Source organism: Mobula birostris, chromosome 10, assembly GCF_030028105.1.
Source record: "Mobula birostris isolate sMobBir1 chromosome 10, sMobBir1.hap1, whole genome shotgun sequence".
NCBI classification, from domain to species: Eukaryota; Metazoa; Chordata; class Chondrichthyes; order Myliobatiformes; family Myliobatidae; genus Mobula; species Mobula birostris.
The window spans coordinates 127,783,782-127,855,870 of NC_092379.1; the positions used below are offsets into that span (position 1 = coordinate 127,783,782).

The 72,089-nt window shown below is 41.5% G+C and overlaps 1 protein-coding gene across 1 annotated transcript; it reads left to right on the forward strand.

Moving 5' to 3' along the window:
- The first annotated feature begins 31,970 nt into the window (after positions 1–31,970).
- Positions 31,971–54,272, forward strand: LOC140204591 (G-protein coupled receptor 83-like). The gene is made up of 4 exons (XM_072271315.1): positions 31,971–32,527; positions 41,746–41,871; positions 49,774–49,907; positions 52,754–54,272. Exons 1-4 carry the CDS (start codon positions 32,132–32,134, stop codon positions 53,376–53,378), a joined length of 1,281 nt encoding a protein of 426 aa, XP_072127416.1. The 5' UTR covers positions 31,971–32,131; the 3' UTR covers positions 53,379–54,272.
- The last annotated feature ends 17,817 nt before the right edge of the window (positions 54,273–72,089 follow it).

Genomic DNA, 72,089 nt, shown 5'->3' on the forward strand with positions numbered 1-72,089 from the left:
AAGCAATAAAGGCCTACTTCATCTTTACAAAGGTTCAAGTGGTTCGATTTAATATCAGAGAATGGATACAGAACCTGACCTGAAATTCTTACCTTTCGCAGACATTCACAAAACAAAAAACAAAGAAAGAATGACAGAATATTCAGAACCCCAAATCCCCCTCCTCCCCCTCCCATGTACAAGCAGGAACAGAACCGTCGATCCCTCCCCTCCCCCTCCCACACTTGTACCAGCAAAAATCACCAACCCCTCTCCTCTCCACCATGCAAGCAATAGCAAAAGTCCCCAAAGAGACCATGATCTAGAGTCCATCAAAAACTACAATCCATAACCCAACACTTCAGTATGTCAGACAGACTATCTATCACTAGTGGGAGAGAGAGAGATCAGTCCTGCAACAACAAGAGAGACCAGCGGCTCATTGTTCTGATGTGGGCAACAGATGATGAACTTGGTAATCAGGGCCACAGCCCACAAAATTATTTTAGAAGTTACATAAGGTACAGCAGGTTTGGAGCTCCATGGCAATGCAGAATTACTAATTTAGGAATAAGCTTCTAATTTCACTTGACGATGAATCAATCTACCATTTAAAATCCATTAACAATGTTATATGAAAAATTCCTAGCAAAATGAGTCAGTGTCCTGACAATTCTGAGCAATCAGGACAAAAATATCAAATCCACTTAATTAAATCTCTTGTTTACTGAATATGTTGATGACGATGAGACAGTGGTAGGTCACAGCAAGTGCTGAATTTTCTGAAGTATTTAATGATACCAATTAAACTAGCTGCGGTGATTTGGTTGATAGTTCTGGCAAGAAAATTTAAAAAAAAGAACTGTCAAACAAACAAATAATTGTATTAATTTAAAGTAAATGTACTGTACTTTCTTAGAAGGTCAAGAACATTCATGTTTTGTGTTTCCTGTTTGTACCAGTTACTGGATTCTGCTTTTGGAATGTGTGATTAAGAATAATTAAACTTGTAGCTACTGTATTCTTTAACTGTCAGCGAAAATTTATATCTCTGCTTTGATAATACAGCATTTCAAAAAGTTGTTAAATGTCTCATGATAATGCAAGCATTATTTTTATATTTTATGTTTAGAGATAAAGCATGGTTACAGGCCTTTCAGGCCTAACAAGCCCGCATCACACAAATACAATCAAGTAACTTTCTAACCCATACAACTTCGGGATGGAGGTAGAGACCAAAGCACCCAGAAGAAACCCACACGGTCATGGGAAAAATGTACAATCTCCTTACAGGCTGTGGTGGGAATAACAGCACAATTAGATCAATATTGCGGATGATTCTGAATATAACTCACCATCATCATGAAGAGGGCTCATTATTAGTGAGTGCTGGGGGCACTACTGTAGATCAAAGCCCAAAGGTCGATTGAAAGTCCAAAGGTCGAGACCTGGTGGACGAAGCCCTGGTTCTGCAAGTTTATGAGTCCACTGGGTAAGCTGGAAACTGATGCCTGCAAGTCAGTGAGTCCACTAGAGGGCAAAGACCCAGAAATGGCCTATCCTGGGGTTGGAGGAATGTCTGTGTTTGTCAGTAGGTGGATAGGAGAGAGAGAAGAGTCTAGTTTTATTGCTGTTGTACTCTTGTTACTGTTTTTTCATTTATTGACATCCAGTGTGGATTAGGCCCCTCTGGCCTTTTGAGCCACACCGCCTAGCAAACACCCGATTTAACCCTGGTTTAATCACAGGACAATTTACAAATGACCAATTATCCTACCAACTGGTACGCCTTTGGAAAGTGGGTAGGAACCAGAGCACCCAGAGGAAACCCACATTCTTGCAGGAAGAACATACAAACTCCTGACAGGCAGCAACGGGAATTGAACCTGGGTCACTGGTACCGTAAAGTGTTATGCTAACCACCACACTACTGTGCTGCCCTTTTTGTTTATGTTGTTCTGCTGAATATTGAGGGCATGCTAAGTTGGTGCTGGAATGTGCAGCAACAATTGCAGGCTGGCTCTAGCACATCCTTAGTTTAGTTGTTTGTTAATGCAAAACACTAACTTCATTGAATATTTTAATTTAAATGAAAAAATAAATTAAGCTGAATCTGAATATTTATTTATGTATTGCATCTAATTGTAAATTTTATGCCCAATTTTCATTGAAATACATTACCTGATTTGATGTCAGCACAACATTAGTTAAGACATTTGTTCTTTACTCAGCTTCCGATTGTCATCTTGAAGGCAGTATATGATGAATGGTTTCCCACTCTCATCCAAAGTCAGATCAACTCACTGTTCGTAACTGGATCCACCTTAACAAGCTCCAGAAGGGAAAATGGAAGATCAGATTATTACTTAAATGGTAAAAGATTGCAGCATACTGCTGTGCAGAGGGACTTGGGAGCGCTTGTGCGTGGATCACAAAAGGTTGGTTTGCAGGTGCAGCAGACTATCAAGAAGGCAAATGGAAAGCTGTCCTTCATTGCTAGAGGAACTGAATTTAAGAGCAGGGAGGTTATGCTGCAACTGTACAGGGTACTGGTGAGGCTGCACCTGGAATACTGTGTGCAGCTCTGGTCTATTTACTTGAGGAAGAATATACTGGCTTTGGAGGCAGTGCAGACGAGGTTCACGAGGTTGATCCAGAGATGAGGGGAGATAAACTATGAGGAAAGATTGAGTCACTGGGACTGTACTCACTGGAATTCAGAAGAACGAGAAGAGATCTTACAGAAACATAAAATTATGAAAGGGATAGATAAGGTACAGGTAGGAAAGTTGTTTCCACTGGTAGATGGGAGTAAATTTAGGATGGAGATGAGGAGGAATTGCTTTTCCCAGAGAATGTTGAATCTGTGGAATTCTCTGCTGAACGAAGTAGTGGAGGCTACCTCAGTAAATATACTTAAGGCATTAGATTGATTTTTGCACAGTAGGGGAATTAAGGATTATGAGGAAAAGGCAGGTAGGTGGAGATGAGTCCATGGCCAAATCAGCCATGATCTTATTGAATGGCAGAGCAGACTCGAGAGACCAGATGGCCTACTCCTGCTCCTATTTTTTATGTTCTTATGTTCTTATCAGCAAACTGAAGTAAATATAACAAGGGAAGATATTTTATATCCTCGGAATGAGGAGCAGTTTTGTTTTAATGAGCAAACTCAATGGCAGCACAGAACCATATGGACAACAACTGCATTACTATGTGAAAGCATTTAATAGTCACCCAGTTTCAAATGTACCTGGAGATAGCAAAACTGTATTAATCTATAAATTCAGTACGTGTACTGAATTAGTCAGTCCTGTTTCCTGTTCATTGCAATTGGTCTACAATAGTCTTTAAAAGTAAAATTGCTTCCTTTATTTTTTACACCTTGCTGGCTTCTTAAAAACCCAATTAGTGAGAAAAGGTTTGGCACATTACATTCCCTAGAGGTGAAATCAAAGACTGCAAACTCTGCAGTATAGCACCCATTGTCTGGTTGCCATGGATACAGATCACAGGTTCCAAGAATTGTTCTGGGACTCAAGAAGAGTCCATTTAGCCCATCAATTCTTGGCTCCTCTAATCATTCTATATAGTCTCATTCCCATATTCTTTCCTTGCAAACTATCTTCTGATAGGTTTTTGTTTATATTTTCTGACAGGATATAGCACTGACAGTGCATGCTAACTGCTTCCTGCACTGACCGGGCACCTAAGATAGATGAGGATATTGATGTTTGTTTAGGGCAGGTAAGAATGAAGGAATCTCTTCCCCGAAGGATATTCGTGAAGCAGATTGTCTTTTGAAATGATCTAGTAGTTCCATGGTTACCAATATTAATATACATTTTCTCATAGATTCATAAAATAATACAGAATGGAAACAGGTCCTTCAGCCCATCCATGTCGACCATGTTCCTCAAATGTCTGCAGATGCAGGAAATCAAAGGCAGCACAAAATGCTGGAGGAACTCAGCAGGTCAGGAAGCAACTATGGAAAAGAATAAACAGTCCACGTTTTGAGCTGAGACTGGAAAAAAATGAGAAGTCAGAGCAAGAAAGTGGGTGAGGGGAGGCAGAAGCACAAGGTAATTGGTGACAGGTGAACCAGGAGAGGAGGAAGCAGTGAAGTAAAGAGCTGGGAAGTGGATTGGTGAAAGAGATAAACGACTGGAGGAAGGGGATTCTGATAGAAGAGGGAAGAACACAATGGAAGAAAGGGAAGGAGGAGAAGCACCAGAGGAAGGTGATAGACAGGAAGAAGATAAGGTGATACAGGGAAACAAGAAGGGAAATGGCGAAGAAGAGTGGGGCTGGGGGTACAATTACAGTAAGTTTGAGAAATCAATGTTCATGCCATCAGGTTGGAGGCTACCCAGAAGGAATATCTCCTTACCTGCCCATCACTTCCCTTTGGTGCTCCTCCTCCTTCCAGTGCATGTAATGAAGAACTTTAGTTTCCAGTGGACAATCTGGGCGGCTCACCTGGAACTGGGAATGGTGCAGGGTGCGCTTGTCACAGGTGCTCGGGCTGGACAGAAAGCCATTGCTGTAAATCTGCAAATAAAATAGTTCTAAGTGTTTTTACGCATGATGTTTGACTTTACAAAGAACAAACATAACATGGTGTCAGAAGTCGGCGTGAGGTCTAGGCACAGGGCCGAAATGAATACCGTGCGCTACTGAGAAAGTGACTCTAGTTCCGACGGGGGAGGGGGGTCGGGGAAGAAATCGGCCAATTTACAATAGAGCACATTGCCTAGAAGTTCACCAAGAGATTCAGGTAAGAGAAGCCGGAAAAACTCTGTTATGTATAACTTAAGTCCTCCTGCACCTAAGCAGTTTAAAGGCAATTTAAATGGAAATGCTTCAAACAGTGATTCAATCTATATTTAGCATCTAGTAGAGCTGGAGGGGCAGATGAAAAATTGAAAGCGTCTATCTTTCTGCAGGAAATTGGCAAAGATGCTTTAGCCATCTACAACAGCTTTCACATTAATGAGACAGCTTTTACATTGGACTCACTGACGTCAAAATTTGAGGAATATTTTGTCCCAAGTGAAAACACCATGCTTGAGAGATATGTTATTTTCCTGTGTTCAGAAACAAGTCGTTTAATCAATACTTTGCTGAGCTTCTCTCACTAAATAAGTCCTGTAATTTTGGAGACTTGAGAGTCACTAGTCAGAGACAAAATAGTTTGTGGAATCTCACATAATGAGCTCTGAAAAAGCTTGCTCTGTGAAAGGTATTTGACGCTAGAAAAGGTTGTGAATATGTGTAGGAAAGTGGAGATTACTCGAGCTGCACAGAGCAGGGATAACAGTGCATGCTGTGAAAACAGAGGGGCAGAGCACAATGCTTTTCGCAAAGCAAAAGCAAAGCAGATAGACTCAAACAGTGAAAGCTACAAATGTGGAGGTAGGCACATGCCAAAGACGTGACCAACTTCTGGAAAGTCCTGCAATAAATATGAGAAGAAGAATGATTTTTCAAAGCGATGCAAAGCTGCCGAGAGAAAGATGTACATGGTTGCTGAGGAAATGGAGGAATCCCTCGTAGATTCTCTGCAGACTACTGATGCTGGTAAAACAGAATAGATTGTTCCAATGGTTGTGAATGAGACGGTAACTCCATTCAAGCTTGACCCTGGGGCTCAGGTAAATCTGTTATCCATGAATGATTACAAGACTCTCAAAGTAAAGAGCAAGATTTATCCAGTGAAGTTAAACAACATAGGCTTTACTGGAGAGAATATCCTAGTAAAAGGGGGCTGTGTAGTGAACTTCAAGCACAAGCAGCAGCACCTAAAGGCACAGCTCCTGTTTGTTGAAAAGAGAGTACAGGTAATATTAGGTCTGAGTGCATGAGAAAATCTCAAACTAGTGGAAGGAGTTTTTGTATTGGCTTCACAGACTAAAAATGACCTTGCAAAATGCATGGAAGGGTATGCAGATGTCTTTGAGGGACTCAGATGCTTAAATGATGCAATTTGATGAACATGTTACAGCATTTACAAGAGTTCCAGAGAGGTTATGCAAGAGAAGCACAAGAACTACTCCTTCAATAGACATCCATATTTGCTACACCAGCATGACAGTCAGGAAGCCAGTACTGAATAGAGAATATAGAATAGAAGTGGCCAGTCTTGCTTCCACATCATGCAGCTTTGGATCAAAATCTGCCCCTAATCAACTTCCAGTTAAAGACTGGAAATCAAAAATATCTCCACGAACTTCTCTGAAGCTGAATAGGAAAAACAAAAAGGAAGATAGAGAGACCATACAATCCCCAAGGCCAGAACAGCAGCCCCAGTTCAACACAAACCAACAGGAGAAGTTGCTATCTGTGATATACAGCCAACAGAATTGAGACAAGAGTAACTGGAACTTGTGCAAAAACGCGCTGATCACATGGATATAGTTCAGGGCTCCATCATGAGGCACATGCAGTAAATTATGGTCACACAGCAAGAACAAATCGAGACAAACAGATAGGATCTAGGAAGAAGAATGTGAAAGAAAGGTACAGGTTGATCAGAGCTCTCAAAAAGACACTAATAATAATGCAACAAATGAAAGCAAGACATCTGCAGGAACAAATAGCAAACCATTTGTGATCACTAAACCTCCATTGAGATGGACTGAAAGTTTATGAGTGAATAAGGGATTATATTTGCTCATTACAATTGAATTTAATGTAAATATCTTTGTTGAAAAGTACTACTATTTCTTGCAGGTTTATGAGAACATAGTATTGTGTTAGTTTTTTCTTTAAAGGGGGAAGATGTGTTATGATGTGCGTACATAATAAAGAATTTCAATTCCCAGTGGGCAATGTGAGTGGTTCGCCGAGAACTGGAAATGATGCAGGGTGAACAAACATAACACTTCCCTGTCTTTCATGCTGTTCTGCCCTCTCCAGTCAGGTTCCCTCTCCTCCAATGCTTTATCTCTTTCAACAATCAACTTCCAACTCTTTACCTCACCGGTCTCCCTTTCCTGGTTTCACTTATCATTTGCCACCTTGTGCTTCTTCCTCCCCTCCTGCCACCTTCTTGGTCTGAGTTTTCATCTTTTTTTTCCAGAAGAGAGGGATGAAGGGTCTTAGCCCAAAATATCAACTCTTTTTTCATTTCCGTAGATGCTGCCTGATCTGCTGAGTTCCTCCAGCAGTTTATGTATCGACCATGCTTTCCACCACAGAAGTCCGGTTTACCCGCTTTTGGGATATATCCTTCTAAGCTCATGTACTTATGCAAATAATTTTTGACCTTTGTTATTGTACCTGCCTCAATTGCATTCCCCAGTACCTCATTCCATATACACACCAACCACTGCATGAAGAAGTTGCCGCTCAGCTTGCTTTTAATTTTTTTACTTGTCACTTTAAATCTATGCCCTCTAGTTTTTAATTCACCTCACCTGGGAAAAAAGACGATGTGCATTCTGTTATAATTTGTTTGTAGTTATGCTCTGGTTTCGATTCAAGTCCCCAAGAATCAGTAGATTCTGGAATGGTTCCAGAAGATTGGAAAATTGCAAATATCACTCCACTCTTTCAGAATGAAGGGAGGCAGAAAATAGGAAATTATAGGCCAGTTAGCCTGAATTCAGTGGTTGGGAAGATTCTGGAGACCATTATTAAGGATGAGGTTTCAGGATATTTAGAGCCACAAGATAAAATAGGCCGAAGGCAAGATAATTTCCTTAAGGGGGAAATCTTGCCTGACAAATCTGTTGGAATTCCTTGAGGAGACAACAGGCAGGATAGATAAAGGAGAGTCAGTAGATGTTTATTTGGATTTTCAGAAGACCTTTGACAAGGTGCCACACATGAGGCTGCTTAAGAGCCCATGGTATTACAGGAAAGATTCTAGTCCTAGTATGGACAGAAGATTGGCTGGCTGACAGGTGGGTAAGAGTCAGAATAGAGATCTATTCTGGCTGGATGCCAGCCTCAAGTGATGTTTCGACGGGTTGGTTTTGGGACAACTTCTTTTCACATTATATGTCAATGATTTTGATGAAGGAGTTGATGGCTATGTGCTCAAATTTGCAGACAACAAAAGATAAATGTCGAGTAAGTTGCAATTAATGTTGAGCAAGCAGAGATTCTACAGAAGGTCTTGGATAGATTGGGAGACTGGGTAAAGAAGTGGCAGATGTAAAATAGTGTAGGGAAGTATATGGTCATGAACTTTGGTAAAAGGAATAAGTGTATTGACTATTTTCTAAATAGGGAGAAAATTCAAAAAAAAATCAGAGGTGCAAACAGACTTGGAGTCCTTGTGCAAGAATCCCCGAAAGGTTAACTTGTTGGTTGAGTCAGTGGTAAGGAAGGCAAATGTAATGTTAGCATTCATTTCAAGAGTACTAGAATATAAGAGCAAGAAATTAATGCTGAAGCTTTAAAATGCATTGGTCAGGCCACTCTTGGAGCATGGTGAGCTATTTTGGGCCCCTGTCTAAGAAATGATGTGCTCGCATGGAAGAGAGTCTGGAGGAGGTTCACGAGAATTATTAGACCACGAGACCATAAGACATAGGAGCAGAGTTAGGCCATTCAGCCCATCCAGTCTACTCCATCATTCCATCATGGTTGATCCTGGATCCCTTATCTCACTCAACCACCTAAACCTGCTGTATCGCCATATCCTTTGATGCCCTGACAGATCAGGAAATGATCATCTTCCACCATAAATATATGCTTGGACTTGGCCTCCACCACAGTCTGTGGCAGAACATTCTACAGATTTACTACTCTCCGGCAAGAAAGATTTTTCCTTACCTCTGTTATAAAGGGCCGCCCCTCAATTTTGAGGTTGTGCCCTCTAGTTCTAGACGACATGTCTAATAAGGACTCTGCATTATTTCCTTGCTTTTATATTCTATTCCCCTTGAAATAAATGACATCATTGCAACTGCCTTTTTTACCACAGACTCAACCTGTAAATTAACCTTCTGGGTGTCTTGCACGAGGACTCCTAAGTCCTTCTGCACCATTGATGTTTGAACCTTCTCCCCATTTAGATAACAGTCCACACTATTGTTCCTTTTACCTTTTATTCTGCCTCCTGACTGCCAGCCATCCAGCTATCCATTCCGGTATCTTTCCTGTAATGCCGGAGGATTTTATCTTGTTAAGCAGCCTGATTCTGGGAATGAAAGGGTTAATGAGGACCACAATAGCTCTGGGCCTGTATTGTCTGGAGCTTAGAAGAATGAGGAGAATCTCATTAAAATCTATCCAATATTTTTAAAGGCCTAGACAGAATGGATGTGGAGAGGATAATTTCCATTGTGGGTGAGTGTAGGACTGAAGGGCATAGCTACAGAATAGAGGGACGTCAATTAGAACAGAGATAAGAAGGAATTTCTTTAGTCAGCAGGTGGTGAATCTGTGGAATTCATTGCCACCGAATGCTGGGGAAGCCAAATCATAGGGTATGTTTAAAGCAGAGGTTGATAGTTTGTTAGTTAGTCAGGGCACCAAAGGTTACGGGGAGGTAGCGGGGCAATGGGGTAGAGAGGTATAATAAATCAGCTGTGATGGAATGGCAGAGCAGACTTGATGGGCCAAGTGGCCTAATTGTGCTCCTATGCCTTTTAAGCCATTGATCAATTTCTCTGGTAACTGCCTAGAAACATAACCACTAGTAGCATAACTTCTTGGCTATTGCAATCCAAAGCATTTTTATTTGTAGCCCACATTGCACTTGCTAGACTGTGAAAGGTACTGCATGGAACATTATTAGTAACTGCAAATGTACAGACCAGATTCTAATACTCATCCAATTCTCATTCAAATCAACAACATACTGCTGATATAATGCCAATGCTCATAAATTCAGCCTCAGTGATGGGGTTGACACCATGTGTTCAATATGGTGCCAACCACACCACTGAGACTCATAGTCAAGACATTACAAGAACCACTTTGCCACTGGTTATTAACGTCATGCAGACATGGAATGTCCATATAGTGGTATCCTTCCTGGATGGATTTGGACAGGAGATGGAACATTATGACCAGGTAAATGCTGAGTCGTGTGGATAGGGAATGAAAACCTGGATGTGTTCAGTTAATTTCTCTGTAGCTGTTAACTTTGGAGTCATAGAACACCACAGCACAGAAACAGCCCCTTCAGCCCATCTAATCCATGCTTGTCTCTGTCTGGTTCCATCTACCATTGCCCTCCATACCCTTCTTATGCATGTGCCAATCCAAACTTCTTTTAAATGTTACAATTTAACCCGTATCCATCGCTTCCTCTGGTAGCTCATTCCAAACTTGCACCACTCTCTAAGCAAAGATGATCCCCCCCTCAGATACCCCTTAAATATTTCACCCATGACCTTTTAATTATAAACCCTCCCAACCTGAGCGGAAAATGGGCTCATACTGTCATCTATACCCCTCAAAATTTTATTTACCACTATAGTGGATTCCGGTTAATTGGGACACATATGGGCCAGTACATTTTAGCCCAATTAGCCAAAAAAGACCAACTACTGTTTAACTGAGTAACAAATTATATATCTAAATGAAATACAGAACAAATTAGCACATTATCAGTACAATTACAGTTCTATAAAATTGTGCATTGATTCCAAATCGATATTGATGGAGGAATTCATCCAGTGTACACTGCAGCATTCTTTTGATTGACTGTAAATGAACAATATCAGCACAGACATCAATGGGCTACCTTCATACAAAGGATTGAAAATTACATCATCCCAATCTTCATTTTCATTGTAATATTCAAGATGGTTGTTGATACCTTCAAATTCTTCGTAGTTCCTAATTTGTTGAAGTAGTAAAATCATTTCATTTTCACTCCTAGCTATTTCTGCCATCCCCGTATCTGAATGATTGAAACTGCAGTGAACGAAACAATTCTAAATCATCCTACTGCTTATTTCTCACAAACTACCAGGATAAAAATCACTGCTTTTTGAACACAAAGACACACAACCGACACTAAAAACTGGAGAAACTTTTCTCCAGTCCTGATGAAGGGTCTCGGCCCAAAACGTTGGCTGTTTACTCTTTCTCATTGATGCTACCTGGCCTGCTGATTTCCTCAAGCATTTTTTATGTGTTGCTATTTAAAAACTGTTCACTCTAGGCATAGTGTAACGTCCAATGCCCGAACAAGAACGTGCTTCTGCTAGGTAGAAACTGTTTAGCACCAATTCCCTGTCCCAATTAAGTGACATAGTGTCCCCAATAAACAAAGGGAGTCACGACTAATTTCATGATTAATTTTTGCTCTTTCAGAGTTGTCCTAAATAAGTGGCTGCCCTGATTAACCAATGGCTCAATTAACCAGAATCCACTATGTATACTTGTATAAAAATTATACCTTTTTCTACACTTTATTCTGCATTGAGTTTGTTATACCCTGTTTTACCTCAGTGCACAAAGAACAAAGAATATAGCACCATCCAGGCCTTTCAGCCCATAAAGTTATGTCAACATTTTCAACTAATCTAATAGCAATCTAGCTCTTCCATTCTACATAGCCCTCCATATTTCTATCATTCATGTGCTGAGTTTCTAAGAGTTTGTTAAATGTCCCTAGAATATCTGCCTCTACCACCACACCCACAGTGCATTACATGTACCCTCGACTCTCTGTGTAAAATAAATGAATTTTATGACCAGCATGATCTGATTAGTATGAACAGTACTGTTGTTGCTTTCCACACCTTGTGGCGCATCAGGTGGCAACCTTGCCGTTTCTTTACCATTTGTCTGTTTTTCACAACGCCAAGTTGCTAGCATGACAGTCAACCCAGCACGGACGGAAATCGTGCAAGGAGCCAGCCGGATTCGAACCCAGGAACACTCCTCTTGAGGTTTGGTGTGGATGCCACTATACCACCGGCCAGATGTATGAAAAGTATGCAAGAGCAGAATTTCATTGAATCTCGGTCCATGTGACAATAACAAAGCAATTCCAATAATCATGACAACACAATCAAAATGCCAGAGGAACTCAGCAGGTTAGGCAGCATCAATGGAAATGAATAAACAGTTGATGTTTCGGACCAAGATCCTTCTTTGGGATAGAAATGGAAGGGAGAGGATGGCAGAATAAAAAGGTGGGGGGAGTGGAAGGTGGCTAGCTAGAAGGTGAAAGTGAAGTGAAGTGGGTGGGAAAGGTCAAGGGCGAGAGAAGAAGAAGTCTGATAGGAGTGGAGCATGGGTGAGGGAGAAAAGGAAGAAGGAGTGGACCCAGGGGTGAGGTGATAGGCAGATGAGAAGAAGTAAGAGGCCAGACTGTTGAATAGAAGAAGAGAGGAAGTGGAGGGAAAAAAAATTACCAGAAGAAGAAATCAATATTCATGCCATTGGGTTGGAGGCTATTCAGATGGAATACAAGATGTTGTTCCTTCCTCTTGGCACGAGAGGAGGCCATAGAGCAACATGTCGGAACGGGAATAGGAATCAGAATTAAAACATTTGGCCATCAGGAAATTCTGCTTTTGGCAGATGGGGTAGAGGTGCTCGATGAAGCGGTCTCCCAATTTACAACAGGTTTCACCAATGTAGAGAAGGCCACATTGGGATCACCCTTTGCATTAGACAGACCCAGCAGATTTTCAGGTGAAGTGCTGCCTCTCCTGGAAGGATTGTTTGGGGCCTTGCATGGAGATGACAGAAGTAGTGAATGGGCAGGTGTAGCACTTAGGCTGCTTGCAGGGATAAGTACTGGGAGGAAGATTAGTGGAGAGAGGCGAAAGGACAAGAGAGCAATCCCTGCAGAAAGTGGAGAGGGAATGAATTCAACATTCATGAATTGGGACTGTGTACAAATTTAAGTTTACATCTTAGTCTATCATCCATGGTTGTCTGGAAAAGATCATTGATGTTCTCTAATCCACAAAAGGAAAATAAGTATTAGTCCCTCATGCAAGAAAACTGGAAGCAATGTGAACATTTGGACTTCCCAGGACATGGGCTTCTCATTGACTTCACACAATTTACTCAGCCTGGAGCTGTAATGTAATAGGTGCACTTCATCTTCTTGAATGTGTGATCATGTGCGTTAGAACATGCCTGGTTTCCAGGCAGCTCTTTCATTATGTGGTCTACCAAACAGGAACAAACAGTTGCCCTTGACCAGAGTTCTTGACTTTGTGCAATATATTCCTTACCAGACAGTATGTGATAATGATGATGATGATGATAACTGGTTCTTCACTAGCAAAGATCAGGAGAGATTGAAGAGCCTGCAAGAGCGACAACATGATCATTGGTGACTGTAGAGACCAATTCTGGATTTGCAGACTCTGGAAAGGTAGGGACAGTCACTCTCCTGGATTCCTCAAAGTTCTCGGCTGCTCCATGGATCAGCATTCTCCAGTGGTCTCTATCACAAACCACCTACTGCCACTCGTTGACCTCGATACCTGTCTGAGAGAACTGTTGCTTAAGTTGGTCTTTCTATTTCTTGCGCGGGGCACCACGATCTCTCTTGCCCTGAGAGAGCTCTCTGTAGAGTACTCTATGGAGACAGTATGTATTGGCATGTTAAATATGCTGTTCCAATAATGATCTGCAGTGCAGACTTCTCTCGAAAAGCTTTGCAGTACTCAAAAGTCATCTGGGCCTGCTGTAAAGCATACAGTATAACCTTGCTCTCATGTCATCATGCTCCTGACAATGGCTAATTGGTGTATAACTGCAGAACAGAAGCACTAGGATGATCAGCAGGCAAGTAAGAGAAAAAGTAATCCTCTGAGTATTTTCTGTAAGTTTGCCAATCCTCTTTCTAAACCTATATATTATCCTCAATGCCATGTGTGACATCGTCAGTGAGTCACTACTCAGATCTCATTAACTAAATGACTTCTAAATGCTACAGGTTGTCAGGTACTGAGCCAATAGCCGGCAGTGTTATATCGAACAACAGTCTGTGTTCAGCGCCCTCTCGTTGCTCTGGGATGTTTTGGGCTTTTGAGGTTGAAGGGGAGGTGGTGGTAGGGCATAAGGTTTGGGCTGTGGTGAGACGTGGGACTGAGACAAGTGTTCACGATTAATCCATTAACAGTTTAAGAAGTTGTTAGAGGAGAAGAGGCTCAGCCTCAGCAGGTGCTGCACCCTCAGTTACTGTGGACAGTACCATCATATCCATGGTGGTGAGAGGAAGCAGGTACAATTGATGCCCTCTGGCTTCCTATCAAACTTCTTTTATTCATAGTGAGCACAAAGTTATTCATGAGTATTGCTTAGTTTGTTAAATGATGTGACTAATTGGTGTTAAATGATTCAGCATGTCTTCAAAAGTTTTGGCCAACTTCTGTAGATATGCGGAGGGAAGTGTGCTGACTGGCTGCATTATGCCCTGGTTTGGAAACGCCAATGCCTTTGAGCAGAAAATCCTACAAAAGGTAATGGATTCAACCCAGTACATCACAGCTCAAACACTTCCAACCACTGAGCACATCTACATGAAACGTTGCCATAGTAAAGCAGCACGCATCATCACAGGTCCTCACCACCCAGGCCATGCTCTTTTCTCGCTGCTGCCATCAGGTAGAAAGTACAAGTGCCTCAGGACTCACACTACCAGGTCAAGGACAGTTATTACCTCTCAACCATCAGGCTCTTGAACAAAAGAGGATAACTACACTCCTTCTATTTCTTGTGTTCCCACAACCGATGGTCTCAGTTTAAGGACTCTATATCTTGCTATTTCACGCTCTCATTATTTATTGCTGTTTCTTTATATTTGCATTTGCACAGTTTGTTGTCTATTGATTCTGTTTACAGTTACTATTCTATAAATAGAAACATAGAAACATAGAAAACCTACAGCACAATACAGGCCCTTTGGCCCACAATGCTGTGCCGAATATGTCCTTACTTTAGAAGTTACCTAGGGTTACCCATAGCCCTCTATTTTTCTAAGCTCCATGTACTTACCCGGGAGTCTCTTAAAAGACCCTATCATATCCGCCTCCACCACTGTTGCTGGCAGCCCATTCCATACACTCACCGCTCTCTGCGTGGAAAAAAAACACTTACCCCTAACATCTCCTCTGTACCTACTTCCAAGCACCTTAAAACTGTGTCCTCTCACGTTAGCCATTTCAGCCCTGAGAAAAAGCCTCTGACTATCCACACAATCAATGCCTCTCATCATCTTATACACCTCTATCAGGTCACCTCTCATCCTTCTTTGCTCCAAGGAGAAAAGGTCAAGTTCACTCAACCTATTCTCATAAGACATGCTCCCCAATCCAGGGAACACCCTTGTAAATCTCCTCTGCACCCTTTCTATAGTTTCCATATCCTTCCTGTAGTGAGGTGACCAGAACAGAGCACAGTACTCTAAGTGGGGTCTGACCAGGGTCCTATATAGCTGCAACATTACCTCTTGGCTCTTAAGCTCAAGATTTGCTAAGTATGCCAGTAGAAAAAGAAACTTACGATTCTATGCGGTGATATGTATGTACTCTGATAATAAAGTTGTTCTCATTGTGAGATCAGAATCAGCATCAGGTTTAATATCACCAGCACATGTCGTGAGATTTGTTAACTTTGCAGCAGCAATACAATGCATTACAAGATAAATATAGAAAAAAATTAATTACAATATATATAAATATAATGTATATTCAATGGTTAAATTAAGGTAAGTAGTGCAAAAAAGGAGAATTAAAAAAAAAGTATTGAGTTAGTGTTCAAGGGTTCAATGTCCACTCAGAAATCAGATGGCAGAGGGGATGAAGCTGTTCCTGAATCGCTGAGTGTGTGTCCTCAAGCTTCTCTACCTCCTGCCTGATGGTAACAATGAGAAGAGGGCATGTCCTGGGTGGTGTGGGTCCTTAATGATGGAAGTCAGTTTTCTGAGGCTCTACTCCTTGAAGATGTCTTGGATACTATGGAGACTAGTGTCCATGATGTAACTGACTAATTTTACAACACTCTGAGGCTTATTTCAATCCTGTACAGTAGCACACTCCCCCATAACAGCAGTGGTGCAGCCAGTCAGAATGCTCTCCATGGTACATCTGTCCAGGTATGAAGTTTGTAACTGTTAAGTTTTGAAGACTTGGGTCATAGAGTAGTACAGCACAGAAGATGGCCCTTGAAATGGAATGCATCCCTGCCTCTCTCCTAGTCCCGCAGAGGCACTTGGCTTACTGGCATAATTAATGCTTGACGGATGCCACTGTCATGAAAATAAATGAAGATGCAACATTTGCATTCTGGCTGCATTTGATTGAAGAGCACTAAGTTATAATACAAGAAATTCTGCCAATGCTGGCAATCCAAAGCAGCACACACAAAATGCTGAAAGAACTCAGCAGGTCAGGCAGCATCTAGGGAAATGCACAAACATTTCAGACCAAACCCTTCTAAAGCTAAATGTGATGCTGTCAACTCTTAAAATCACTCAAGTATGGCACTTTTACAAGTACAGGCAGTTTCAAAGTGCCTTCTCTCTTCTCATTGAAATCTATCAAATATTGAAAGGCCTAGATAGAGTGGATGATGGGAGGATGTTTCTTATACTGAGTGAGTCTAGGACCAGAGAGCACAGCCTCAGAATATAGGGACATCCTGTTAGAACAGAGATAATGAGGAGTTTCTTTAGCCCAAGGGTGGTGAACCTGTGGAATTCTTTGCCACAGATGGCTGTGGTGGCCAAGTCATTAAGTATATTTAAAGCAGACGTTGATACATTCTTGATTAGTCAGGGCATCAAAGATTACAGGGAGAAGGCAAGAGAATAGGGTTGAGAGGAGTAATAAATCCGCCTTGAAGGAATACTGGAGCAGATTCAATTGGCCAACTGGCCTTATTCTGCTGCTATGTCTTATGGTCTTCTCCCCTCTCCCATCAGGCAGAAGAAAGAGAAGCGTGAAAGCATGTGCTGTCAGAATCAAGCACAGCGTCTATCCCACTGTTATTGGACTCTCGATGGACCTCTTATACAATAGAAACGTAGAAACAGAAAACCTACAGCACAATACAGTCTCTTTGACCCACAATGCTGTGCCAAACACGTACTTACTTTAGAAATTACCTAGGGTTACCCATAGCCCTCTATTTTTCTAAGCTCCTTGTCCCTATCCAGGAGTCTCTTAAAAGACCCTATCGTATCTGCCTCTACCACCATTGACGGCAACCCATTCCACACACTCACCACTCTCTGCGTAAAACACTTGCCCCGGACATCTCCCCTGTACCTATTTCCAAGCACCTCAAAACTGTGCCCTCTCATGCTAGCCATTTCAGCCCTGGGAAAAAGCCTCTGACTATCCACATGAAGAATGCCTCTCATCACCTTATATATCTCTATCAGGTCACCTCACATCCTCCATCGCTCCAAGGTGAAAAGGCCAAGTTCACTCAACCTATTCTCATAAGACATGCTCCCCAATCCAGGCAACATCCTTGTAAATCTCCTCTGCACCCTTTCTATGGTTTCCACATCCTTCCTGTAGTGAAGTGACCAGAACTGAACACAGTATTTCAAGTGGGGTCTGACCAGGGTCCTATACAGCTTCAGCATTACCTCTCGGCTCCTAAACTCAATCCAATGATTGATAAAGGCCAATGCACCATATGCCTTCTTAGCCACAGAGTCAATCTGCTTAGCAGCTTTGAGTGTCCTGTGGACTCGGATCCCAAGATCCCTCTGATCCTGCACGCTGCCAAGAGTCTTATCATTAATACTATATTCTGCCATCATATTTAACCTACCAAGATGAACCAGCTCACACTTATCTGTGTTGAACTCCATCTGCCACTTCTCAGCCCAATTCTGCATCCTATCAATGTCCTTCTGTAACCTCTGACAGCCCTCCACACTATCTACAACACCCCCCAACCTTTGTGCCATCAGCAAACTTACTAACCCATCCCTCCATTTCCTCATCCAGGTCATTAATAAAAAAATCACGAAGAGAAAGGGTCCCAGAACAGATCCCTGGGGCACACCACTGGTCACCGACCCCTCTGCAGAATATGACACATATACAACTACTCTTTGCCTTCTGTAAGCAAGCCAATTCTGAATCCACAAAGCAGTGTCCCCTTGGATCCCATTCCTCCTTACTTTCTCAGTAAGCCTTACATAGGATACCTTATCCAATGCCTTGTTGAAATCCATATACACTACATCTACTGCTTCACCTTCATCAATGTGTTTAGTCACATCCTCAGAAAATTCAATTAGGCTTGTTACGCACAAATTGCCTTTGACAAAGCCATGCTGCCTATTCCTAATCATATTATGCCTCTCCAAATGTTCATAAACCCTGCCTCTCAGGATCTTCTCCATCAACTTACCAACCACTGAAGTAAGACTCACTGGTCTATAGTTTCCTGGGCTACCTCTACTCCCTTTCTTGAATAAGGGAACACATCTGCAACCCTCCAATCCTCCGGAACCTCTCCCGTCCCCATTGATGATGCAAAGATCATCGCCAGAGGCTCAGCAATCTCCTCCCTCACCTCTCACAGTAGCCTGGGGTACATCTCATCTGGTCCTAGTGACTTATCCAACTTGATGCTTTCCAAAAAATCCAGCATATCCTCTTTCTTAATATCTATATGCTGAAGCTTTTCAGTCCACTGTAAGTCATCCCTACAATCACCAGGATCCTTTTCGGTAGTGAATACTGAAGCAAAGTATTCATTAACTACCTCTGCTAACTCCTCCAGTTCCACTGTCACATTTGATTGAGATGGACTCTTGACCTCACAGTCCACCTCATTATGATCTTGCACTTCATTGTCTTTCGGTAGCTAAAACATGATTTTTCTACATTGCTACTGTTTTACTTTATTCCAGCTCAGTGCACTGTGGAATGAATTGATCTGTGTAAACAGTATGCAAAGCAAACTGTATAGATTCACTGTATAGGTTCTTCAAGTTAGAGAACACTACAGCACAGAAACAGAGCCTTCGGCCCATCTAGCCTGTGCCGAACTATTAATCTGCCTAACCACATCAATCTGCACCTGGACCACAGCCATCCATATAGCTCCCATCCATATACCTATCCAAATTTCTCTTAAATGTTGAAATCAAACCCACATCCACCACTTTTGCTGGTAGCTTATTCCACACTCTCACCACCCTCTGAGTGAAGAAGTTTCCGCCTCATATTCCTCTTATACATTTCACCTTTCACCCTTAACCTATGACCCCTTGTTCCCAATTCACACAACCTCAGTGGTAAAAATCAGCTTGCACTTACACCACCTATACCACTCATAAATTTGTATGCCTCCATCAAATCTGCCTTTGTTCTTGTACCTCTAGGGAATAATGTCCTTACTTATGCAATCTTTATGACATGACTCAAGACCTGGCAACATCCTTGCAAGTTTTCTTTGCACTCTTCCATTTGCTATCTCTCCTCTAGTAGGTGACCAGCACTTAATGTCCCAAATTAGGCTTCAACAATGTCTTATACAACTTCAACATAACATCCTAATTCCTGTACTCAATACTTTGATTTATGAAGAACAATGTGCCAAAAGATCTCCTTACAACCCTATCTATCTGTGTTATGCCACATTCAAGGAATTATGGATCTGTATTCAGAGATTGCCCTGTTCTACCACAGTCCTCGGTGCCCTACCGCCTACCATGTTAGTCCAACGCTGGTTTGTCCTCCCAAAGTCCAACACCTCATACTTGTCTAAATTAAATTTTAGCTTCCACTTTTAAGGCTATTGTTCCAGTTGGTTCACATCCTGCTGCAAGCTTTGATGTTTTCCATGTTGTCCACTACACCCCCAATCTTGGCCTCATGTGCAAATTTGCTGATCTATTACCACATTATCATTCAGATCATTGATATAGATGACAAATAACAATGGACCCAGCATTAGTCCCTGCGGCACACCACCTGTCACAGACCTCCAGTCAGAATGGTTGATACAGAATGGTATCAACTACCATTCTCTGTCTTCTTCTGCGAAGCTGATGTCTAATCCAATTTACTACCTAATCGTGAATGCCAAGAGATTAAATATTTTTGACCACCCTCCCATGCAAGGCCTTGTTAAAGTTAAAATCTATGTAGACAACCAGTGCCTTGCGCTCATCAACCTTCCTGGTAACTTCTTCGAAAAGCTCCATAGACACGACCTACCATACTTTGGTATTGGTTTATTGTAAAATCAGAAGTGACTAGACTGGATGTTATCCTTGATTCAGACTGGAATTTTAAATATCACGTAAAGGAAGCAGTGAACAGAGCACCATTTTTACACTGAAGAAATATTGCAAAGGAGTGTTTGTTTCTTTCAGGTAATGATGCTAAAAAACTAATTCACGCCTTTACAGATACAGATTACAGCAATGCACTTTTTACTGACCTTCTAAAACAACCTATTGACAAACTCTGTGCTAGAATTTTAACCAAAACCAGGATGAGGGAACATATCACTCCAGTCCCAGCTACTCTGCATTGGCTTCCTGTATCTTTTAGAACTGATTTTAAAGATCTCCTCTTTGTTTTTAAAGTTCTGAATGATTTGGGACCAGAGTATGTGGCAGAATCATTTTCATTTTATAATCCTGCTCAAGCTCTCAGTTTTTCTTTAGCTGGTCTCTTACATGTAAACAATCTCCTTCAAAAGATAATTGGCAGGTCAGATTTTTGAACTATGCTCCTAAACTGTGGAATTCAATAACAAAAGCTATAAGCCGGGGGATCCCAACATGTTTTGCACACGGACTGGTTTAATATTGACAATATTCTTGCAGACCAGCCAGTGGAGGGGTGGTGTTCAAGTAGGGTTGTCAATGTTCTCACTCCCAAATAAGGGGCAAAAGTAGCAGTCAAATACAGGACACTTGTGTTTACCCCGAGTAAGACTACTATGACCACGAAGCCTTACGCGGGCCCTGTGTGCGCATGTGTGATGTGCACATACATGACGTGCATGTGTGTATGTGCCGATTTTTTTTTCTACAAATCCGTTTTGGCTTCATCTTCCCGATTCTGTTCAGTGAAACTACACTGTACATACATGAGGAAATCTGCAGATGCTGGAATTTCAAGCAACACACACAAAAACTGCTGGTGAACGCAGCAGGCCAGGCTGCATCTATAGGAAGAGGTACAGTCGACGTTTCGGGCTGAGACATCGACTGTATCTTTTCCTATAGATGCTGCCTGAACTGCTGCATTCACCAGCAACTTTTGTGTGTTGCTACACTGTACATACATTACTTCTACTTTATATAGGCTGTGTATTTATCATATCATTCCTGCTTTTACTATATGTTAGTGTTATTTTAGGTTTTATGTGTTATTTGGTTTGATTTGGTAGGTTATTTCAAGTTCGATAGTGCGTGACAGGGAATGAGGAAAGGTGCAGCTGACTCGTATCGTTTCATATCATCAAATCATATCGTTTCCTCGCAGCCTGGTAGCACATGCTTTGCGGCCCATTACCAGTCCATGGCCCAGTGGTTGGGTACCGCTGCTATAAGAGATGCAGACTCAGTTGACACTTTTAAGCACTAGCTCAAAAACTATCTATTTAATCTTGTTTTTAACTAGTATCTTCTTCCTTTTATTTTATTTTTCAATGTACAAAATTCAAAGTGAATTCTATTATCAGAATACATATATTGTACGTCACCACATACAACCCTGAGATTCATTTTCCTGACAGCATACTCAGCAAACCTATTAAATATTAATTATAACACATTTCAATACATTAAAATACTCCAAGTTACAAAAAGTAAATAAATAGTTCAAAAAGAGACCAAAACAGTGTTCATGGACTGTTCGGAAATCTGGTGGCTGAGGGGAAGAAGGTTTTCCTAAAACATTGAGTGTGTGTCTTCTGGTGTCATACAGATTTTTTTGATTCCCATCTTGCAGCAGATTATGCTGAATTATCCTGTCATTAAACATTGTTCTGGATATAATATGATGCAACAATGTAGTTAGCATTAATTTCACCCATAACAACAGAAGTGTACTTGCAAATTTCACATTCTAAAAATTGATAACATTAGTAGTTATTCAGAATGTATAAACACTTCCCCTAAAACAGGCCAGTGAGGAAGGCTTTCGGCCCGCTGGCCTCCATCATCAGTCAGGGCAATCAGTATACAAGTTGGGAAGTTGTGTTGTAATTGTACAAGATGTTGGTGGGAACACATTTGGAGTAATTGTGTTTGGTTGCAATTGTGTCCTGCGACAGGAAGAATGTGATTGAACTAGAAAGTATGCAAGAAAGATTTACAAGGATGTTGCTGGGGCTTGGGGGAATGAGTTATAGGGAAAGATTAGACAAGCTGGGCATTTACTTCTTGGAGTGTAGGAGACTAGGGGTGGATCATAAGACCATAATACACTGCAGCAGACTTAGGCTATTCATTCAATTTTTTAATTTAATTTTTCTCTCAACCTCAATCTCCTGCCTTCTCCCTGTTACCTTTCTGGCCATTACTAATCAATAACTTATCAATCTCCACTAAAATATACTCGTAATGAGCCCTCCACAGCCATCTGTGGCAATAAATTCCACAGATTCATCTTCTCTGGCTAAAGAATTTCCTCCTCATCTCTGTCCAAAAGGAATTTCTTTGCATTCTGAGGTAGTGCTCTCTAGTCCTATCTCATCCACTCTAGGAAACTCGCTGAGTGATTGCAAAGAGGTAAATAGAATCAGGAGGGGCAGAGATATGATGCACAGTCTTTTTGCCAGAGCTAGGGAATCAAAGACTAGAGGACATAATTTTAAGGTTACAGGTGAAAGGTTTAATAAGAACCCAAGGGGCTACATTTCTACACAGCGGGCAGTAGACAGACGGAACCAGCTATTAGATGAAGTTTTTGACTTGTACAACTGAGCATTGAGCAGCCACATCAACATTCTAATCATATACGTCATGTAACACTGACCTTGGAAGGATATCCAATGGAGACCTAAAACTGTGACATGGAGAATTAATTTTCATGGAGCTCTTTTCCTTTACCATGACAGCAAGGAAAGGTTGCATTACTATACAAGACATTTTTTTGTCTCCAACAATTCCTATTGACAAGTAGTGCCCAAATCTTTGGCTTTAAAAGGTCATTTTCAGGTCAGAGCAGAAGACCCTGGAGCGAAGTTACTTCTGACACTTTAGACTGCATGGCTGCTTTTAGACGACTGGCTCATGTATTGTACTAAGCAAGCATGGTGACATTCAAAGGCGTAGAGTGATTGTTTGAAATCATATTGTTTTTCATATTGCTACTTTGAATTGTCAATATTGCAAATAACAGATTGAAACCCATTCCAATATCACTGAAAGGGGCTGCCAGAGGAGACCTTAGAAGCAGTGAAGTGGGATCTGGATTGATACTTGAATGAGAAACACATAGAAGGATATGTAATGAACACAGTCAGGCTGGATTAGTATAAATGCACATGATATTCAGCATAGACGCATTAGGCTGCAAGGACCATTTCTGTGCCGTACAACTTACGACTCCAAGATGACCCTGAACTGCTCTGCTGTCTGAGAGTTTGAAATGATTGCCTTCTATCAGATAGGCACCTTCAAATTTTCTCCCTTAGAAATTACTTCTTACACATCCTCACTCTTCACTAACAACGCCTTCAACCTCTCCTTCATAATCATCTGCCTGACACCCTCCCCTGCCTCCAAATTTTATCCTAAACCCTTAAAGATTTCAATCCTTGCCAGCCCAACACTCAAACCCACTGTCCACACCACTAGCCTGCCCACCATGAAGTGACAATCATTTTCTCAACTCTGCTGTGGTGTCAATCCTCTTTCTGAATTCCTCAATCCACACCCCAGTGGTTTTAAGAAGATTAACCTGAAACTGCTTAATGTAATGACAGGCGCCCAGACCATTAAGGGTTCCACTGTCCAGATGTAATCTTCATTTCAATAAATGCCCACAATTAAAGGTGTCTAATAATGTGTGGCATGGTAGTACAAACAGGTGGCAGAGTAGAATGGCCAGATTTGGGAACAGCTTCTTTCCAACTGTGATAAGACTGCTGAACGGATCCTGACCCGGATCTGGGCCGTACCCTCCAAATATCTGGACCTGCCTCTTGGTTTTTTTTGCACTACCTTACTTTCCATTTTTCTATTTTCTATTTATGATTTATAATTTAAATTTATAATATTTACTATTGATTTGTAATCCAGGGAGCAGGAAGCGCAGAATCAAATATCGCTGTGATGATTGTACGTTCTAGTATCAATTGTTTGGCGACAATAAAGTATAAAGTATCTCCTCCTTGATGGTAACAATGGGAAGAGGCCATGTCCTGGGTGATGGGGGTCCTTAATGACAGATGCTGCTTTTTGAAGATGTCCTTAATGCTGGGGAGGCTAGTATCCATATTGGAGTTGACTGATTTTGCAACTTTCTGCAGCCTTTTCCAATCCTTTGCAGTGGCCCCTCAATACCAGACTGTGAAGTAACCACAGGTACGCCTGTAGAAGTTTGTGAGAGCCTTTGTTGAAATATCAAGTCTCCTTAAACTCCTAATGAAATATAGACACGCTCATGCCTTCTTTGTATTTGCATCAATATGATGGGCCCAGTCTGGAGACTTAGAGATGTTGACACCCAGGATCTTGAAACTGCTTGCCTTTTCCACAATGGATCATTTGCTGAAGATTGATTTGTGTTGCCTCAGCTTCCCCTTCCTGAAGCCCACAATCAATTCCTTAGTCTTTCTGATGTTGAGTATAATGTCATTGTGACACCACTCAACCAGCTGAGTTATCTCACTCCTGTATGCCTCCTTGTCACCATCTGAAATTCTGCCAGCAATGTTCAATAGTTCAAAGTTCATTTATTATCAAAGTACGTATACATTACACAACCTTGAGATTCGACTCCTAACAAGCAGCCACAAAACATTGAAACCAAAAAGAACCCATTAAAAAAAAGGCCATCGAACACCCAATATGCAGAAAAAAAAATAAACAAGCAGTAAACGGAAAGAAAATAGTGTTCAGAACTGAGGTCCACAGAAGGTCTGTCCCCGGATCCCTAGTTGAACATAGAGCGGAGCAAAAGCTGAACCAGCCCATCCATCATCTCGGACATTGACACCCTGACCTTTTCAAACGGGCCCGGTACCTAAATCGTCATCATCCAAACACTGGGTTTATAGTTGTGTAAATGGCAAATTTACAGGTGGTGTTTGAGTTGTGTCCAGCCGCACAGTGGTGGGTGTAGAAAGATTAGAGTAGTAGGCTAAGAATCTATCTTAGAGGTGCGCCAGTGGTGATTGCAAAGAGGGGATGTTATTTTCAATCCTCACTCACTGAGGTCTTCTAATGAAGAAGTCAAGGATCCAGTTGCAGAGGGTGGTACCGAGGCCCACGTTTTTGAACTTGTTATTGTATCGGACAATAGTTGGGGAACATCTAAAGAACTGCGTGTCAAAATGAATCTAAAAGTTCAAAGATAAAAGGCAAGCAAAAGATTCCTGTTTCTTCAGACCTGTCAAGTCAGAAGGCTAGTCTGCCAAATGTTCAATGTTGCACCTGCTGTTTGATTTAGAGTGTGAAACTAGATGAGTCAATTGGGCTCTTTATTCAACAGAGATAAATTGAAACACAAAAGGTCTTGGAGCTTATTTCCTGGCAATAACATACTACTTGCTCTGAATTCTGTACAAAAAATGGTCAATACATACTAATGATTAATATATTCAATAAAATTACAGTTTCGACCTTTACATCTTCTAATTATCAGACAACTTTTTTTCAAGTCTTATTTTCAAAATATTGAATAGACAATATTAAGAAAAGTGTTCTCCTAAAATGGCAGACTTTTATAATAGGAAGCAAAAATTGCTGTAAATGGCATGCTCATTGTCAATAATGGAAGGGGTTGGGTTGATGATAAAGTATGTGTAGTGTGTTTTCTATGCTTTGTGTTTTTTGTGTATAAAATGGATGATGCTACTTCTAGCAATATAATACTTTTTTAAGATGACAAATTGCAAGGTCAGTGAAAAGTACAAAGAAAAATGATGGTGTAGATCAAAGCATTTGATATGTATTTGACACCATGAAGAAAGAGCTTGGGTTTTGAATGGCTTCAAAGTGTATATGTGTTAGTATAAATAAATATATAAATTTGCTGTTGCTTGTGGAGGACATAGCAGAGGATGGTTGCACTACTAAATATAATAGAATATAAAGAGTACTGAAAAATGAATTCCGTGTCCCGAATAACTAAAACAATGAAAGTATATACCAGGTAAAGAAATAGTCAAGTAAATTATTTTTGATATATTCATTCATGGGATGTGGACCTTGCTGAAAAGGCCAGTACTCACCATCCACATAAGCCATCACATATCATGACACCTAGCTGTCTGCTGAAGCTATTCTGAATGGCAACAAGTGGAATTGTGTTTAACTTGCAACAGCCTTGATGTTAGGGATGTCCCCAACCACCTGCAGTACTAGGTTTCATTTTCTTGGAGGCATTCACAGAAACAAAGAAATACAATAGAATCAATGAAAAACTACACATTGACAAACAACCAACCTACAAATATTCCAAAATCACTACACAATAGCATTAAACAATTGGGGCTACACAGTAATATCTATGTAAAGCTCCAGAAAGCCACAATACCAAACACCACTAGGATCCTCTGAAAGTTCCTAGCAATTGACAAATGAGTGTGCTTGGCTATGCCTGTAACTCAGATTTTACCAGCTGGAGCTGAGAAAATATAAATAAATAAATAAATGCTGAGGACATGAGTTGTAGAGTCCTTGAAATTGAGTCCATAGGCTGTGGAATCAGTTCAGTATTGAGGTGAATGAAGTTACCTTCGTGGATGATGACAGACATGGATGTGGGAGATACATTAATGAAACCTTGGCATGTTGTTGTTGTCCACCTTCTAAACAGGATACACTGAAACGCTGCCGGGATCGAGTATGTAAGATAGCAAAACTAGGTCCTGATTAACCTGATTACTTTGTCTTGAATGGTGTTCAACATTTAACAGTTTCGTTAGATTTGCATTTGTCTTGTCACACAGTTTCTCAATGCACTTTAGTGCTTTGGGTTGCAATGATCTCAAGGCACCAAAGGCGAGTCATCGGCACACAATGTGTAACTGCAAATCTGATCCCATAGCCATAGAATTTAATAGGCTGATCAGATTAAATTTCCGGTCAATGGATGTTTATTATGGTAACTCACTGTGGAGATGGTCATTGACTGGGAAATGATATGTGAAGAATACCAAATATGATGGCAGAGTATAGTATTAGTGGTAAAACTCTTGGCAGTGTGGAGGATCAGATGGTTCTTGGAGTCCGAGTCCATAGGACGCTCAAAGCAGCTGTGCAGGTTGACTCTGTGGTTAAGAAGGTGTATGGTGTATTGGCCTTCATCAATTGTGGCATTGAATTTAGGAGCTGAAAGGTAATGCTGCAGCTGTATAGGACCCTGGTCAGACCCCACTTGGAGTACTGTGCTCAGTTCTGGTCGCCTCACTACAGGAAGGAAGTGGAAGCCATAGAAAGGGTGCAGAGGAGATTTACAAGAATGTTGCCTGGATTGGGGAGCATGCCTTATGAGAATAGGTTGAGGGAACTCGGCCTTTTCTCCTTGGAGCAACGGAGGATGAGAGGTGACCTGATAGAGGTGTATAAGGTGATGAGAGGCATTGATCGTGTGGATAGTCAGAGGCTTTTTCCCAGGGCTGAAATGGTTGCCACAAGAAGACACAGGTTTAAGGTGCTGGGGAGTAGGTACAGAGGAGATGTCAGGGGTAAGTTTTTTACTCAGAGTGTGGTGAGTACATGGAATGGGCTGCCGGCAACATTGGTGGATACAATAGGGTCTTTTAAGAGACTTTTGGATAGGTACATGGAGATTAGAAAAATAGAGGGCTACAGGTAAGCCTAGTAATTTCTAAGGGAGGGACATGTTCGGCACAACTTTGTGGGCCAAGGGGCCTGTACTGTGCTGTAGATTTTCTATGTTTCTAATACCAAGGTCACTTTAATGAAGCCTGTCCATTTAGACTATTTACTATAGGCCAGCAAGCAATAATTTTGTGGAATCTTTTATCAGAAGATGAAATGATTTGGTGAAGACACGTGAATGATGGTGGATCAGCTAACTTTGTCCAATTCCTTGCTTTCATTCACTATTGTAGAAAGTGTGCACGTAGTCTAGCCAAATGCACAAAATGAAAAATCTGGTCAGCATGAAGTATCACAGCTCCAAATGAATATAATTCAGCATTAACATTGTTCAACATGTCCTTTTTTAAAAACTTAATTTATACTCTTATAATCAGTCACCAGGTTGATTAGATTTTAACAAATATATGCTAGCTGAGCAATTGTTGTTCTGTGCAGCATATTATTCCAAATGTCTTGAGAGTTCAAGAAGGTCATATTCCATTAAAAATCTATCTCCCATATTGATCTCCAAGCACGCTGGTTCAATCCAAAGGCCAAACACCGGTTTAGCCCAGTGATCTTCTGGATCATTTCTCATGTCTGAGCCTAGTGCACATTAGCAAACTATTTAAATGCTGAGGACTGCAGAAAAAGAAATGTAGTTCAGTCTAATTTGACTTCAGTTGAAACCCACATACAGTCAGTTTCTTGCAGGAGATCGTACAACATTCATTATCAGTGAATGTAAGAACTTTGAATGAAGTTGCATGGTGAAACATGATTGGACTATTTTGCCCCTCAAACCTACTACCACACTAATAGCTCTACACCAATACTGTCTCATTATATGAAAATCATAAAATTATAGGTGTTAAAAATCTGAAATGTTGTTCCTCCATCGTCGTTGTCGATGAAGACTTTGACACCATTATGATGATGGTGGTGTCGAGACTAGTGCATGATTTGCATTTAAGTGAGGGATAGTTGAGCAGCGTCAGCCTCACTCTCTCTTCCCAATTCCCACCTGGATCCAGTGGCAAGACAAGAGTCGAGATGACTGGAGATGGGACTAGGCGCACTGGATGACCAGGACATCTTCTGTGTTTTGCCCTGCTCTATACATTCCACGACACTTGCAGAGACTGCCTTCTTGACCGTTGGACCTTCCATTGGTCTCGTCCGTTCAATCCGCCCGAGTCTGTCTTCAAAATCTGAAATAAGGTCAAAGTCAAAGCAAATTCAAAGTCAACGTAAATTCATGATCAACATAAGTACAGCATATCTCATTATATTCTACCCTGAGATTCATTTTCATGCAGAAATTTACAGAAAAATAATGAAATTCAATTGAACTTACGGAAAACAATACATAACCGAAGACTGGCAAACAACCCAAACACGAGGAAATCTGCAGATGCTGGAAATTCAAGCAACACACACAAAATGCTGGTGGAACGCAACAGGCCAGACAGCATCCATAGGAAGAAGCACAGTCGACGTTTCGGGCCGAGTCCCTTCGTCAGGACTAACTGAAAGAAGAGATAGTAAGAGATTTGAAAGTGGGAGGGGGAAGGGGAGATCCGAAATGATAGGAGAAGACAGAAGGGGGAAGGATGGAGCTAAGAGCTGGTAAGTTGATTGGCAAAAGGGATACAAGGCTAGAGAAGAGAGAGGATCATGGGATGGGAGGTAGGGAGAAGAAAGGAGGAGGGGAGCACCAGAGGAAGATGGAGAGCAGGCAAGGAGTTATTGTGAAAGGGACAGAGAGAAAAAAGGGGGAAAATAATAAATAAATAAATACATACATACATACATAAACAGGCAAATAAATAAATAAATAAATAAATAAATAGGTAGATAGATAAATAAATAAATAAATAAATAGGTAGGTAGATAAATAAATAAATAAATAAAGGATGGGGTAAGAACAGGAGGAGGAGCATTAATGGAAGTTAGAGAAGTCAATGTTCATGCCACCAGGTTGGAGGCTACCCAGACGGAATATAAGGTGTTGTTCCTCCAACCTGAGTGTGGCTTCATCTTGATAGTAGAGGACTGACAAACAACCAATGTGCAAAAAACAAACTGTGTAAATAAAAATAAAGAAGTAAATAAATAATATTGAGAACATGAGTTGTAGAGTCCTTGAAATTGTGCCTGCATGTTGTGGAATAGTTCATTGTTGAGGTGAGGGAAGTTATCCACGCCGGTTCAGGAACCTGATGGTTGAAGGGGAATAACTGTTCCTGAACCTGGTGGTGTGGGACCTAAGGCTTTTTTTTACCTCCTGCTTAATGGTGCCAGTGAGAAGGGAGGATGGCCTGGAAGGGGTCTTTGAAGATGGATGCTATTTTTTCTTTTGACAGCGCTCCTTATAAAATGTACTCAATAGTGGAAATAAAGGCAGAATTGCTTTTAGAATAACTGAGTAGGTCAGGCAACAATGGGTAAACAAGCTTAATATTTCAAGTCAAAGACAAATGCTTCCAATTCTGGTGTAGCTTTCTGAGCTGAAAAAAAAGGTCAATTCCACAAATGTTACCTGATCTGCTGACAGCTTTCAGCATTTTCTATCATTTAAAAGCTCTAATTAAATTTATTATTTTATGGATCAATACACTCAGATACAGTGTGAAATACAAAATTTGGCTAATTTTATTTTGATTATCTTTATCTTTTTGCCTCTGAAAAGAAGATATCAAAGCTGAAAATGCTTTCTACATCTTTGCTAGATCAACTGACACATCCAAATACTTGTTAGGTCTTTCAGAGTCGGTGACTGATTTGCGCAGCAATTTTCTTCTGAGTCATGAAGGATTTATTTTGGACTTTTGTTCTGCGGGACTGTCACAACGCCACCACTTGTCTTTTTTTTGTCGTCACCGAAAGTTTGTCTAAATTATTTATGTTCTTGTTGTCTTCAGTGCAGTCTTTCTGCGTTAATGACCCACCCCAGAGTGTACCAACAGCTGTGGATAGCAGCGGTGCACATTAAATCGGGTACCACTCGCTTGCTGACAAAACAAAAAGCACTGACACTGACAAAAGAGCGACAGAGTTTGCACTTAATCGTGAACTGAAAGTAAAATGAACGGAAGATGCCGGAACTCTAAAATAAAAGTATAAAATGCTGGATGCACTCAACCTACATCTGCGGGAGGAGAAACAGAGTTCATGTTTCACGACGAATACCCCGCATTAGATTTGAGGAGAAAAACATAATTGTATTTAAGCAGGATGAATTGGGGGGGGGGGGTGAGGAGAGGGGTATCTCTCTAATAGGGTCAAACATCATAGGGATACGGTGTACACAGGGCCATCTGGTCATAAAATTATTAGGTTTAAATATCTGGGCGATCTGTGGCTTCGTTACCATTTGCGGAACCATGCTTCAGATCTGAAGTGCGTTCTTCAGCTGCCTCGTCAAGCCGCTGTAATTGTGGAGATACATGTAAGGCCAATTGGTAGCGGAAGGTGTAATTATTCATTACTCAGTTCGTTAGAGCGCTATTGTCATTGCTGAGGGAAACAAAATTGCAGAGCTCGTCCATTCAGTGCAAAACAGCATACTGGCAATCCTGCTTCCCAAATAGATATCCTGGTGATCTATCATTGTAATCGAGAAAATAAAACTGGGAAAATCTAGTGTTTCCCTCTTTTGTTCTTTTTTTATACATACAGTATGATTAATTACTGTGCGATTTAAATGTGCAAGTGTCTTATTTCTGTAAAAGGCAGCAGTTATGTGGGCGTCTCGGCTTATTAACTCGACTCTGAGTGACAGACGGAGCTGTAATTTTAAGTGTTTTGCATTTGAAAGAGAGAGAAAGAAATTATTCGGCCGGCTTGTCCACGAATGACTGGGAAGTGCAGAAACTTCGGACCACTTGGGCAAGTCTCAGTGATAAACTGAAACAGCAAACCGAATGATGAAGCCATCTGATTGGCTGGAAGGAGTGGATTCGATTGGCTGATTCAGAAACCCCGCCTTTCGCGGCTTGCCTGGCTTTGTATAAATGCTGCTCAGCTCGGCTCCGCAATGTTGCTGAAATAAGGGGGCATAAAACCAACGCGACCATATTCCCAACAAAAAAAAGGCTGAGGGCTAATTACTGTATTGCCGCTTTTATAGATAGACTGTTGCGAAAGGCGATGTTTCCATAGCTGTAGACTTGCTGGCTAGAAGACCGACCCAGATGCCCGTAAGTTTGTGAAACTTGAATGATTGCGATGAGCCGCTATCTGTGGCTTCCTTTGTCCTATGTAACCAACTCCGTCCGAAAAAACGGTGAAGAGGTCAATGGCAGCGACTTCTTCTTCGCCCTGTATGGCCTCTCCAACACCACCTCGTTCTTCAATTGGGGCAACCTAACCATCGAAGACTGGGGCATCTTCAACAATCATACCAAGTATGAAGCCGAGTCCAAGAACCCGACTGTGAAGGCGCTGCTGATTGTGGCTTACTCAGTCATCATTGTCATCTCACTGTTCGGCAATGTCCTCGTCTGCCAGGTGGTGATAAAAAACAAGCGGATGCATTCCGCAACAAGCCTCTTCATAGCTAACCTGGCCGTAGCAGATATTATGATCACCCTTCTCAACACCCCATTCACACTGGTAAGCCCTACTTCTTGTCTTAACCAAAGTGGAGATCTCAAGAATTATCTTGAGGTCAAGCCTATTCGAAATATGGTTTAACTCCTGATGGGCGTTTGGGTCAAAAAACAGAGCTTAGAAAGACTTGGACCGTCATTACTCCTGAACATTGAGTAGGCAGAAAATGGCGTTCTGCAAGCCTTAATTTTCTAACGTGATAAACAGTATACTCATAAACAATGAAAAGATTTTGACAGAGTATTTTTCTAAAAGCAGCTTCATGTTTATTACAATGGATGATTAGTCTCAGTACAGTTGTATGGTCATTGTTAATTACCAGGAGAGTATCCTTTCAAAATAAGAATGCCACAATGGAGGTATTGATTAAGTTATTGGAAGATATTCTAAGGGACCAGACATATGAGTATTTACATAGATGGACTGATTAGGGATAATTAGCACAGTTTTGTGTATGGTAGGTTGTGTTTAACTAATCTTATTGAGTTTATTGAGGAAGTTCCCAGGATTGTTGATGAAGACAAAGCAGTAGATGTTGTCTACATGGACATTAGCAAGGCATTTGACACATAGGAGGTTGATCAGGAAAGTTCATTTGCTTGGTATTCAAGATGAGGTGGTAAATTGGATTAGACATTGGTTTTGTGGAAGAAGCCAGAGTGGTAATAGATGGTTGCTTCTAGAGGATGGGTACTGGGCCCATTGTTGTTTGTCATCTATATGAATGATTTTGGTTATAGTGTGGTTAACTAGATCAGCAAATTTGCAGATGACCCCCTAGATTGGGGGTGTAGTAGATAGCAAGGAAGACTATCAGATCTTGCAATGGGATCTGGGTCAGCTGGGAAAATGGCAGTGAATGGTAGGGCACTGTGGAGTGTAGTAGAACAAAGGGATCTGAAAATACAGGTCCATAATTTATTGAAAGTGGTGGCACAGGTAGACAGGGTTGTAAAGAAAGCGCTTGCCACAGAAAATTTACAAGGATGTTGCTGGGACTGGAGGACCTGAGTTATAAGGAAAGATTGAATAGCTTAGGACTTTATTCCTTGGGGCATAGAAGAATAGACAATAGGTGCAGGAGTAGGCCATTCGGCTCTTCGAGCCAGCACCACCATTCACTGTGATCATGGCTGATCATCCACAATCAGTACCCTTTTCCTGCCTTCTCCCCATATCCCTTCACTCCGCTATCTTTAAGAGCTCTATCTAACTCTTTCTTGAAAGAATCCAGAGAACTGGCCTCCACTGCCTTCTGAGGCAGAGCATTCCACAGATCCACAACCCTCTGTGTGAAAAAGTTTTTCCTCAACTCCGTTCTAAATGGTCTACCCCTTATTCTTAAACTGTGGCCTCTGGTTCTGGACTCCCCCAACATCGGGAACATGCTTCCTCCCTATAGCGTGTCCATCCCTTAATAATCTTATATGTTTCAATCAGATCCCCTCTCATCCTTCTAAATTCCAGTGTATACAACCCCAGTCGCTCCAATATTTAATGAGGGGAAATTTCATAGAAGTATACAAAATTGATGGATATAGATAGGTTAAATGCCAGCAGGCTTTTTCCACTGAGGTTGGGTGGGACTACAACAAGAGATCATGGGACTATAACGAGAGATCATGGCTTAATGCTGAAAGTGAAAAAGTTTAAGGTGAACATGCAAGGAAACCTCCTCACTCAGAGAGTTGTGACTGTGTGAAACAAGCTGCCAGTACGTGCGAGCTCAATTTCAATGTTTAAGAGAAGTTTGGATAGGTACATGGATGGTTATGGTCTGGGAGCAAGTCGATCAGACCAGGCAGTTTATATGCTTCAGCATGGACTAGATGGGCCAAAGGGTCTGTTTTTGTGCTGTACTTTTCTATGACACTATATTGCTTCTGCTAACCTTTGACAAATGTGCAGAAATTTCTAGCAGGATCACCAAGTGGGTGAGGAAGGTGCGAAGATGGCAGTCAGTGTCAGAGAAGAATTGAAGTTAGCCATTATCCTTAGGACTTCATGGAAACATTCCTGTGCTCCTATCTGGGAACCAGGGCCAAAGGAATAGTGGGTTCCAGCAGATAGTGTGACAGTCATATGGCATTGATTCCACTGAATATGGTACCCAACTTTCAGTGTTGTGTCTACATTCACCTGCTGATGGGAAATAAGCCACCATATTAACTTTGACATAATTCCATAAGATATTGGAGCAGAATTAGGCCATTCAGCCCTTGAGGCTGCTCTGCTATTCAATAATGGCGATTTATTATCTCTCTCAAACTCATTCTCCTGCCTTCTCCCTGTAAACTTTGATGTATTTACTAATCAAGATCCTGTTAATCTCTGCTTTAAATGTACCAAGTGATTTGGCTTCCACACCTGCCTGAGGCAATGAAATCCACAGAATCGCAACACTCTGGCTAAAGAGAATCCACCTCATCTCTGATCTAAAGGGACATTCTTTATTCTGATGCAGTGCCCCCTGATCTTGGACTCTCCCACTAGTAGAAACATCCTCTTCACAATTCACATCTGAGTTCAGATGTGACCCTGGTTGTGAGGGTTGGGAATGGTCCACTAAAATTTTATGAAATGCTGTTGCCCAAATGATTGGAACTCCTTATCATTCCTTTGGCATTTATTTGCTGAATGAAGGTTACAATGGCAATGCCAGCATTTTTATCTATCCCTGATCACCCCTGAACTAAAGGCAATTAAGCTGATGGCTCTGAGTCACATAGGTCAGGCTGGGAAAGGTCTCTTACTGAAGGACATTAATGAGCTAGATGACTCTTCATAATAATTGAATAGGTTTATGGTTACTGAGACTGATGTAGTAACATATTTCAACTTTTGAGCATCTATTTCAGATCTAGAACATAGACATTGAAGCACAGGAATAGGACTTCTGGCGAATGATATTGCACTGAATGAATCTAATTCCTCCTACCGACACAATGTCCATATGTCTCCCCATTCTCTACACATTTATGTGCCTACCAAAATGCCTCATATGCGCCACAATTGGGTTTGCCTCTAGTTCCACCCCTGGCAGTGCATTCCAGGCACCCATCACTCTATTAAAAATAACTTGACCTATGCATCTCTTTTGAGCTTAACCCACACTTACCTTAAATACACACCTTCTAGTATTCAGCATCTTTATCTTGGGGAGAAAGATACTGGTTGTCTACTTTACCTATGCCTTTCAATCTTTAAACTTCTATCAGGTACCCTCTCAATCTCTGTTTAATTTATTGAAGTATTTTGAATGTAACTTCTCCAGTCTTGGCAAAGATTCTAATAGGTTAACTGCCATGGCAGGATCAATGGTAAAGAATTATAGACGCCTGTCCATTACTTTAATTTATTTACACATACAGCATGGTAACAGGTCCTTGAGGCCCAACAAATGACACCATGTAATCAATTAACCTACGTATTGATCTATACGTTTTTGGAATGTGGAAGGAAACTGGAGCACCCAGAGGAAACCCCATGTAGTCGCGGGAAGAATGTATAAACTCCTTACAGACAGTTGTGGGGTTGAACCCAGGTCAGTGGCACCATACTACCATTATACTATCCGCTATGCTACCAGGCCACCCAATGTGGTGATCTCACTAAAACTTGACGGGGTAGATGCAGAGAGGTTATTTCCCCAAGTGAATTTATCGAGACCAAAGCTCAAAATAAGGAAATGGTCATTCAGGACTGAGCAACAAGAATTGAACTAGGCTGCTGGCACTGCAAGAGTGTTACACAAACTCCTTACTCCTGTGCTTGTAGCTGGGGGAGTGGGATGGGGAAACAGGCAGCTGTGTTATAATCATCGCATTGCTTGCCTTGGGGTTTAAGAGACCACCATCCAGATCTGCATGAATTTATTAGCTTTGCCCAGTTCTATCTGCATGAACATGCATCAAAAAATAGCAGTCCTACCAGTGTGGATATGCACAGTAAAATCCTAGGACTTGAGTTATTGCTGCCAAGGGAATAACCCATTAATTTTCAGCACCACACATTAAGTGTCTCTCCCTCTGTAGGAGTATATAACTACTAACAGAACCCTAATCTGCTAGATCCTAATTCTGTGTCTGCTCCAGGGGACATGTCCTTTGTTTAGCAACCTTAATTTAATTTGAAATTGGGATAATATGCTCAAGGCTGCAATCTTCAATTGAATTAACTATTTGGCATGCCATTGATAATAAAAATTTTAATTAAAGCTTCAGGTACTTTTTTATGACCACTTCACCTGGGAGTAAGTCAACAGTAATATAGACAGGGCATATCAGTTTAAAATCATAACTGTCCTGGATTTCCATTTATTTACAAGTCACCTGAAAAGACAAGGCAAATTAGAGCTTTGACAATCGTGCATGAAAATGCATTGGTAATTGAAAATGTTACTGGCTGATCTTGCCAGGTATATTTTGATCTACAATTTGGTGTTGCCTCTGATCAGTGTGCTTTATTATGCTGGCCGGTCAACTGATTTTCACTGAGTAACAAACACAAAATGCTGGAGGAACTCAGCAGATCAGGCAGCATTTATGATGAAGGATAAAGAGTTGACAGGCCAATCCCTTCATCAGGACTGGAAAGGAAGGGGGAAGAAGCCAGAATAAGGTGGAGGAAGAGGAAGGGGTAAAAGTTAGCAGGTGATAGAGGAGGAGGAAGGGGGATGAAGTAAGAAGCTGGAGGTGATAGGTAGAAGAAGTGCAGAGCTAAAGAAGTAATCTGATAGGTGAGGACAGTGGATCATGGAAGAAAGGGAAGGAGGACAGGCATCAAAGGGAGGTTATGGGCAGGGGTGGAAAAGGGGTGAAAGGGGAATCAGAAATATCCTTGTTTACGATTTTTATCTGATGTCAATATCCACTTTAGTGAACTGATGTGTCAAAGTTGCAATAAATTGGAACCACTACTTCAGGAACCACTACAATTCCTTTCCAAATGGGTGATATAACTAGCCCTGTTTCTCTCCAGTTAAGGTCTAGATCAAACTGGGTTAGTTAATTAGGAAGATGAACCCCTAATATCATTGTGCTGGAGTGTGTATCTTGTATTCTCTTAAATCCACCCACCCCTTCTACCAACTCTCATTGTGCTGATGTGGCAGGTAGTATCCAATCCAGAGAAGTGTGAAGTAATATAATTTGGAAGATTGAACATGAGGCAGGGAATATAATTATTGGAAGGATTCTTAGTGTGGAGGGACAGAAGGATTTTGGAGTCCAAGCACATGGGTCTCTTAAAATTGCTATGCAAGTTGATATGGTGGCGAAGAAAGCATATGGTGTGTTGGCTGATTGAGTTCAAGAGCCCTGTTGTGGCTCTATAAAACTCTGGTTAGACCACACTTCAAGTTTAGTGTTCAGTTTGGTCACCTTTGGAAGGATGTGGAAGGTTTAGAGAGAGTTTACCAGAAGCTTGAAAGAGGAGATTTACCAGGACCTTTCTTGTATGGAAAACTTGAACAAACTAGATTTTTGTTTGGAGTAAAGGGGGATGAGTGCCAACTTGATAGAGGTGTATAAGATCATAAGAGGCATAGGTAAAGTGTACAGTCAGTGCCTTTTCCCAGGTAGGCAATGGCTAATACAAGAGGGCATCTTTTTAAAGTAAGTGAGGAAGGTTTAGGGTTTTCAATATGATAAGCTCCTGGAATGCACTGCCAGAGTAGTAGAGCTGATGCACTGGGGACATTTAAGAGGCTCTTGGAGATGTGCATGGATGAAAGAAAAATGATGGGATAAGGCAAGAGTTCCCAATCTGTGGTCCATGGATCCCTTGCTTAATGGTATTGGTCCATGACATAGAAATGATTGGGAACTCCTGGGCCAGGGGCTATGTAGGAGGAAAGGGTTAGATAGATCATGGAGTAGGTTTAGATAGATGGGCGCTGCATTGTGAACTGAAGTGCCTGTACTGTGTTGTACTGTTTTAGGTTCCAGTGGAATATATTAGGTTTAAATACAAGCCAGGTGAAGTGCCTGCTTCAATCTATTTAGAAACATGCTATGCTGGTTAGAAACAAGCAACGAGCATATAAAAAAGGTGCATTAAAAAAAAAATTTGGCATGCTTGGAGCGTAATGACAAGACACTTCAACCCTATCATTTGCAAGCTCCTTGATCCCCTTAAATCAAGTGTTTTTCCAATATGGAAGAATATCATGTGAGCTGAAGGAACATGTGGACATTTAATTTGGCTGTACACCAAACATGATTCTGCTTTCATGATAAATTCCCAGTTCTGAGGAAACAGATAACGTAGCCAATGTTTTTCATCTTGCATTTAGATATTCATCAAGTTGTTGTCATTATATAACAATGAGTTTAAACTTAATTTGATGACAAACCTTAGTAAGTTTTACGTTCTGTCAAATTTGCATCTCAAGCCATCAGTAAAGTGACAGCAAAGTACTAGGAAATTTTGATCTATGAGCTGTGCCTTTGGGTTTTGACTGAACAGAGTGCTCAAGGTTTCACTTAAAACTTGCCACCAGAGTGTAAGTTTAAGCATTTTGTTTTTGACCTATTTAATTGATTTAATTGAGTTTAATTGGGTTCCAGGATGATCATGCGCAGTTGGTTAATGTAATGGCATGATGAAGACAATGGGGAGAGGGGGAGGAAATGTCTCACTCTCTGTAAATTAGATTTATTTTTTCTGAGGTGGACATGAGTAGTACAACACAGAAACAGGCCTTTTGGCCCACCTAGTCCATCGCAAAACCATTTAAACTGCCTACTCTCATTTACCTGCACTGGGGCTATGGCCCTCCAAACCCTTTCTATCCATATACCTACACAAACTTCTCTTAAATGTTGAAATTAAACTAACATGCACCACTTTCACCTTTCACACATCACTCAAGATCTCTGGTTGTAGTCAGTGGAAAAAGCCTGCTTGCATTTACCCTATCTATGCCCCTCTTAATTTTGTATACCTCTATCAAATCTTCCCTCAGTACTCTACGTTCTAAGGAATAAGTCCTAATCTATTCAATCTTCCCTTATAAATCGGGTTCTCCTGACCTGGCAACATCCTTGTAAATTTTCTCTGCACTCTTTCAAACATCTTTCCTATAGGTACACAAATGCACACAATACTCCAAATTAGGCCTCAACAATGTCATATACAACTTCAACATAATATGCCAACTTTGTACTCAATCCATGGATTTGTGTAGGCCAATGTGCCAAAAGCTTTCTTTATGACCCTATCTACCTGTGACACCACTTTCATCAAATTATGGACCTGTGTTCCCAGACCTTTCTTTCTGCCACACATCTCTGTGCCCTACCATTCACTGTAGGACCTAGTCTGGTTAGTGCTACCAAAGTGCAACACCTCACACTTGTCTGCATTAAATTCCATCTGCTATTTTCAGCCCATTTTTCCAGCTGATGCAGATCCCTCTGCAAGCCACGATAGCATTCCTTGGTGTTCACTACACCACCGATCTTGGTATCATCTGCAAATTTGCTGATCCAGTTTACACATTGACATCTATATCAACAATCTGGATAATAAACAGCAACAGACCCAGCACTGATCCATGTGACCACTAGTCACAGGCCTCCAGTAAGAGATGCAACCATCTACTACCACTCTCTGGCTTCTCCCATAAAGCTAAGGTCTAATCCAGTTTACTACCTCAACTTGAACACCAAGTGGCAAAACCTTGACCAACCTCCCATGCAGAACCTTGTCAAATGTTTTGCTGAAGTCTATGTAGACAACATCCACTGTCTTTCCTTCATCCACTTCCCTGATAACTTCCTTGAAGAACTCTATAAGATTGGTTAGATATGACCTACCACACAAACTATGCTGACTATCCTTTATCAGTCCATGTCTATCCAAATACTTTTACATCTGGTCCCTTAGAATACCTTCCAATAACTTATGTCACTCACAGGTCTACAGTTTCCTGGTTTATGTTTAAGCCTTTATAAACAGTGGAACAACATTGGCTACCCTCCAATCCACTGGTACCTCTCCTGTTGCTAAGGATGATTTTAATATTTCTGCAAGGGCCCTGGAAATTTCCGCACTTGCCTCCCATAGAGTCTGAGGGAACACCTTGTCAAGCCCTGGGAATTAATCCACCTTGATTTGCCTCAGGATAGCAAACACCACCTCCTCTGTGCAGGGTCCTTGAAGTTGATGCCACTTTGCCCCACTTCTCTAAACTCCATTTCTGCCTCCTGAGTAAATACAGATGTAAAAAAATATTTAAGATCACCCTCATTTGTTTTGGCTCCACATATGGATTACCATTCTGGTCTTCCAGAGGACCAGTTCTATTCCTTATTAATTCTTTTGCTCTAACGTATCTGTAGAATCCCTTAGGAGACTGAGAGGAAAATTAGATCAACCATGATGAACTGCTGGAGAAGTCTCAAAGGGCCAAATGGCCTAATTCTGCTCCTGTTTCTTAGGATCTTGTGGTTTTTTGATTCTCCTTTGTGTTGTCTGCAAGAGCAACTTCATACTTTCTTTTAACCCTCCTGATTTCTTAAGTGTTCTTTTGGATACCTTGTACTTCATAAGCACCTCATCATATCATAAAATCCTCAATCTATAAAGGCAAAATCTGTGGAACTGTAGCATTCACATTCCTGGGGCATTTTTTGTGAACACATTTGATGACTAAGTGATTGATCTATCAGTGTAGGACTTCACTTGAAGTACTTCAGGCTACATGATCTGCTGAATGCACCTTTATATGGATTATCTACATGACCACCCGACCATTTGAGAAGAATTGAACTGTAAAGTTGATTGGAAAGGTGGTATATTACTACAACAGTGTTGGTACATTCACTCACTTCCCCTGCTCTACAGGCTAATTGAATAAATTGCAGTTAGAAACATTAAATTGAAATAAAAATAAGTAAACTACAATAATCAGTATTTCTCCAAGCATGCTGCAGTGGTTGCTATGGTAGCTGTTAAAATTAGGGACACATACAGCAACCTAAAAGTGGTTAAATACAGTCCTTCCCAAACCTACTGAGTGGAATCATGTTCTACATGACCAGTGAAGGAAGTTAAATTTTACTATGTTCATAATTTATGGTCAATTTGAGAGCAGGCAACACATGCAGTATAGCGAGCAGTTCCTCTACTCTTGGTGTTGAAAGGTCCATTAATTATCTGCAGAAAATGAATAAATATTGCAATTTTATTGACATTTATTCCTTTTTCTCTTGCAGGTCCGCTTTGTGAATAGCAACTGGGTGTTCGGCAAGTTGATGTGTCATGTTAGTCGCTTTGCTCAGTACTGTTCTGTGCACGTTTCTGTCCTGACCCTCACTGCCATTGCTCTTGACCGGCACCAGGTACAGTATCTACAGGAAAGGCAGCAAAACACAAAACCTTCTGCAACTGATTGGGAACTAGCGTGGGAGAAGATTCACTATATTACAGGATTCAAACAAAAAGATACCCAAGCATAAAGGTTTTTCAAATGTTTCCTGCAATGCAGTAAGACTTAATAAATGTTTCTTGTGCAGTGAGAAGCTTGCTCTCGGCACACTGCTACATTCTGTTTGCAAGTGCCACATCATAATGCCAATCTGGCCCCAGACCCCTGTAAGGCCTTGTCCCAGGATTGAACATGGGGGAATAAATACAGAATGTTGGAGGAACTCAGCAGGCCAGGCAGCATCTATGGAAAAAAGTACAGTGGACACTTCGGGCCAAAACCCTTCGGCAGGACTAGTGAGGAAAAAAAGCTGAGGAGTAGATTTCCAATCAACCCTCTCATCCTGCCTTTCAAATCTACTCCTCAGCTTTTTTTCTCCAGTCCTGCCAAAGGGTTTTCCATAGATGCTACCTGGCCTGCTGAGTTCCTCCAGCATTTTGATTGTGTTGTTCGGATTTTCAGCATCTGCAGATTTTCTGTTGTTTATGGGGGAATAAATACTCAAAGCAGCTTGTTAGCCAATGTCAGTCCTTTCTTTGGCTGTTATTACACCCTAATAGCTAATCAGTAAATGTTATCAACGAATAGATGTCTCCAAGCCAACACTGAATGTGGGGCCATCTAGTTCTGGGCTATTAGTGCCCTCAACAGGATAGAAATTTTTCCTGAAGAGAGTTCTCAGCCTGAAGAATCGATTGTTTATCTATTTCCATAGATGCTGCCTGACCTGCTGGGTTCCTCCTGCATTTTGTGTGTTTGACTAGGGAATCTGTAGTTTTTCTATGAAATTAAAAACAATCTTGTTTTGATGTGAGTGAGGGCCTCTGTCGGTCAGGGTTGATATTGCATCCTAGCTGTCTAGATACGCAAGCCCGGGCAGTACGATATGGAGAGCAAGCTGTTGCCCATGTAGCAAGCTCCCCCTCTCCATGCATCTGATGAGCCCGAGGAACCAGCAGAGACTGATAGAATTTGGCAGCAGCAGTGTTGTAGGAGTCGCCAGTCAGCAATGAACTCAATGTAGGACTGCCTTAGGGACCCCAGCTCTGGATTTTTTCCCTCTCGGTTTACTTCTGAGCCTTCTCCATGAGTGGATATAGCCACAAGGCAACAGAGGTCTGAGATCAGTTTTCCTTCTCTTAGATGAGCTGCCAACCATGGCTGACGAGCCCCATCTGCCCAAAACAACTGTCTTTGAGGTGCCAGTAACCCTGCTTTGCACCACCTCCTGACAGTAGAAACTGTTCCGCGGAGCTTAGTAGCTAAACCACACATGAAGGCCAGGTTGGTTGTCAGAGGATATTTGAGGCCCACACCATTGGGAGCATTTAATAGGTAGTGGGAGCTTGTCCCCATTACCACCCCCCTGCTACAACAACCTTAAGAAACCTATTTTGATGTATTACTGGATATAGCTATAAAAATTCCTAGAAGGATTACATTAAACTTCTCTCTTCATATGCGATGTTTCCAGTTAAGGTCTCCATTGATAAGAATGATTTTCATATTTTAGATAGACGCTCACTTCGTATACAGTTGAGATCTGGAAGATCCACCAGCAGTGAGGTTGTGGCAAGATTACTTGTTAGTTCAAACCATCTGGGGCTGTAATTCTGTTCGTATTACCTGGTTATGCCTGTGAATGCCCAGATAGGTTTGCATGCTATTGTGCATTGACAATTTGTTACTTTCACACATGGGCTTATATTGTCACAGGAAAAGTTTCCAAAGGTGAATTAATCAAATAGTTCATAACATTAAAAGTTTTCAGGATGTCATGAGGCAGGATATCAATTCCACTCAGACATCTGTGTTGAAAGGACATGTTTCCCCACATAGCCAGCACTTCCATTTCCAACGTAAATTATCCTTGTGGATTAGATTTGGAGCCAGACATGGACTGATAACATTAACAAAATTTTGCCACGAAACATGGCAGCATGGTAGCATAGTGGTTAGTGAAAAACTATTACAGCACCAGCAACTCAGGATCATTTCCGCCGTTGTCTGGAAGAATCTTCTATGTTCTCCCCACAACCGCATAGGTTTCCTCCCTCTGTCTGAAGATTATGTCTTAGTAGGTTAATTGACCACTAAATTGGAATTGGGTGGCATAGATCCATTGAGCTGGAAGAGCCTATAACCATGTTGTATCTCTAAATAAAAATACTGGAAATTGGTCTATGATTGATCTGCTTTTAAAGACAAGTAATAGCAAAAAGTCCAGATCAATATGTACTGCAGATTTGTTGTAAATTATGTGACTGAAATATAACATAAGAAATGACAGATGGTACCATTTTACAATCTGTCTGATTCTGCAATTCAGTAAAATCACTGATCCTTGAATGGCTACTTCTATCTGACCGACATGCAGGATCACTTAAGACTCAAACATCTTGATCTTGACTCAGATATTCAATGATGGGGCGTCCAGAAGTTTTGGGAATATCAAATTCTGGATTCACAACCCTCTCTAGTTAAGAAATTTCTCAGTGTTATCTCAAATAGCAGACCTGATTTCTCAGCTCTACTTCCTTTACTAGATCCGTATTCTCCCAGCATTTAGACATAGAGGGACGTGGGTAGAAGGTATGAACAGAGTGCAGAATTTGGATGATCACATTGAATAGTGAAGCAGACTCGAGGCTAGATGAACTGTTCCTAATTTCTTAGGAATATTCCACTAATTTCTTGAGGGTGGCATAGAATCATATCCATTAACATAATGCCTTGCACCACCATTGCCCTTGGGTTAAAATTCCTAACACTCTATGTAAAGAGTTTGTATGCTCTTCCATTGGCTGTGTGGGTTTTCTCTGGGTGCTCAAGTTTCCTCCCACATTCCAAAGATGTACAAGTTAGGATTAGTAAATTGTAGGCATGTTATGTTGGTGCTGGAAACAGTGACACTGTGGGCTGTTCCCAGTACAACCCTCTGACTGTGATGGTCGTTGATGTATTTCACTGATGTTCAAAGTACATTTATTGTCAAAGTATGTATACAGTATACAACAGACACATAGAAAACCTACAGCACAATACAGGGCCTTCGACCCACACTGATGTGCCGAGCATGTACTTTAGAAATTACCTAGGGTTCCCCAGGTAGTCTTGAGATTCATCTTCCCACAAACAGCCACAAAATAAAGAAACACCATAGAACCCATTTAAAGAAAACTCCCACTCAAGGCCATCAAATGTGCAAAAAAAAAAGAAAACAAATTGCACAAACAGCAAAAAGCAAGCAAATAACACACAAGTTATTAAACATTAAACCGTAGAGTCACCAGAAATGAGTCCATAGCCACGAGCCACTGAGGCAAGTAAAGCCAGTCCAGGAGCTGATAGCTGTGGCTGCAGACACTGAGTCAGTCAGTTCTGCACTGTGTCAATGGCTTCAGACCACAGCTGTAGATACAATTCTGCAATGAAAATGCCATGATCAAATTGGACAAATGGTAAAGTGCTTTCAGCACTAAGGATATTAAACATCGAACTGTAGTCAAAAGTGAGTCTGCAGTCATGAGCTGCGAGTTGCCTAGACAATCACACCCTTCAGCGTGGGACCCAAAACTACTGCACTTTCTGCTGGCAGCAGTGAGGGGGAGACTGGACAAACACAGGCAGACTGAACCAAACATCTATTCAGTTTCTGCTCCCGTCCTTGTCAATTCTGATCTTGCTCAACACTTTAATTGGCACAGAGTAATGGAGCCGACCACAGGTTTGTATTCTGCCATTAGCAATTGATGCACCTTGCATCCCCAGCAACGGCCATAGCTGCTCCCCACGCCGAAACCCTCAGGAGATCGTAGAAGCAGCAGATCGTTCAGTCAGCCCAAAACATTCTTAAAGGGGAAATTACAGGTTGCAATCGATCCTAGTTCAGTAGAAATGTACTTTGAAGAAGAGTATCCAGCAGTTTTGTCAGCTGTCTGCAATTTGCCATTGGTCACTGGTGCCATCTTGCCAGAAATGTTGTGATGTCCTTGTGACAAATAACTAAAGCTAACCTTGCTTTGTCAGATCCTCTAAGAATGGTACAAATTCCACTAAAATAATGAGAACAATAATCCATTTATTTAAGCTGAGGAGAAGTGCTTCAGAGTGCTCCTGAGCATAATGGGTTCTAGCTAGTTATTACCTCAAGGTGCCTGGTGTCATTCCCAAACTTACTTGAGGACTCCAACGAATGAGACAGGCAGCTCAGAATTGGCTTGTTAAAGATAGTTTGACTCTACTTGATGTACAGTGGATTATGTATTAATAACTCACATTGTTCATTTCTCAAGACTCAACTTCTCTGAACAAACCTCCAAATACTGTCATCATGCACAACATCTAGTGGTCCTGTGATCTGTCTTGAAGGCTGATGTCTGAACATCCTCGAAGAGGCTGAACCGTTGCAATGCATCAGACCCTGATGAAGTACCTGGCAGGGTATTGAAATTCTGTGCCAACAAGATGTCTGGCGTGTTCAAGGACATCTTCAACCTCTCATTTCAGTAGTTGGAAACTCCTGCCTGCTTCAAAAGGGCATCAATTGTACCAGGGCATAAGAGCAGAGTGAGCTGCCTCAATGACTAACACCTAGTAGCACTCACATATACTGTGATGAAATTCTTTGAGTGTTTGGTCATGGCTAGGATTAACTCCTGCCTGAGCAAGGACCTACAGTAGATCTGCTACAATTCGTCTACTGCTGCAGTAGGTCTACAATAGATTCAAACTCATCGGTTTCCCTTTTGGCTTCGGAGCACCTAGAGAGCAACAAAACATATGACAGGTGGCAGTTTATCAATTACAGTTTGGTGTTCAACATACCTAATCGACAGGCTTCAAAACTTGGGCCACTGTAGCTCTCTCTGCAATTCGATGGGTAATAATATCTCCTTGCTATCAACTAGGTACATCTCAAAGACGTGTGTATAACCTACTGCTCTACTCTACACTCGTGACTGTGGTTAAGCACAGCTTAAGTGCCATCTATAAATTGGCCTATGGCAGCACTGTTGGCAGAATCTCAGATAGCAACAGGAATGTAAGGTGTATAGGAGTGAGGTAGATCATCTAGTAGAGGAATGTCAGAACAACCTTGTAGTTAACATCAAAAAGATCAAGGAATTGATTGTGGCCTTCAGGAAGGGGCAAGTTGGAATAACATGCGTCCTCATTGAGGGGTCAGTGGTAGAATGGATGAATAGCTTCCAGTTCCTGGGTGTCTGTTTCTCAGGATCTATCCTGGGACCAAGATAGATCCATCCTGACAGCACAAAGAATGCTGGAGGAACTCAGCAGGTATTCAACACAGATGCATAGATGCTGCCTGGCCTGCTTAATTCCTCCAGCATTTTGTGTTGCTTGGATTTGAGCATCTGCAGATTTTCTCTTGTTTGTGACTAGATCTATCCTGATGCAGGAATGAAGAAGGCACTACTTCATTAGGATTTTAAAGAGATTTGGTATGCCACCAAAAGCTTTTCCAAATTTCTACAGATGTCTGGTGGAGATCATTCTGACTGATTACACCACATCATCACATTCTGGTATGGAGGCTCCAATGCACAGAACTGAGAGGCTGCACAGGATAGACGAGGCCAGCTCCATCATGCTCCAACCCTCCCCACTGTCGAGGACATCCTCCAGAATGATGGATGCCAACTTCTTGAAGCATCACTTAAGGACCCCCAGCATTTGGGACATAGCCTCTTCTCATTGCTACCATCAGGGAGAAGGTACCCTGAGCCTGAAAACTCACTCAATGTCTTAACAATAGCTTCTTCCTCTCTGCCATCATATTTCTGAATGATCCATGAACACAACTTCATTAACACTACATATTTATATTTTGTAATCTATAATAAATGTTATGTTTTGCATTGTAATGCCATTTAAACAAAAAAAAACAAATTTCATGACATATGGATTTTAACTCTGGTTAAAATAAACCTGATTCTGATTCAAATCTGAGCCTTCATCAATTTCTAATCAGAAATGTTACTTTTAATTACAGTTATAAAACCCACAAAAGGCCATTCTTATTTTCTACACAACAGTTCCTTTAAAATTTGTCTTCAGCAGTTAATAGTCTCATTAAGTATAATTCACACATCCCAGAGGGGAGCTGTTCTGATGAGAAGTTATTCACTGAAAATCAAACAACCTTCACTTGCCAATAGTTCACATTTTTTAAAAATTTATCTCAAATAATGAAATTCAGTGCAAATAGGCTTCTGAGTGGGAAGTGGATGAGAAATTTGTGATGACCTTGTTCAACATTACTATTTCACCTTCAATCAAACCAATACACTTTTATGTTAAACATGGTCTTGCGTTTACCATAATATACTGTGCAGTATTGCAAGCAGAGTATTTGGAACATATATCTTTAGAAATTAAGAATAAACCTGTATTTTAGGAAATTCAGATTCTAACTTATTAGTAACCTGTGTTGAGTAAAAAGATAAATGGATCCACTAGGATTGCAGCTGTGAACAACACAATTTTCTTGCTGAACACTTTCCTCTCTGAAGTACCTTCTTAAACTTTTCTTTTCCAAAGCAACTTCATGATTACCTCCTAGAGAAGATGTTTGTGAGTAATTTGCAATCGTCTCTAGTGCCTGTAGTCTAGAGGAAAAAATTGCAGCTAGATTATACTACTTGTCACTGTCCAACAATGCCACCTACAGCAGCAGTCTTCGCATACTTCATCTTGCATATGAAGAAAAGCAACTTAAGGATCCAACACAGAGAGGTGCCCTGGGGAGATTTGACAGCTTCAGGCTTCTGCCAGAACCACATTCTTAGATGGTAGCCCACACTAAATGCTGGAGAAACTCGGCAGGTCAGGCAGTATCTATGGAAATGAATAAACAGTTGACGTTTCAGTCCGAGACCCTTCTTCAGGATTGGACAGGAAAGGGGTAGACGCCAGAATAAAAAGGGGAAGGAGGATAGCCAGAAGGTGATAGGTGAAGCTGGGTGGGTAGGACAGATAAAGGGAAATTTGATAGGAGAGAAGAGTTAGCTGTGGGAGGAGGGGACCCGGAGGGAGATGATGGGCCGGTGAGAAGAGATAAGACACCAGAGTGAGGGATAGAAGAAGAGGTGTTCTTAGATGGTGTTGGTTGTTAATGCATATGGCACATTTCATGGTATGTTTTGATGCAAGTGTGATAAATGCATCTGAATCAAGGGAGGGAAGTGGAAACGTAGGGGATTCTGGAAGCACAGCAAGCAGCATCAGTGAGGGTGTGTTGACCTGCTGAAAAATCACGGCTGGAGTACTGTGCTCAGCTCTGGTCACCACACTTGAGGGAGTGGGAGTGAATGGTTCAAAAGAGGGGGAATTTCAGCAGCAAGGTTAGATTGTGGAAACAGAATTTTTTCTCCTTGGAACACGGGTGCTTATCAGGAAATCAGATGGATACACACAAGGGCATGAGTTGCCCCCATCAATGAATGATTTGAGGACTACAGATTCAAAGTGATGGGCAAAATATGGGGGTGGGGGGAAGTGAGGAGTTAAAATTCATTTTTCCTTGGGTCAATCAGGACATTTGAAAGGTGGTACTCTCCTAGGTGGTCATATTCTCTTCCTTAGACTTTACAGAGCTAAGGAAGAGAATAGGACTGTTTAGTTGTTCTATACCATGTTAACATGGAATTTGATGGACTGACTTATCATTGTCAATGTCATGAATTCTTTGATATAACACTTCCTCTATAGTGAGAGTCTCTGCATTATATCGCGTGTGTTAGCTAGGTTGTATGGGACACCCATTGATATGGCTTATCATTGCTTTACACAGGTTATCATGCATCCCTTGAAGCCGAGAATGTCTAAGGCTAAAGGAGTTCTCTGCATCATCATCATTTGGATCATGGCTACAGGTTTCTCTCTTCCACATGCAATCTACCAGAAGTTGTTTAAAGTTGAATACAGGTGAGACAAAAATCAAACAACCAAACATGGAAGGCTTTCATCATTGTATATTATCTCATTTCATTAAGGTACACCTAAAAGGGCATTTTCTTTGGCACTCTCTCAGCATCAAATTCTGCGGCCTTGAGTGATTATACTCAGAAAATGAATAATGATATTAGAACAAGGAAATAGTTTTCACAATGCAAGAAAGCACAGTATCAGATGGTTTTTCTTAGCTATTGGCTTAACTCTTGCCAAAGTTTAGTTTTCTGATTTCCCATCTGACTAGTAAATGCTTTAACCATGCTGTGAGTCTAGTTATAGGCAGTTGGCCCTAGATTTGATTTTTGATCTCTGCTGGACTACTAGCTAAACTGCATCTCTCTATGGACTCATGTAAATCAATAAATCATGCACCTTTCCAATGTTATGATTAATTAGTCTTTTCTCTAGATTTTCAAATCTTGGAGTTGATAATACAGGCTTAGTTGCAAGATGGCCATCTCCATATTTTTCATAGAAGTTGCAAATGAGTGTCATGCTATAAACACATAGAACAAAACTGTAGTTGGGCTGAGAAGCATTTTTTTCACATCAACTCCCACATCGCTCAAAGCAAAACTCTGCAGATGCAAGGATACAAATAAAACCAAAAAAAAAATGTTGAAAATGCTCAGAAGGACAGGCAGCATCAATGGAGAATAATCTTTGATCTGAATTGTTAATTCTCTATGTTTTCTTCCCCACCAATTTTGCCCGGCCAGTTAAGTATTTAAAGCACTTCCTATTTGATTATCATCATTGAATATCACCCTATTATTCCTTGATCTGGACTATTTCTTTAATTTTGTATCTTATAGTAACCTTGCATCTTTGCACTGTACTGCTGCTACAAAGCTACCAACTTTACATTCAAAGTCAATGATAATAAATCAGATTGTGATATTTCATTTGTTGGTTGACTTTCAATTCCTGCGTAAAGCTTAAATGAGCATTTTCCTTTGCCAGCTGAAAATGGATTTGGGTAATAATGAATTGTTGTGATTCTTCAGGAACAAGAGTTGCTGATGGCTCAACGAATTATTCAATGAGAGATGAAGGTCTTGGCTTCATTGCCAAATTGTGTGATTGACCAAATCATACAAAACCACATCACAGAGCCATTCAGATAGCTGCAAGTTATGGCCTAGTTAATGCTGATAGATCACAACACCTGTTGAGATTACCATTGGTTAAAAAGGTAAATTGGAACAGCAGCAGAACAAAGAAATTTGTGAATACAGATCCATAATTCCTTGGAAGTGCTATCATTGGTAGATAAGTGTAAAAAGAGCTTTTCACACATTACCCTTCACAAATCAGAGTATTGACTACAGGATTTGGGATGTTATGTTGAAGTTACATAGGACATTGGTAAGGCCAAATTTGGAATATTGTGTGCAGTTCTGTTCACCTACCTGCAGGAAAGATATCAGAAAGTTTGAAAGAGTATAGAGGAAACTTTGCAAGGCTGTTGCTGGGACTTGAGGACCTGAGTTGTAAGGAAAGGTTTAATAGGTTAGGACTATATAGAAACATGGAAACATAGAAAATAGGTGCAGGAGTAGGCTATTCAGCCCTTCGAGCCTGCACCGCCATTCAGTATGATCATGGCTGATCATCCAACTCAGAACCCTGTACCTGCCTTCTCTCCATACCCCCTGATCCCTTTAGCCACAAGGGACATATCTAACTCCCTCTTAAATATAGCCAATGAATTGGCCTCAACTGTTTCCTGTGGCAGATAATTCCACAGATTCACCACTCTCTGTGTGAAGAAGTTTTTCCTCATCTCGGTCCTAAAAGGCTTCCCCTTTATCCTCAAACTGTGACTCCTCGTTCTGGACTTCCCCAACATCGGGAACAATCTTCCTACATCTAGCCTGTCCAATCCCTTTAGAATTTTATATGTTTCAATCAGATTCCCCCCTCAATCTTCTAAATTCCAGAGAGTATAAGCCTAGTTGGTCCAGTCTTTCATCATATGAAAGTCCTGCCATCCCAAGAATCAATCTGGTGAACCTTCTTTGTACTCCCTCTATGGCAAGGTGTCTTTCCTCAGATTAGGGGACCAAAACTGCACACATATCTCTGGTGCACAGGGAAATGAGGAGAGATTTAATAGAGGTATACTAAGTAGTGAGAGTTATAGGTAGGGTAAATACAAGCAGTCTTTTCCCACTGATATTGGGTGAGGTGAGGGCTAGAGGCTATAGGTTAAGTATGAAAGGAGAAATGTTTAAGGAAACCTGAGGGGGAACTCTTTCACTCAGACCTTAGTAAGAGTGTGGAACAAGCGGTTAGTGGAAGTGATGGGTCCAGGTTCAATTTCAACACTTGTGAGAAGTTGGGATCGGTACATAGATGGGAGGAATATGGAGGGCTATGGGCCAGGTGCAGGTTGATGAAGCTCGGCAGAATTATAGATTAATGGGGTTTAAAGATCAGGTTTCTGTGCTGTAATGCTCTATGACTGTATGGGAAGTAATTATTAATTGACCACTAAATGATTGTGATTAGCAATGACTACAACTCAACATGAGTAGTCTTTCCAATTGTGTTGCACTCTCCGTAGAACTGTAAATAGTTTTAAAAGTGCACCAGTGGGTAGGTATTTATTGTGGAGTAGTTGACTTCAGAGAGGTGGTTCAATGCACTCTCTGCCTGACCTTCATTTCTGCTGGAGAATTTCTGAATGAGTAGTAGAGGTGATGCTCCTTGTCTGGCCAATGTAGTAAATTCTAATTTCCACGGCAATCAGAGGAAGTCTGCTCCCTGTGTGAAATCATCAGCACAGTGAATCACTTGTACATTCTGTGTTCCAGGAAGGAGCGAGTGCGAAGTTTGTGTCTCCACAATTTCCCACAGCCAGCAGATTTGTATTGGAAGTATATGGACTTGTCTACTTTTATTCTCCTCTATGTTCTGCCACTCCTGATCATAAGCGTGGCCTACACTACAGTGGCAAAGAAGCTGTGGTTGCGGAATGCCATTGGGGACATCACTGTGGAGCAATACTTTGCCCACAGGCGTAAGAAAAAGATGATGCTGAAGATGCTGATGCTGGTGGTGGTGGTGTTTGCTGTCTGTTGGTTTCCCTTGAACTGCTACTTGGTGCTCATCTCCAGCAAGGCCATCAACACCAACAACGCCTTGTACTTCACCTTCCACTGGTTTGCCATGAGTAGTACATGTTACAACCCCTTCATCTACTGCTGGCTGAACGCAAATTTCCGATCTGAATTCAAATCCCTGTTGAGTATTTGCAGGAGGAGGAGGGCCACCCACGTGCAACAGCTTGCCGACAGCCCCCCTCCCTACAGGCAGGCATGGAATGATGGGAGAAGCCACAAGAGGATCAGTGAAGCTCGGAATCCACGGTTTAGCACCAACACAAACTCCGCAAGGACTGATATTTCCATTGTGGAACCCATTGTGACAGTCGGCTAAATAATGAATCAAAGACACTGTAACTACCATCGTTCCACAACCAGAAAACGTCCAAGGGTCTCTCAGGCTTATAAAGTTAATTCTTAGGATGGGAACATTGCTGGCAAGGCCGATATTTTGGCACCAGTTCAGTAGCACTGAGAAGGTTGGTATGGGGCCTCTACAATTGTTTGACACAAGCTTGCTCAGTCACTTCAGAAACAGAATGTGGTAAGGATACCAGAGTTTCTTCCTTGAGTGGCATTTGCGGTAGAAATAAAAATAAGATGTGAAATGACCAGTCAGCTGCCTTGTGTCCATGTTTATAAAAATGCAGTGTTTCAAATTTGAGTTTAATGTTGCAAGCCAATGGATTACTGATAACGCAGCATAAACCCAAGATCACTGCATCACTTACTGTGAAGGTCATAATAAAGACTGGCAACCACTTAAGAATGACCAGTTTTCAAGGACATTATGGGAAATTTGTTGAAGGATTTTTAATGTATTCCTCAATTAATTCCAAGTAATTGATCACTTTCTGCAGAGTACAGTAAAATGGGCTATCAGATGAATCAGTGCTTCTTGTCAGAATTATGTTGGTATTGTAAACTTATTGAAAGTCTGAATTGATGCTGTTATTGTCAGTAATTTGTACAAAGAGCATACTAATATATAAATTAAAATCCTGATGAAGGGTCTCCGCCCAAAATGTCAACTGTTTATTTCCTTCCATATGTAGATGCTGCCTGACCTTCTGAGTTCCTCCAGTGTTTTGTGTGTGTTACTCTGAACTTCCAGCATATGAAAACAATCTCTTGTGCTTAATATGTAAATGTATTACTTTGCTTTGTACTATCTTTGCTAATGTATTGATTTTGCAAAGTTGCAAGGCTAAAATTAAACATGTTATTACGGAGTCGATTAAACTACATGATGGAGTATGCAACGTAATTAAATTACTTAATTGATAAACATGGCTCTACCTCTCAGTAACAGCATATATTGGAACTGCATTAATTACCAACATCAGGATCCATTGATTAATTGGAGACGCAGTTTATCCATGTCTCTGGATTGTGGACATCATTTTTTTTAGTCTTCATAAAACATTTAGTTGTTTTTGTGTATTTTTTAAACTGAACTGCTATTTTTCATTCCTTACCTTGATGCCCCCATCACTCTGTCTATCTCTGCTCCTGATTCATCCTATCTGGCCTGCTGGGCCATCATCCTATCACAGGGGTCCACAACCTTTTTTGCACCGCGGACCGGTTTGATATTGACAATATTCTTGCGGACCAGCTGACCGGTTGGTGGGGGAGGGGGTGTTAATCACGACCGGAATATAGGTGATAAGTCAACTAAGTCACTTATAAGTGGCTAATACACTCAATTTTGTTTCTTAAAGGCTTTATCTAATGAATTTAATATTAAACACCCAGTGCATATTTTCCCCGTATGAACATATAAAATCATTGCAACACACCAATATCACTGAATCAGTGGGAGTCCTGGGCTTGTTTCCCTGCAACAAGACGGTGCCATCGAGGGGTGATGGGAGACAGCGATACTCGAAGGGGGTTCCTTATGTCCAGTCTATTCCGCAATTTAGTTTTTGTTACATTCATTGCAGAAAACCCGGCTTCGCAGAGATACATTGGAAATGGAAGCAACGTTTTCAGTGCTTTTGTGGCTATCTCAGGATATTTAGCCTTGACTTTGATCCAGAATGCCGGCAGAGACGTTATGACAAATATACTTTTCAGCCCACCGTTATTTGCAAGCTCGAGGAGTTGATCTTCTTCCCACACTGACATGGAGGACGCGTGCGTCATGACCTCGCGTGCGTTCAAGTTCCAACAGTGGGCGTGACAGAGAATGAGGAAAGGTGCATCTGACTCATATCATTTCAAATCGCCAAATCATATCGTTTCCTCACATGCTTTGCGGCCCGGTATCGGTCCGCAGCCCAGTGGTTGGGGACCGCTGCTCTATCAGATCCACTTGAGCCTAACCCTGCCTTTTTCCATTCATGTCTGCTTGAGGGCCAGCCTGCCACCTTCCTATCAGGACCACTTATAAGCCACACACTGACCTCCCTTTTACATTCGCCTGAGCTACACCCAGCCGGTTCTACACCCAGTCTGGCATTCCAATTCCCCTCACCGAAGTTCACACTTGCTCTACCCTCAGAGCACTGCTTCATCACTGTTCACTTTTTACAGCCTACTTTTAATCACCCTGCAGCCACTTTCTGTAGCGCATCCATTGCTTGTTTGTCCCTCCCGCTCCGTCTCTCCCTGTCCGCTGTTCACCCTACCCGGTCTGCTCGGCCACCAACCTACCATGCCTCCTTGAGCTCCAGGCCGTCATTTTCCTTTCAAGCCCATCTAAGCCACATCTCCCTTTCACATCAACCTGAGCACAACCCTTCCGTATCCACTCCCAGTCTGCCATTTCCACAGCAACGCATCCTATCCATCATGTGTGCTGGCTCAACACCCAGCGCCTCTTCACCTTGTGCTGTCCACTTCTAGTCCTCTCGCTCTCCCTGCAGCCGAATACTATCGAGCATTCTTCCCTTACCTCTTTGCCTTTTCATTCTTATTCCTGGCTCACCCAACACAATCCACAAGACTGGTAGACAGACAGGTACTGAACCTATCTACAATAAATACAGATTTTCCACAAACCACATGACACTGCAAGGCAGCAGAAAACTTTTCAGGCGTGTTCTGTTTCAAAGAGGTAGGACAAGGATTTAATTTTCTCCAGTGTGTCCTGTTTTATATTAGAAATGTTTCCAAAGTTCATATCTTAGTAATTTTTATAGTGCCATTATTTCCTAAACTGAAGTGATAAATATCATTATTTATAAAATGGATTAATTTGAAGATATAAGAAATATTAGGCTTTCTTTTTTTTCTGGCCACCTGTAGCCAAGCTGAAGTACTTGTGAGTTTGCTCAATTTGGGATGTGATTTTGTGTTTTGTAATTCATATAGATTTAGAACTGAGGGTACACGTACAATCATTTAATGAAATCAAAGTTGATTCTCTACCACAAGGTCACATTCCTGATACCCATATTGCTTTGTGTTGAGGAAGTTCATTGATATTAGCTGTGAATATGCTCAGCAATTGAGCATCCATATTACTGGGGAGGCAGTTAGAAAATTCCAAGTATTCACACTATTTGTATGACGGGATTTCCTTTGCTCGATCCCAAATGGCTGACCCCCTTCTGCCTTTGTAAGACTGGCAAGGCAGAGTTTTATTTTTATTTAGAGATACAAGATGGTAACAGGCCTTTCTGGGCCAACCAGACCACACTGCCCTATTAACCTGCTAACTCGTACATCTTTAGAACGTGGGAGGAACCTGGAATACCCAGAAGAAACCCATGTGGTCACAAGGAAGAGCATACAGACAATGGCAGAAATTGAGGCCAGTTTGCCGGCACTGTAGCAGTGTTGCACCTACCACTATGCTATCATGCCACCTAGTAATCTTGGGGGGGAGGTCATTTGTTCAAGGTCCAAGAGGTTTAAGGAAGGTCAATCTGCTCCTTCTGCCATTCATGGGTTCAGTTTTAGCTACTGTGCCTTGAGAGTATGTTGGAGATGGGGATAAGTGACACAATAGTTTTATTTTTAATAGGAGATTGGAAATGTTGTTAAAGGACTCACAGGCTTTCCCGAAACATTTCAGCATGATTATACATGGTTCTACATCTGCAGATTGATTATTCAATATGTTGTTAATTTAACATCCATTGTAATAAACTACATGGGTGACCTGCAAAGATTCAGGCTCAATTATTATAATTAATCAGTACCAGCCATTTCAATCCCTGAAACAACACACAGAATTCCAGTGAAACAGGTTAGTGAGTGCTTATTCTATGGAATTGAGACCAAAAAAAATAAAGGAAATCTCAGTTTAATCACTCAGTGATGAAAACATTGCTTGTAGGCACTGTAATTGACATGATTCTTCACTCAGAGACTTCTAGGAAACCACTGCTGAAAAGGTCAATAATGTCTCGCAAGTCTAAAGATGGTGTAAAATTTGAGAGCTTATAATAACACTAACAACTTATTTATTGAGCACTTTTCATACAAACAATGTATTTAAAGTGCTTTACAATGGGGTGGCACCATAGTAGAGACTCCGGTTCGATTCTCACCACTGTCTGTAAGGAGCCTCTGTGACTGCACAGGTTTCCTCCGAGTGCTCTGGTTTCCTTCTACAGTCCAAAGACATATTGGCCCATCTCCTTTGTTCTATCTACCAGCATATCACACCAAACCCCTCCCATTCATATCCAAACTTCTTTTAAACATTACAATTGAACTCACATCTATCAGATCCTGACCCGGATCTGGGCCGTACCCTCCAAATATCCGGACCTGCCTCTCGGTTTTTTTGCACTACCTTACTTCCCATTTTTTCTATTTTCTATTTATGATTTATAATTTAAATTTTTAATATTTACTAATTTAACTATTTTTAATATTTAATATTTGTAATCCAGGGAGTGTGAAGCGCAGAATCAAATATCACTGTGAAGATGGTTCGTTCTAGTACCAATTGTTTGGCGACTATAAAGTATAACCTCTGCTGGCAGCTTGTTCATGCTTACATCATCCTCTGAGGGAAGAACTTCCCTCTCATGATCCCGCAACTATTTCATCCTTCACCCTAAACCAATAACTTCTAGTTCCAGTGTCACCCAACTTGAAGGGGAAAAGGCATGTAATCGCATTACCTGTATGATTTCCCCTCGTTCTCTTTCCTTCATTTCTTATCAGTTGTTTCTTCTATGGTCTGTTACAGCAAGATGTCATAGTGTAACATTTTGCTTATGCAGTATTGTTAACCTGGATGAGCTACATAAAAGCTCAGAATCGGGTGTTCTTCATTGTGCAATACATTGATAGCATTGATTGGGTTGGAGGAGGGCCAGAGGATGCGATGGTCATTTAAGATGCTGAATGGATGGTTAGCCACGAGGATAAGTGAAGCTAGCAGCTGGGTGCACAGTTCCAGAGAGAGGAAAAAAATCAGCATCTTGCTCTGAACTACGCAATGATCTGGCAGTTCTGCATAACTCCCACAAGTTTTAACTTTCCACACACCTACCCTTGCATCATTTTGACATCTGAAACAATTCAAGACTGCGGTGAGTGCATATGCGTGGGCAGTAGGTGTAATCTGAACCATTATGGCATCACTTCTACCCCAACTACCAATCTCAGTTTTGCTTTCTCCCCCTCTTTATATCTGCTTCTTCAGAACATAGAACAATACAGCACAGGAGCAAGCCCTTCAGTCCAAAATGTTGTCCAAACTAATTAGTCATTAAATGCCCAACTAAACTAATCTGTACTATCTACATAAGTATGTTACTTTGCCATAAAAAGAGCTATACTCTGCTATACTAAAGAAAAGGGGGGAAGGAGCACCAGAGGGAAGCAATTGGTGAGCAAGGAGATGAGGTGAGAGAGGGAAAAGGGAATTGGAAATGGAGAAGGGGCTGTGGTTGGGGGGCATTACCAGAAGTTTGAGAAATCAATGTTCCTGCCAATCAGTTGGAGGCTACCCAAGCGGAATATAAGGTGTTGTCCCTCAAACCTAAGTGTGGCCTCATCACGACAGTAGAGGAGGCCATGGATGGACATATTGGAATGGGAATGGGAAGTGGAATTAAAATGGGTGGCCACTGGGAGATCCTGCTTGTTCTGGCGGACGGAGAGTATATGCTCGGTGAAATGGTCTCCCAGTCTATGTCAGGTTTCACCAATGTACAGGAAGCCACACTGGGACCACTGAACACAGTATGACCCCAACAGACTCACAGGCGAAGTGTCACCTCACCTTGAAGGACTATTTAGGCCCCTGGATGGTAATGAGGGAGGAGGTGTAGGGACAGGTGTAGCACTAATTCTGCTTGCAAGGATAAGTGCCAGGAAGGAGATCAGTGGAAGTTTCTGAGAATTATGTGCTGGGTGCAAAGGCTGGTGGGGTGGCAGGTGAGGACTTAGGCTGCATTCTTAAGCAGAAGGGTGAACAGTCAGAGGTCGTGGTCCATGTAGGTACCAATGATATGGGTATGACCAGTGACGAGGTTCTGCATTGGGAGTTTGGGGAGTTAGGTGCTATGTTAAAGGGCAGGACCTCCGGGATGGTGAACTCAAGATTGCTACCCACATCAAGTGCTAGTGAGGCTAGAAATAGGAAGATTATACAGTTTAACAGGTGGCTAAGGAGTTGGTGTTGGAAGGAGGGCATATGATTTTTAGATCAATGGGCTCTCTTCCAGGGAAGGTGGGACCTACACAGAAGGGACAGTTTACACCTGAACTGGAGGGGGGCTAATATCCTAGTAGGAAGGCTTGTTAATTCTGCACAGTGGGGCTTAAACTAGTGTTGCAGGGTGATGGGAGCCAGAGTGCCAGAACAGTTAGTGGAGGCAGATGTTGGAAGACCTCAGACAAAGTCAGGAATCAAAAAGTTGAGCATGGTGCGACTAGTGTCCTGAGTTGTGCATATTTCAATGCAAGAATTATCGTAGGAAAGGCGGATGAGCTCAGAGTATGGGTCAACACCTGGAACTATGACGTTATAACCATTAGTGAAACTTGGTTGCAGGAGGGACAGGACTGGCAGCTCAATATTCTGGGCTTCTGTTGATTTAGATCTGACAGTGCAGGAGGGACTAAAGGAGGAGGGGTGGTGTCACTAATCAGGGAAAATGTCATGGCAGTGCTCCATCAGGACAGACTGGAGAGCTCGTTTAGTGAAGTATTTTGGGTGGAACTGAGAAATAAGGAAGGCATGACCATGTTAATGGGGCTATATTACGGACCACCCAAAAGTCCTAGGGATTTAGAGGAACAAATTTGTCAAGAGATTGCAGACTAACAAGAAGCATAAGGTTGCTATAGTAGGTGATTTTAACTTTCCACATATTGACCGGGAATCCCATACTGTAAAAGGAACAGATGGTATAGAGTTTGTCAAGTGTGTTCAGGAAAGTTTCCATCATCAGTACATAGAAGTCCCAATGGGAGAGAGTGCAATACTGGATCTGCTGTTAGGAAATGGTATGGGGCAGGTGGCAGAAGTACGTGTAAGGGAACACTTTGCATCTAGTGACCACAATGTCATTAGCTTCAAAGTAAATATGCAAAAATATAGACTGGTCGCAGGTTGAGATTCAAAATTGGAGCAAGTCCAGTTTTGATGGTATCAGAAGTTATCTGGCAAGTGAGGATTGGGATGGGTTCTTTTCTGGCAAAGGTAAGTGGGAGTCCTTCAAAAGTAAAATTTTGAGAGTACAAAGCTCGTGTGTGCCTGTCAGAATTAAGATAAAGATAAGTGCAGGAACCTTGACTTTCAAGGGATACTGAGGGCCTGGTTAAGAGAGAAAAAGGAGGTGCATAGCAGGTATAGGCAGATATGAAGAAATGAGGTGATTATGGAGTATAGCTAATGCAAAAGAACACTAAAGGAAGAAATCAGGAGGGCGAAAAGAAGGCATGAACTTGCTCCAGCTGATGTGGTGAAGGAGAATCCTAAGGGATTCTACAGTTATGTTAAGAGCAAAAGGATTGCAAGGGACAAAAATGGTTCTCTGGAAGACCAGAATGGCAATTCAGGTGTGGTGCCAGAACAGGTGGGGGAGATCTTAAATGAATTCTTTGCATCAGAATTTACTCAGGAGATGGGCACAGAGTCTATAGCAGTGAGGCAAAGCCCCATCAACTTTGCAGAGGAGGGGTAGTTTGCTATACTGAGGTGTATCAGGGTGGATATATCTCCAGGGCCTGACAAAGTGTTCCTCTGGACCCTACAGGAGGCAAGAGCAGTAATTACCAGGGTCCTAGCAGAGATATTTAAATCATCCTTTGTGATAGGGAAAGTACCAGAGGATTGGAGGATATCCAGTGTTGTTCTGCTGTTTAAAAAAGGCTCAAAACATAAACCAGGAAATTGTAGGCCGGTGAGGGTGACATCAGTTGTAGGTAAGTTATTGGAAGGTTTAAGAAACCGGGTATATAAGTATTTGGATAGACACCTACAGATTAAGGACAGTCAGCATGGCTTCTTGTGTGGTAGATCATGTCTAATCAATCTTATAGAGTTCTTTGAGGAAGTTACCAGGAAAGTGGATGAAGGCAAGGCAGTGAACTTTGTCTACGTGTACTTAAGCAAGGCATTTGGTAAGGACCCGCATGGGACATTGGTCAAAAAGGTTCAGTCGCTCAGCATTCAAGATGAGCTAGTAAATTGAATTAGACATTGACTTTGTGGGAGAAGCCAGAGAGTGGTAGTAGATGTTTGCCTTTCTGACGGGAGGCCTGTGACTAGTGGTGCGCCACAGGGATTAGTACTGAGTCCGTTGTTGTTTGTCATCTGCAGTATATCAATAATCTAGATGATAATGCAGTTAAAATGGATCAGCAGATTTGCAGATGACACCAAGTTTGGGAGTGTAGTGGACAGTGAGAAAGGATATTATGGCTTTCAAAGGGATCTGCATCAGCTGGGAAAATAGGCTGAGAAAATGGCGGATGGAATTGAATACAGACAAGTGCAAGGAGTGCTGTTGAACAAAGGGATCTGGGAATACAGGTATATAATTCATTGAAACTGGAGTCACATGTACATAGGGTCAGAAAGAAAGTTTTTGGCACATTGGCCTTCATAAATTAATGTATTGAGTACAGGAGATGGGATGTTATGTTGAAGTCATATAGACTAAGACATTGGTATTACCTAATTACCAACACCCCAGTGATGTTGTGGGGATGGAACTGGACTCACTGACAGTGATGTCTGAAAAGAGGATACTGTCCAAGTTGCATGCCATCTTGGACAATGTTTCCCATCCACTACATAATGTACTGGTTGGGCACAGGAGTACATTCAGCCAGAGACTCATTCCACCGAGATGCAGCACAAAGCGTCATAGGAGGTCATTCCTGCCTGTGGCCATCAAACTTTACAACTCCTCCCTTGGAGGGTCAGACACCCTGAGCAAATAGGCTGGTCCTGGACTTATTTCCTGGCATAATTTACATATTACTATTTAACTATCTATGGTTTTACTACTATTTAATTATTTATGGTGCAACTGTAATGAAAACCAATTTCCCCCGGGATCAATAAAGTATGACTATGACTAATTTGGAGTATTCTGTGCAGTTTTGGTCACCTACTGCAGGAAAGATATAAACAAGGTTGAAAGAGTAAAAGAAAATTTACATGGATGTTACCAGGTCTGGAGGACTTAAGTTATAAGGAAAGATTGAATAAGTTTGGACTGTATTCCTTAGAACATAGAAAATTGACACGAGATTTGATAGAGGTATACAAAATTATGAGGGGTATAGATAAGCTTTTTCCACTGAGGTTGGGTGGGACTACAACCAGAGGTCATGGGTTAGGGGTGAATGGTAAAACATTTATGGGGACTGTGAGGGGAAACTTCTTCATTCAGAAGATCTTGAGCGTGTGGAATGAGCTGCCAGCACAATAGGTGTACAGTATGTGAGCTCGATTTCAATGTTTAAGAGAAGTTTGGGTAGTTACATGGATGGTAGGCGTATGGAAGGCTACGGTCCCATAAGATGTGGAGAGGATGTTTCCTGTAGTGGGGGGGTCTAGGACCAGAGGGCATAACCTCAGAATAGAAGGACATCCATTTAGAATGGAGATGAGAAGGAATTTTTTTAGCCAGATGGTGGTGAATCTGTGGAATTCTCTACCACAGGCAACTGTGGAGACCAGGTCATTGTCCATATTCAAAGGGAAGGTTGATAGATTCTTGAAAGATTCTTGAAAGGCAGAAGAATAGAGTTGAGAGGGAAATGGATCAGCCATGAACAAATGGCGGAGCAGACTAGATGGGCCGAATAGCCTAATTCTGCTCCAATTAGTCTAAAATTAATCTAAATTGTGGGTATGATGAGTAGTGTTCACAATGACAATGTACACAGAGGAAGAGGGGCAAATCATTCAGCCAAAGATGTTACATCACTGGTGACGTACCTGCATCTCTACTTATTCGCCATCCTTTTTCCCTCAACTGCCAAAAAGATATTAACTCAACTTCGAAATGCTCAGTTGAGCCCCAGTTGTTGGAGAGTGTAGCAGATTTTGTTAAGCTATGATAATAGATGATTTCTCTGAGTCATGCACTTCAAACCACTGATTGATCCACAATATCCTCAATATCAGAAGCCCTGGTCCTCTCAAACTAATTTTTACCTAATCTAAATGACCTACTGTTGTCCACAATTATTGGAGCAAATTCTTGACTCATAACTACGTCAGGCAACTGAATCCATGATTTTCCACTTGCACAACTGAGAATCACTTCAGAATATAGTTTCAAGACTATTTTACCTTTAATATGCACCCCGAGCAAATGACACAGCATTATATTTGTGTTTGTTGCTCTAGCTTTCCAGCATTTTCAGAACCTCTTGTGTTTATGATAGATAGTTATCATTTTCCTCTCAGTAAATGAGACGGATACAAGTGTGATGTCTGATAAACAAATCTCAGGGTTATATGTGCTGACATATATGTACTTTGATAATTATATTTACTTTGATCATCCTCTGGTTGTGTAATAAGTAGTGTTCCGAGTGCCTGTCTCCCACTTTGTTGTCTGATTTTACGATGTATGCTACACTTGTGCCATTACTCCCTGTATCAGAGGCAAACAGAGGCTCCTAGCTTTGCAGGTAACACATACAAAATGCTCGAGGAGCTCAGCAAGCCAGGCAGCATCTATGGAAAAGGATAAACAGTCTTTCTTTCAGACTGAGATCCTCCTTCAAGACTGTAGAAGTCCTGAAGAAGGGTCTCGACCTGAAACGTCGACTGTTTACTCTTTTCCATAGATGCTGCCCGGCTTGCTGAGTTCCTCCAGGATCTGGTGTGTGACACTTTTGATTTCCAGCATCTGCAGCTGTTCCCATGTTTGTGGATTTGCAGGTAGATGCTTTCTTCAAGAGCTTAGACTTCAGTGTATTGTGTCCTCACTGGTGACACTTGTAGAACTGGGCCATTTTTAATGGGCATTCTGTGTCCACATCTTTATTCTTTTTCTGGGGACTTTTTGTCTTGGAGCATAATGAAAAAAAGGGAGATATTTGTTAGAGGTAGATAAAATTACGAATGGTATAGATGGGGTAAATGCAAGCAGGCTATTTTCCTCTGCAGCTGGATAAGTCTAGAACAAGAGGGCATGGGTTAAGGGTGAAAAGTGAGGTGTTTAAGGGGTACATGTGAGGAACTTCTTCACTGAGAAGGAACTTCTTCACTGAGAAGGTGTTTGAGAGTGTGGAATGAGCTGCCAGTGGAAGTGATGCATACGAATTCTATTTCAATATTTAAGAGAAATTAGGATAAGTACAAGGATGGGAGGGGTAGGGTGGGCTCTCATACAGGTGCAGGTCGATGGGACTAGGCAGAATAATAGTTCAGCATGGACTAGATGTTCCTGTGCTGGGGTGCTCTATGTGTCTCATCCCCCACTATTGCCATTTCTGTGGCTTGTACTTCAGAACCAAGTCCTGCATGAAACTATATCTCACTTTTAGTGCCACCTGTGTTCTCGTGGGCATTCTGCATGTTCCATGGAACATTGGTTCCAGCAACATCAAATACTTTTAGTCAGGGTTCTCCCATTCCATAGTCTGCAGACTGAGTGCTCCCACACGGCCCAGTAATGTGCCATTTGCCTAGTCTCCTTAGCCTGACTACACATTCATCATGTTAGCTCAGCGCTAAACACCATCACTCCCACAGTCTTGATTGATAAGCTTCAGGACCTGGGTAATGTCCCTCTGTAATTGGATCCTTGACTTCCTAACCACAAGAACGCAATCTGTGTGGATTGATAATAATATCTCCTCTTCGCTGACAATCAACACTGGTGCTCACTGCTCTATTCCCTCTACGCCCATGTCTGTGTGGCTAGGTATAGCTCAAATGCCATCTGATGATGCAACCATTGTTGGCAGAATCTCAGATGGAGACAAGAGAGCATACAGGAGCAAGATATATCAGCTCATTGAATGGTGTAGCAGCAACAACCTCACACTCAATGTCAGTAGCTGGTTGTGGACTTCAGAAAGAGTAAGACGAGCGAACATGAACCAGTCGTCATAGAGGTATCAGAAGTGGAGAGAGTGAACAATTTCAAGTTCCTGGGTGTCAAGATCTCTGAGGACCTAACCTGGTCCCAACATATTGATGCAGCTATAAAGAAGGTATAACAGTGGCTATATTTCATTAGAAATTGGAGGAGATTTGTTTTGTCACCTAAAACACTTAAAAACTTCTACAGATATACCGTGAAGAGCATTCTGACAGGCTGTATCACTGTCTGGTATGGGGTGGGGGGGGGGGGGGAGGCGGGAGGGAGGGGATGGCCGGCTACTGCACAGGATCAAAAGAAGCTACAAGAAGTTGTAAAATTAGTCAGTTCCATCTTGGGTACTAGCTTCCATAGTATCCGAGACATCGTCAAGGAGCATTGCCTCAGAAAGGTGGTGTCCATTAAGAAGGAGCCCCATCACCCAGAACATGCCCTCTTCTCATTGGTACCATCAAAAAGGAGGTATGGAAGCTTAAAGGCAGACTCTCAGCGATTCAGGAACAGCTTCTTAGCCTCTGCCATCCGATTCCTAAATGGACATTGAACTCGTGGACGCGACCTCACTTTTTAAAATATTATTTATATTTTTGCACTATTTTTAATTTAGCTACTTAATATACATATATGTATTTACGGTAATTGATTTGCTTTTTTTCTATATCATCATGCATTGTGCTGTTCTGCTGTCACTAAGTTAACAAATTTCACAACATATGCCAGTGATATTAAACCTGATTCTGATTCTGATGTTTGTTGTCTGTGACATATTCATTACCTTTTCTTCCTGCTGTTTGCCACATGTGCCAAACTTGTAATATTAAAAAATCTCTGATTAAAATGCTCCTTAAATGTTTTTCCCCTGTTGGCCTAAGAGAACAAGGATCCTAGCTTCATACAGTACAGAAACACAGTCACATTTGTGTAACTGGGGCTCATTGGGCTAGAAGGGCCCATTACTGTGCTGTACCTTTATAAAAAGTAATAGGGCCTTCAGCCCACCTGAGGTAGCACTAACCATCAAGTACCCATTCACACTACTCCTACACCAATTTTATTTTGTTCTTCCTACATTCCCATCATCTCGCCTCAGATTCTGTCATTCATCTACATAAAAGCCACCTGAGTTCAGGATAAGATGGGGCTTTTTCCCCTGAGGGATGACCTGATAGGAGTATATAAAATCATGAAGGGTGTGGAGTCTACAACTAGAAGGCAAAGGCATAAGGAGTGAGGGGGGAGATAGATTGATACTTTATATATCCCAAGGGAAATTACAGTGTCACTGTAGCATTACAAGTGCAGAGATATACAAATATTAGAAGAGAAGTAAGAAAGAATAAAAAGTAAGTTACCTCAAACACTCTAACAGGAGGGGGTCATCACTTTCCTGGCTATAGGTTGACTCATTATAGAGCCTAATGGCCGAGGGTTAGAATGACCTCATATAGCGCTCTTTGGAGCAGCACAGTTGTCTTAGTCTATTACTGAAAGTGCTCCTCTGTTCAGCCAAGGTGGCATGCAGAGGGTGAGAAATATTGTCCAGAATTGCCAGGATTTTCCATAGGGTCCTTCGTTCTACCACAGCCTCCAGTGTGTCCAGTTTGACTCCTGCAACAGAGCCAGCCTCTCTAATCAGTTTATTGAACCTGTTGGCATCACCTGTATTGATGCCATTACCCCAGCACACCTCCATATAGAAGATTGTACTGGCGACAAAAGACTGGTAGAACATGTGAAGGAGAGGCCTGCATACTCCAAAAGATCTCAGTCTCTTCAGGAAGCAGAAGCGACTTGGGCCTATCTTGTACACAGCCTCTGTGTTGGTGCTCCACTCAAGTCTGTCATCCAGGTGCACCCCCAGGTACTTGTTGGTCCTCACCACATCCGCGTCTTCACCATCAATAGTAACAGAAGGCAGTGCTTCCTGAAGTCCATCACCATCTCCTTTGTCTTACCGATGGTGAGCTGAAGATGATTCAGCTTGCACCATTTGACAAAGTCCTCCACGAGGGCTCTGTATTCATCCTCCCATCCTCCCTCCTATTGCTGAATCATCAGAGAATTTCTGCAGATGACATGACTCAGTGTTGTAATTAAAGTCCAAGGTATACAGGGTAAACAGGAATGGAGTCAATACAGTCCCCTGTCGGGCCCCAGTGCTGCCTATAGCCATGTCTGGCACACAGCTCTGAATCCACACAATCTGTAGTCCGCCAGTCAGGTAGTCCATTATCCAGGATACAATGGAAGTGCCAACCTGCATTGAATGGAGATTTAAAGGGGCAGCTTTTTCACATAGAGGATGATAGGTTTCTGGAACAAATTACCAGAGATGGTTATAAGTTTAAAAATACATTTAAACACATATGCAGTTAGGAAAGGTTTGGAGGGATATGAGGCAAACATAGAACTAGTTCCAGAGGCCAACTTGGTTAGTATGGATAAGTTGAGTTGAAGCGTCTGTTTCTGTGCAGCAAAACTCTAAAATTATACTTTTTTGAAGGACAGCAGCCACCAACTCACACAAGCACCTCAGGGAACATCCATGCAGGAAGAACGTGCAAACTCTGCACAGATGGTGCCAGAGGTCAGAACTGAACCTGGGTCACTAAATCTGTGAGGCAGCAGCTTTACCACCCTCATCCATAGTTCGGAGTTTGAAGGACCACCAACATCTAATCTGTCCCTGGCCCAGCAGCAGGTGCAACAGTATCAGCCTCCCATCCTCACCTATTGCTGTATTACTCTGTTCCATGTCCTCCCCAGGACATAGATCAGGGGTTCCTAACCTGGGGTCCATGGTCTCCTTGCTTCATGGTATTGGTCCATGGCATAAAAAAAGTTGGGAAGTCCTGATCTAGATGATATTTCACACCCTCAGATCACTTCCACTCATTCTCTATTGGTAACCACCAATATATGACAAACTCAATGCCACATCCAATGCCTGACATAATTGCTGTTCTACCTTTATTATTGCCCTTTTAATCCATTCAGCAACAACTCAGCGAATGCGTGACCATTGCAGTGTCCATGTCTTGTTGCTGATGTTCAGACACATAACAAAAATATTGCTACCAACATATATCTCGAATGAAGGCAATCAACTCACAACTAGTAGTAGTGGCTGGTGCAGTAATATATCGAAGGTAATGACTCACATGACATACTGAATATTTAAAGCTATACAGAAAAGTCATACTTGGAATATGCTGTTCAGCTTTTGCCACTCTGCTATAAGGAAGATGCCATTAAGTTAAAAAGAGTGCAGAGGAGATTTATGAAGATGTTTCTGGACTTGAGGGACGGACTTATGAAGAGAGGTTGAGTAAGTTGGGACTTTTTTTATTGGATCATAAGAGAATGAGGAATAATCTTATCAAAGTGTACATAGACAATTATGAGGATCAGAAATTTACCTTGAACTTTCAATGCACAATGTCATTTTTTCCAGCATTGGGTCATCAAGCTAGAAGGTGCAGACTTTAGGTAAGAGGGGATAGATTTAATAGGAACCTGAGGGGCAACTTTTTCATTCCAGATAATGGTCAGTATATTGAATGAGCTGCCAGAGGAAGTGGTTAGAGTACATTAACAACATTTGAAAGGTACATTGATTAGCACATGGAGAGGAAAGGAGCAAATACAGACAACTGAGATGGACATAGATGGGAATCTTAGTTGGCATGGTCCAGTTGGACCAGGGGGCCTGTCTCTTTGCTTTATGACTCCACTAACTGGGTGGTGGGATAGAGATACATCTCTACCAAAGGAGGTGAAAATATTCTTTCCCTCCATTAACCTGCAGGTCACCCTTGAGCAAAGTGTAGCAATGACAAACCCCTTCTGTAGAAAAAAATGCCAAGAACAACCATGGTCATGGAGATCTTGAACACCCATGTCATATGACATGGCACATCATGATGACGGATTCTCAAATATCCTAGAGTAAAGAGTAAACTGAATGTAAAAAAGATGTAATGGGTGCCATAACTATAAGATAGCTACCAATATGTCAATTAAGAATACCCTAGAATCTTCAAACCTACCTCAGGGAGTTGAAAATAGATGCATTTCAGGTGAGGTTAGGAAATAACATGGGGTGGATAGCTTATGTTGCAAGGATGAGGTGAGGGGGGGTGAAAACATTCTCTGAAATTTGTTTGTTACCACATTGTGCAAGAGCACATCATCAATGCACTCATGATGAAACTATGTTGGTTGATTTGAGTGACTAACAAGAGTTGAGCGTTCCCTACAAATCAAGAGACACGTTAACTCCAGCTTTTCTGAATGCCTTTATTTAGACTCAAAATTTAATCCCTGAATTGCATTCAGATAGTTTGTTACCATCTCTTTTCCTAGCTTCAGGGTGTGCTGACTGCTTGGACGTGGAGCTAGATTTCTCTCTGAGAATTTAGCAAGCACTGAATCAATCCCAGTTATGACAAGCATTGTTCCTGTCTCAAAATTCTTTCACGTATCAGTCTATAGTGTTTTGACATTCTCTGAATTGAGGCACTTTATAGATTTTACAGGTGGGTGGAGAGACGAAAGAAAATAAGCAAACCACAGTGGATTTGGCTTCCTACTGCTCAATGCCAAAGATACGCACACAGCAGACAAGCAAGCAAGAACTGCATTCAAATGAGATACCCTTCCTGTGATTCCAAAAACTTCAGCTGAAGGGCATCAACAGGACCTCCTGCTGACTCTGGAATCCATAAATTAATTCTTACTCTTAATGTAATTTCACTGAAGGGAATAAGTAAAATACGACTCCAGAATGCGATTCATTTCTAGCTATTTTATGTTCAAATAGACCTCTGAAATGGATTTCAGACTGCCTTGAAAAATGATAGCTCCAGTTTGCTGAATGCTGAAGACATAGCTCTGAATATCTCTTTACAACTCATGTATTCCATATTATTTTTTAAAGCATTAGAACATAGAAATAGAATATTCAGTAGAAGAGTACAGCACAAGAACGGGCCATTTAGCCCACAATGTTGTGCTAAACCAATTACATTAGTAATTAAACGCTTCTGCCATTACGATGTCCATATCCTTTCATTTTCCTTACATTCCTGTGCCTATCTAATCGTCTTTTAGGAGTCCCTAGTGTATCTGCCTCTAACTCCACCGTAAGCAGCACATTCCAGACATCCAACACCTCTCTGTAAAAAACAGGCCCCTCACATCTCCTTTAAATTACCCCCTCCACCTTCAATGCATGGCGTCTTCCTTTGCATGGTGGCTGTTAGTTTTTGAGTGTTTAAGTATAGTTTTTCTGTAAATTGTATTTATATTTCTTGTTTTTCTGCCAAATTCCTGCAAGAGAATGAATCTCAAGGAAGTATGTGGTAACGTATACGAACTTTGAAGAAAACGGTGCTGGAGGACATGCTACTTTGAAGTGAACATACAATAGGTGTAAATACAAAGAATTCGACAAATTATTTGTAAAAGGGAAAATCAAAACTAACCTGACATACTTGACTACTACAGATCCTTTCATATAAATGAATTCCTTCAAAAAAATGAAAGCTCATGCTCGAATTATTACCAGACAACAGAGGCGATGTTTGTGGACTTCAGAAAGGGTAATACAAAGGAACACGAACCAATCCTCATAGAGGGATCAGAAATGGAAAGAGTGTGCAGTTTCAAGTTCCTGGGTCTCTGAGGACCTAACCTAGTCCCAACATATTGATGCAGCTATAAAGAAGGCAAGACTGCAGCTATGATTCATTAGGGGTTTGAGGAGATTTGGTTTGTCACATAAAACACTTGAAAACTTCCACAGGTGCAACATGGAGAGTATCCTGACTGGCTGTATCACCTTCAGGTATGGGGGAGTTGGGGCAATTGCAGAAGATCAAAGTTGCAGAAAGTTGAAAAATTCGTCAGATCCATCACGGGTACTAGCCTCCCTAGTATCTGAGACATCTTCAAGCAGCAGTGCCTCAGCAGGCTGGCGTCCATCATTAAGGATCCCTACCACCCCACAACATGCCCTCTTCTCATTGTTACCATAAGGAAGGAGGTATAGAAGTCTGAAGGGACACACTCAGTGATTCAGGGACAGCTTATTTCACTCAGCCATCTGATTTCCAAATAGACACTGGACCCATGAACACTACCTCACTACTTTTTTAATTTTGTTTTTGCACTATCTGATAGCCATATATGCTTAGTATAATTTTTTTTTCATTATTTATAATGAATTCCATTGTACAGCTGCTACAAAGTTAACAAATTTCACAACAGTGTTGTGTTTCAGTGGTGGACAAGTTGTTGGAGAAGAGGCAGGATTTATGAGCAATTGGAGAGACATAATCTGATTAGGGATAGTCGACATGGCTTTGTTAAGGGTAGGTCGTGCCTTACGGACCTGATAGAATTCTTTGAGGATGTAACAAAACATAGTGATGAAGGTATAGCAGTGGATGTAGTGTATATGAATTTCAGTAAGGCATTTGATAAGGTTCCCCATGCGAGGCTCATTCAGAAAGTAATGAAGCATGGGATCCAAGGAGACCTTGCTT

Coding starts and splice junctions, on each gene's coding strand:
- LOC140204591 (XM_072271315.1), top strand. CDS start 32,132: ATGATTGCGATGAGCCGCTATCTGTGGCTTCCTTTGTCCTATGTAACC. Junction 32,528..41,745: donor TCAACACCCCATTCACACTG/GTAAGCCCTACT, acceptor TTTCTCTTGCAG/GTCCGCTTTGTGAATAGCAA. Junction 41,872..49,773: donor TTGCTCTTGACCGGCACCAG/GTACAGTATCTA, acceptor TGCTTTACACAG/GTTATCATGCATCCCTTGAA.